Source organism: Musa acuminata, chromosome BXJ3-3, assembly GCF_036884655.1.
Source record: "Musa acuminata AAA Group cultivar baxijiao chromosome BXJ3-3, Cavendish_Baxijiao_AAA, whole genome shotgun sequence".
Lineage (NCBI taxonomy): Eukaryota > Viridiplantae > Streptophyta > Magnoliopsida > Zingiberales > Musaceae > Musa > Musa acuminata.
This window is the reverse complement of record NC_088351.1, coordinates 18,826,666-18,898,754: the sequence shown is the minus strand read 5'-3', so window position 1 is coordinate 18,898,754 and position 72,089 is coordinate 18,826,666. Positions and strand designations below refer to the sequence as shown.

General features: G+C 40.3%; 2 protein-coding genes across 2 annotated transcripts; both read left to right on the top strand.

Moving 5' to 3' along the window:
- The first annotated feature begins 19,642 nt into the window (after positions 1 to 19,642).
- On the top strand, positions 19,643 to 55,999 carry LOC135632499 (cytokinin dehydrogenase 5-like). The gene is made up of 2 exons (XM_065141105.1): positions 19,643 to 19,731; positions 55,210 to 55,999. The coding sequence occupies exons 1-2, from the start codon at positions 19,643 to 19,645 to the stop codon at positions 55,997 to 55,999; spliced, it is 879 nt and encodes a 292-aa protein (XP_064997177.1).
- Positions 56,000 to 58,886: 2,887 nt separating this feature from the next.
- Positions 58,887 to 70,765, top strand: LOC135632498 (cytokinin dehydrogenase 5-like). The gene is made up of 2 exons (XM_065141104.1): positions 58,887 to 59,233; positions 69,976 to 70,765. The coding sequence occupies exons 1-2, from the start codon at positions 58,887 to 58,889 to the stop codon at positions 70,763 to 70,765; spliced, it is 1,137 nt and encodes a 378-aa protein (XP_064997176.1).
- The last annotated feature ends 1,324 nt before the right edge of the window (positions 70,766 to 72,089 follow it).

Sequence of the window (72,089 nt, the reverse complement as noted above, 5' to 3'; positions counted from 1 at the left end):
TCATATTTAGCTCAATTCAAATAAGAAGGTTAGAAGAATTCAATATCCAAATGAATGAAACTAGAATAGGCACACATCGAAAGCAAATGCGGAATCATGGGTTATACATGTGCCTATAGAAGTCAATACGATATAGCTTAAACGTTACACAATAGTTTTCAAGAATGCAAATAACTTTATGGACAAGAGCATATAAGAATTCAGAGCAGTATTATAAAGCTCAATTGAATAAGAAAGCTAAAGGATATCAATTTCCAAAGGAATGAAACCAGAATATTAGAAATCGACCAAAGCTCGATTTCTGGCAGAATACAAGAGGCACATTGAACAAATGATTCAAACTATCAATCGTGCTCCAATTGACTCAGAAATATATCATTGGATTATACTTTCAGATAAGACAGGCTTTATATGAATTGAACTGTCCAATAGAGAGAGTTACAAATAATTTGGTAAACAAGGGTCGTAGAACAAAATCTCTGTTTGGCAGAATTCATAATGTCAGATTCAACAAGTAACTGGGCAGGTGTTTGGATTCCAAATCTTTCAATCCATATATCAAAAGAAAGATCTATGAGTCTGGTTTCCAATGAAATAAGCTTTGAGTAAATCAATGTTTGCAACAGGGACTTATAAGCAGTTCAGTATCAAAAGGTCAGAAATTACGTTCCCTGTTTTGCAGAATCTGTAGGCTCATTTGAAACAGAAGTTTGGGCAGACAAACTTACTCTGAATTCTTAAAATAAGCTATCAAAACAAAGGTTTATGAGTCTATATTCTGATCAAATAAGTTTTGTCCAAATCAGAGGTCAATACATGAAGTTATAGCCATAACAAAGTAGAAGGGTCAGAATATCAGAAGTTGCATAGATTCGAATCGTTACGTCTAAACAGGAGATATATCAAATGAAAGGCTAGAACAATTCAAAGTTCCTCATATTCAAAACAAATGTAACGGTAAAATTGTGGTAAGGAAAGATCAGGTCACTTGCAATAGGAAAGATTAGAAAGCTTGCAATAGGAAAGATCAGAACACTTGTAATAAGAAATATCAGAGCAATTATAGGAGAAACGATCAGGGAACTTGCCTTTCAAAGATTTCGATCCGAAGATCCAAAGAAGGTGCTAGCCCAAATCCTTCTACTTTTCCTCCGTGTCCTCTCTCTATTTCGTTTTGTGCTCCCGTTTTCTTCCTTTCTTCGCAACTAAACCACGTGTCGAACATCGAGGCACAGTCACCTGCTCTCTCTTACTCTCATTCCTTCTTTTTCTTTCCCAAACGCAGCTGCCACAGCCGCCGCCGCTACCGCTGCCACAATCGCAGCCCCTTCCACCGCACTACCTTCCTTCCTCCTCTTCTTTCGTAGACACAGCTGCTGCATACGCAGTCGCTGCCGCTGTGGCCGCAATCCCTTCCGCAGCCCCTTTTTCCCCCTTTCCTTTCTTTTCTTTCCCAGCTGCACTGCCGCAGTCGCAGTCGCAACCATGGCCGCAGCTACCACAGCCGCAGCCTTTTCTTTCTCCCCTGCTCTATTTCCTCTCCTTCTCTTCCAGCTGCAGCTGCCACTGCCACAGCTGCCTCTCCTTCTCCTCTTCCTCTCTTCTTCCCTTTTCCTTTCTCTTCTTCTTTCTTTCCTTCTCTTCTTTCCCAGCTGCACGGTTGCAGTCGCAGCCTCAGCCGCGGCCACAACCTCTTCTTCCTCCCCTGCTCATCTTCCTCTCCTTCTTCTCTTCCAACTGCAGCTGCCATCGCAGCAGCCGCAGCCCCTTCTCTTCCCCTTCTCTTCTTCCTCCCCTTCCCTTCTTCCTTCCTCTTCTTCTTTCCCTGCCACAGCTGCAGCTGCCACAGCCGCAGCTACTTCTTTCCCTTCTCCTCTTCCTCCTCCTTCCTTTCTTCTTCTTTTCTTCTTCTCCTTCCTCCCCTTCTTCTCCCCGACGAACAGCACCTCCTTTCCTCTGTTTCCTCCTGCAGGAAACAGAGGTGCCGCCTCTTCACCCGCTTCTACTTCTTCTCTTCTTCCTCACCATCTCTTCCTCTCCTTCTCTTCTTCTTCTCCTCTTCTACTTCCCTCCTTTGTTTCCTCTGCAAGAAACAGAGGTATCACAACCTCTTCTCCTGCTTCCTCTTCCTCTTTGTTTCCTCTTCTTCTTCTTCTCCTCTTCGAACGCCCCACACCTCTCCTCTTTTCCACCTGTAGGAAACAGAGGTGCTGCAGCCCTAGCTGCTGCCACCTCTCGCTCCTCTCCCTCTTCCCTCTCTTTTCCCTCTTCTTCTCCTTCTCTTCTTCTCCTCTTCCTTTTTTCCTCCCCAACGCCACACACCTCCTCGCTGCAGCCTTGCCGCAGCTATCCTCCTCTCTTCTTCTTCTTCTTCTTCTTCTTCTTCTTCTTCTTCTTCCCTTCTCCTCCCCAACGCCCCACACATCCTCTCCTCTGTTTCCACCTGGGGGAAACAGAGGTGCAGCAGCCCTAGCTGCTGCTGCTGCCTCTCCCTCTCCTCTCCATCTTCCCTCTCTTCTTCTTCTTCTTCTTTTCTTCTCTTCTCCCTCTTCCTCCTCTCTTCTTTTCCCTCTTCTTCTCTTCTCCCTCTACTTCTCTTCTTCTTCTCCCCACGCCCCACCGCTTCTCTCTATTTCTCGAAGAAACAGAGAGAGCGTGGGAGGCAGTGGGATAAAACCGAAATTTTCGGTTTTCTTTATTTTCTTCTTTTTACAACTTAATAGTTTAGTCCTTGAAATTTCCATATTTACATATAGGTCCTCCGATTTATAAATAAATCTTTATTAATAATTTTCAAAAGTGAGGGATATTACAGATTTGGAGTCTTCTACTATGGCATCTGAGGAGGCAATCAATGCTAAATTTGAAGCATTTGAGGCACAAATGGAGGATAAGATTCGGACTCTCCTTATCGAATTCAGTTTGGGCCAACCACCAAGCCCGAAGAAATCACATCAAGGAGAGAGCTCTAACCAATCACATCATGCCCAAAGAGATGACTTCCAAGAGAGGAGAGGCTCTATGACCGACCCCAACTATTCGTGTATGAGAGTGGACTTCCCTAAATGGGAAGAAGGAGACCCAATTGGTTGGATCTCGCGTGCGGAGCAATATTTTTGGTACCATAAAACTACGGATACATTCATGGTGGAAATTGCAGCTATACATCTTGAAGGGGATGCCATAGAGTGGTTTGACTGGTTTGAACACACTTATGGAGTCCTTTCATGGCGACAATTCAAAGAAGGATTGTTGATCCACTTCGGACCAACCGATTACGAGAACATTGACGGACAACTAGCAAAGATCCAACAAACCTCCACCATTAAGGAGTACCAAACCAGGTTTGAAAGATTATCTAATTAAACTCATGATTGGTCTGAAAAATAGCTATTAGGGACCTTCATTGAGGGCTTGAAGCCGGAGATCCGGGGAGAAGTTAAAGCGCGACAACCATACACGCTTATGGCAACCATCTCTTTCGCATGACTTCAAAAGGAGCGATTGAACCATGAAGCCTGGAGGACTAGGATCACTCCTCGACCTACAATACTGAAGCCTTCAGCCCCCTCTACTATCAACCGAGTCCCTACACCAAAAAGGATGACAAGAGAAGAACTTCGGGAGTGATCTGCGAAGGCATTATGTTGGCATTGCGACGAGCCGTGGAGCCGCAAGCATTGCTGTAAAAAAGGTAGACTTCTAATGATTGAACCAGTAGAAGAAGAGGTCATTGAACATCTAGAAGAGAGCCTTGAACATGAAGAAGAAGATATAAAAGAAGAGCCATAGTCAACCGACATTATGGTACATGCACTAGCCAGCTACTCAAACCCGCAAACAATGAAAGTTGGAGGCCTTCTCAAACAATAGCCGATCACTGTTCTCATCGACAAGGGTAGCACTAATAACTTCCTGAATAGTAAGGTTGCTACTCGGATGGCACTGCATATTGAAGGTTGTAGAAAGTTCGATATAAAGGTTGCCGACGGTAGAATCCTAAAGTGCGACCAAAGATGCCCGCAGGTGAAACTATTACTGTAAGACCAAGAAATTATCACCGATTTCTTCCTCCTACCAATCGATGACTATGAGGCCGTGCTTGGCATAGAATGGCTGACTACACTAGGTGATGTCTCTTGGAACTTTTCCAAATTAATTATGAAATTCTACTGTAAGGGCAAACAGATCATCCTACGCGGGAAGCGTGGAAGCAACGTAACCACCGTTTCGACCCAATGAATGGAGAAAGTTTTACACAAGGTAAATGGTGGCTTTTTGATGCATCTCCAGCCACAACCAGAAGAGAAGAAAATAGAAATTGAAGATCAAAATCTTGCCTAATTGCTTACTGAATTTGCCGACATATTTGCTGAACCGCACGGTCTTCCTCCTTCTGGGCAACATGACCATCGAATTCTAATCCTTCCAGGCAAGCCACCAGTGAACACTTGACTATACCGATATCCATACCTCTAGAAAGTTGAAATTGAAAAGATCGTAAAGGAGATGCTTGAAACAGGGGTGATTCGGCCAAGTTGCAGCCCTTATTCCTCACCGGTGCTACTTGTACGCAAGAAGGACGGAACTTGGTGGATGTGTATCGACTACCAAGCTTTAAATGACATCACCGTCAAGGACAAGTACCCAATACCAGTGGTGGATGAACTTCTTGATGAATTGAAAGGAGCTCGAGTCTTCACGAAGTTGGACCTCCGATCCGGTTACCACCAAATTCGGGTATGTGACGATGACATTCCAAAAACTGCATTTCGCACACATGATGACCATTATGAATTCTTTGTAATTCCTTTTTGACTCACTAATGCTCCTTCAACCTTTCAATGTCTCATGAACGATATTTTTCGGAGCTTTCTTCGTAAATTTGTGCTGGTATTTTTCGATGATATTCTCGTTTACAGCCCTTCTCATGAGACTCACTTTCAGCATTTACGGATTGTTTTGACGATCCTTCGGGAGAATACTCTTTTTGTTTAGCAACCAAAGTGTAACTTTTTCCAGCAAAATGTAGAGCACCTTCGGCATATAATATCAGAAGAAGGAGTGGTGGTAGACCCAACAAAAATTGAGGTAATGCAAAGCTGGCTGAAACCTACAAACGTGAAAATACTATGGGGGTTCCTTGGACTAACGGGCTACTACCAAAAATTTGTTAAGGACTATGGGAAGATCAATGCACCACTCACTTCTTTTCTGAAAAAAGATGCTTTCCAATGTCGGACAAAGCCTCTGCTGCCTTCGATAAACTTAAAGCAGCCATGACAACGACGCTGGTGCTTGCGCTACCAGATTTCAATATACCCTTTATCATTGAGGCCGACGCATCTGGAGTCAGAATTGGAGCCGTTCTCATGCAAAATGGTTGACCACTCGCATACACTAGCAAGGCATTATCTCCCTTCCATCAAAACATGTCAGTAAATGATAAGGAGATGCTCACCATTGTACATGTAGTAACAAGGTGGAGACCCTACCTGATCGGCCGACGATTTCAAATTAAAACTGACCATAAAAGCCTCAAGTACTTTTTGGAGCAAAAGATATCATCCCCTGAGCAGCAAAAATGGGTAACCAAACTTCTTGGATTTTGTCACGACCCGGGTCTGATGAGCTAACTGGCTAATAACTCCATTTTGGTCCTCAACGGCGGACCAAAATGCTTAAGCGGGAGGTAACGTAGTACACTCATCAGGCCCTTATAAGCTAATCATACACATTCCCCACTTCCGATGTGGGACTAATGGGATATTACACTATCCCCAACTCAATTAGCTTGACGTCCTCGTCAAGGCCCGACATAGCCCAGATCGAATGCCTCCACGTCGTGATGAGTTCTCGACTCCATCCACGGGTAGCCCTTTCCTACTCGAGCCCTCTCACCCTGCCCAAATGCTAGGTCGGCTCTGATACCAAATGTCACGACCCGGGTCTGATGAGCTAACTAGCCAATAACTCCATTTTGGTCCTCAACGGCAGACCAAAATGCTTAAGCGGGAGGTAACGTAGTACACTCATCAGGCCCTTATAAGCTAATCATACACATTCCCCACTTCCGATGTGGGACTAATGAGATATTACAAATTACTCTATGCTCCATTTGCTATGAACTGATATGTTTTGAAATGTCCTATTTGCCATTGATATGCTCCGGAACATCTCGTACACTATTGATATGCTCCAATTACTCTGTGCTCATTTGCTATGAACTGATATGTTCTGAAATGTCCTATTTGCAATTGATATGCTCCGGAACATCTCGTATGCTATTGATATACTCCAATTACTCTATGCTCCATTTGTTATGAACCAAATAGGTTTTGAATGACATGACACATATGATTTTGTATCTAATGATATGGTATCTTGAAAATTCTTGTATTCTGCCTTGCATTATGATACCTTGTTTGAAATCATTCATTTTGTTCAGAATATGTTTTGTCACTTGTTGAGCTATTTTTAGCTCACTCCATTGTTATATAAAATCTTTCAGGTCAGCTTGCCACTCTTTGAGATGTTTGAATTGGGTTGAGGCAGTGGAGAGCTATTCAGAATTATGGGCAAGTCTTGTTGGTTATTATGTTATTGTTGTATAAGTATATTTTGTATGTAATGAAATGTTGTTGATGAACCAAAATGGATATACCTAGTACAAGTGTTAGATGATCTCTCTTATTTGGAATTTCGGAATGTTAAATCTAGTTTACGATGATTTGAACTTGTGATAAATGGTTGGAGTTATGATTGTATAAATTACTTAGCTTGTGGATTTATAAATATTATTTATATTTGTTAAGTTGGCTTGGGTTGCCATAAATGTGAATTATCGAGTGATGTGATATATGATTATAAACTGCATGGGTTTTATAGATATGAATTTGATAGAATATTTTTCAGTATCCTCAAATGTTAGTTTGGATCCTGGATTAGTTTGTGATAAAAATTTTAATATTATCGATATTTTTTTGAGGGGCATGACGCTTATAAGGGTTACCTCCTAAACCCGTGAAAAGGAGAAGAGGGGTGTAAAAAGTGAATGACCTTCGCCTATTGAAGGAAGGCCTATAGTGGACGCCGGTGATCTCGTTGGAGGAGGAAGTCGAAAGTGGATGTAGGTCATGTTGACCGAACCACTAAAAAAATCTGGTTTGCATTTCTATTATTGCCATTTACATACTGCAAACTACTTAGTCAGTACGCTTCCGTATGCTTTCAAGTTAAGTTTTCGAAATCATTTTTAACATAAATAGATTTTATTGTATGAAATTTTTAAAGACGTGATTTTACCACTGCACTAATTCACCCCCCCCCCCCCCCCTTAGTGCCGACCCCAATCCTGACAATTGGTATCAGAGCCTCATTTTCTAATTTGGTTTAACACCCAAATAGAAATGACTCTTTTTGGCTTTCAAGAGGGTCACTCTCTCATTCATCCTTTCTTTTTCAATGGGATGGACTACACTTATTAGAAAACTCAAATGAGAGTTTTCTTGCTTTCTTTGGATTTGAACTTATGGCACATAGTCAAAAACGGATTTGAAATGTCTTCTCTTCCAATGAACAATTGGAATGATTTAGAGAAGAAGTTTTTTCTAAATGCAAAGGCTATGAATGCCTTATTTTGCGCCTTAGACAAAAATGAATTCAATCGGGTTTCTTTGTGCGAAACAACTTTCGATATATGGCACACTCTCGAAATCAAACACGAAGGCACGAGTAGTGTAAAAGATTCTAATGTCAATCTTTTAATGCACAATTTTGAACATTTTCATATGAAACCAAGCGAAATCGTTGTTGATATGTACACTCATTTTACAGATGTCGTCAATGGTTTAAAAGCTCTTGATAAAACCTTTTCGAACTTTGAACTTGTTAGTAAAGTTTTATGCTTAATTTCTAAGAATTGGGAATCGAAATTAACGACAATACAAGAAACAAAATATTTAAATATTTTTTCAATTGAAGAACTTATCGGTTCATTGATGGCATATGAAATGGTGCACAATGCACATAATAAACATGATGAAAAAAACCACCTTCCAAAGAAAAGGAAGGAATTAGTACTTAGAACAATTGAAGATCACTCGAGCATAAGCTCAAGTGATGGTGAACTTGAACTCACAAAGAAAGTTTTTTTTTTTTTTGATAAGTTCTTACAAAGAAAGTTAAAAAAAGTTAATGAAACAAAAGTTGAAGAACAAAAATAAACATAAAAAGAACGCAACTACTTGCTATGAACGCAAGAAGAAGGAAGCAATCTTAGACGAAACGAGCTCATCTGAAGAAGAAGGACAATCCAACAAAGGCGTGGTGACAAACTACGCCTTAATGATTTTCGACGATGAGCTAATCAAAATACCTTTAATTTATTTCAAAATTACATAATACTTTTCATGAGTTATTTTAATTTAGTTTAGTATTAATTTTCTTGAAAAAATTACATGTTTAATAATGTTATGAAAATGCAAAAAATAATAGGAATTATGTTTATCATGCTAGAAATTTTGAAAATAATCATGAAAATTACATATGATAAAGGAACAAAATGTTAGACTTAAATCATGCTAGATGTTTTAATGATTTAATAAAGTGATAATGTGTATCTTGATAATCTTCATATTTAATTGAAAATACTTTAGGAAATCATGCTTGATGAAATAATGTAATGAGATCATGCTTAATAAATTTATATTACGAAATTGTGCATGATGATTTTTAAAATTTATGGATTATCGACTTTTATGTTAATGAAAGTGACTTTTTCGGTTTTAAATATTGATGCATATTTTATTTGGCATAAATGAAAAGGGAATGTTGTATGAAATAAATCACATGAATTTAAACAACTAAAAAGAGAAAAGCATTGTTCTTGAAAAAAATTTTTCACTATCTTATTGATTTTTATGAATCTCTTGAAAATGATTTTGATTTGACAATTTAAATTTAAGTGAGTTTTATTCAAATCATGATCTTGATCTCTTGAAATTATTTGATATTTTTTTTGAATCAAGATCTCTTCTTTGTACTCCTATGTTCCCTTTTACCATTTACTAAAGAGGAGATCTATAAAACTAACCATGGTCTTGATAATTATGTTTTGAAACTTTATATAAATCAAGATCATTCACCATGACTTCTTGCATTTTATTAAAGAAATTATTTATGAATCATGTCTTTTGTTTTTTTTTTTTTTTGGTAAGTTGTCTTTTGGTATTTAAGTAGTCTTATCTTTCATGATATGATTTCTTTGTATTTATGGCTTGTATACCTTGAAATGATGGAAATATTTTACACCATCATGTTCTTCCCTTTTTCTTTATTGTTTACAATGATAAAATGGGGAGAAGTTTTGATCATGTATGATAGGATGTAATTTGACAAAATTAATACCATCATGATTTGAAATGCTATACTGTGTTACCAAAATGACGTATCACGAATGCTTTAAATGATGAATGTTTGGTATAATGATCAAAATATTGATAAATGCTTAAAAAATTTAATATTTTAGTATCATGTATGATATGCTTATAATGATGATTAATTTATTTTTCGGTATCATGCATGAAAAATAAAATGTATGGTTTTGAAATTGTGCATATTTTAATTTAAATATATAATGATGCATAAATAAGATTGATACTTTACCATTGTTATTATTTGAAAAATTGATGTAAAGGGTCTTCCCGTCTTTTTGCCAATGACAAAGGGGGAGAAATAGTTGCTAATGTGCACATCTCAAAGAGAAAGATGCTAGCTTGCACAATTCTGCTAACTTGTGCATCGCAAAGAAAAGCAATAATTGCTAGTTTGGACATCATAAAGAGAAGCAAAAAGCTTGCTTATCTCAAAAGATGTAAAACTTTGCCAACTTTCATATGTGTAAAATTTGTTAGCTTGCACTTTGCAAAGGAAGTAAAAATGATACTTCTCAAAAGAGAAGAAAGAGCCTGCTATCTTGAAAATCACTAGTTTTCTTATGTTAAAAAGCAAAAATACAAACTTACAAATTTTGCAATCATGCACATCTTTAAAATTAATGATGATTTGATGATTATGCATGTTGTAAAGTGATAGAAAATTGCTAGCTTACACTTTCTAAAATGATGATAAATTTTGCTAGCTTGTATGATGTAGAACATGCTATCTTATTACCTTGCATATCTAAAACTTAATAGCTTGCATGTTCTAATATGATGATAAAAATTTAGCACTTGCTAAATTTTTACTTGCTTGTATGATGATAAAAATAGATATTTTTTTTTTTCATGCAATGATTTGAACTAATACCTCAAACACATAAGAATTGAACTTCTCCTTTTTGTTGATGACAAAAGGGGAGAAGTATGTTGATGTTATGCATTATTTGATCATGATATGTTTGCTTGGATTTTTAAATCCAAAAGTTTCTATCAATATGCCATATTGATAGGGGGAGTTTGTTTAAACTCCGGTAGTTAAAGTTAACTCCGCCATCAATTGGTTGTCATCATAAAAAAGGGAGAGATTGTTGAATCTTGTATTTTGATGATGAAAACTAATTGATAATTGTTAATAATTTAATTCGTGTTTTGAGTGACGTAGGATGCTTCAATCAAGATGAGACAATTAAAGCGGGAAGAATCATGTTGTGTTGGAGGAAAATATATCAGAAGATTGGATGTCGGATCGGTGGATCGGTCGACATATCGACAGAAGGCTTCGGGCCGTGGATTCGGGCATCGGACCAAGAAGAGTGGATATTGGCCAAGGATATCAGAGTTGCGGAGTTAACTAGCCAATTGAGCAATAGGCCCAAGAGAGAACGATGCGGCGAAGAATCAAACGAAGCGTCGAGGGACCAATGACATGCCAGACAACTTGATTAGTGCTTAGTATTAATTCTCTAGATCGAAGTGTGTTTTCATGTGCAGGATTAACTACGATAGCAAGGCAAGTAGTAAAATGAAGTCTCAGAGTCAAGGGCATGATTTCATTGGGATTCGAGAGTTCGTCGGAAGTCCGGACGTCCGTCGGAAGTTCTGGAAGAACCAGCTGAGAAGTCTCGGAGCTTACTAGAGAAGCTCGTCGGTACTCACCAAGAAGATCGTCATGAAGTCTAGGAGCTTGTCGAGAGTCCGCAAAATATTACCGGAAGATCGTCAAATGCTCACCGAAAGAATAGACTTATGGACTTGTTTAGCTCAGATTATGTCTTAGATTTCATAGTTAGCACGTAATTGGGTTTGGATTTGGGCCAACCGAATTAGGGGCCAGCAAGGCCCATGTAAGGACTGTGTTGGGCCCAATAAAAGGCCCAAATAGTGCCCCAAGAAGTCTCACCATCATAGCACAGTCTTCAAGATTGTGTCAGGCGGTGGTACCACCAGTCTGGGCGATTGTACCACCCGTAGCAGGGTGCCAAGCGGTGGTACTGCCAGTTTGGGTGGTGGTACCGCCCAGCATTATCCCCCAGGTAGTGGTATTGTCAGACTTGGGCGGTGGTATCGCCCAACACAGGCGATGGTACCGCCCGTGCCCAGGGAACCCAGGATGGAAAAGTTTTAGCACACAAGCATAGAGAGTTTAAAAAGTGAAGAATTATTGTAGAAATCTCTTGTGAGAATCCTCCTCTAGTCTAAGTGTTAGAATTCTATTTAGAGAGGAGAGTGAGTGCTTTTAAGGGTTATCTCCTAAACAATGAAAATGAGAAGAGGGGTGTAAAAGGTGATTGGCCTTCGCCTGTTGAAGGAAGGCCTCTAGTAGATGCCGGTGACCTCGTCGGAGGAGGAAGCCGAAAGTGGATATAGGTAACGTTGACCGAACCACTCTAAAAATCTGGTTTGCATTTCTATTGTTGCCAATTACATACTACAAACTACTTTACTCAGTCACTATGCTTCCGTACGCTTTCAAGTTAAGTTTCCAAAATTGTTTTTAATGTAAACATATTTTATCGTACGAAAGTTTTTGAAGATGTGATTTTACCACTACAATAATTCACCCCCCCCCCTCTTAGTGCCGACCCCAATCCTAACATAAACAAGTTTGTGTTTCTGGGTAATTGGAGTCTATTTAGCTTATGGAAAGTTAGATCATAAATTAAAAGACTACCCTTTTGAATAAGAAGAAAGAGTCATTGCCTCCTAAATCATCAGCCCATGTTAGAGTGTATGCTTTCACTGAATGATTCTAAAGCTTCTGAATCAATGGTTGAAGGTATTATCTAAGTTTTTGAAAGAATAAAAAAAAAAAATTGTTTGACCATGGTTCCCATCTATGTTTTGTTTCAAAATATTTTGTTTACTATTTGGGCATTCAACCCAGACCACTGGATTATATGTTATATGTAAATATGACTATTGGAGATTCTTTGATGACAAACTTGATCTGGTCATCTTGTTTGATTTCTATTGGAGAACTCAAACTTTTTGTTGATTTGGTTCTCCCAGAGATTTGGAGTTTTGATATTATACTTGGTATGGATTTACTATCTTCCTATCATACCAATATAGATTGTTATATAAAATAATCACTTTTTTTATACTAGATCATCCCATCTTTTATTTTGAGAGTATTGGGTATGATTTACCTCATTGTCTGATATATCCCAGGATGACTTGCACAGTAGATAGAGAGGGTGAATTCGCTTTTGATTTGGTCCTTGGGACAATTTCAATATCTAAACCTCTCTACATAATGACACCATTTGAGTAAGTAGATTTGTAAAAATAACTACAATGACTATTGAATCGGGTGACCATAAAAAACAAGTATCCACAACCGAGAAGTACTAACTTCTTTGATCAATTACACAATGCATAAGTATATTTTCAAGATTTTTTTTTTAGTAAGTAAAAGTAAATTGATTGTTGTAAAGTTTCTATAAATAGCTTTATCTATACAAGTCATAGCTTGGAGAAGTCCAATATGCAGAAGAAATGCATTAGACCAAGTAACTCATTGAGTGCATATGCGGTAGTTATGACTACACATGCTGTAGACTATAACTCCTAACTGTAGCCAATAAGTAAAATGCATGTCCAGATATGTCAAGACTATTTGTGGGTATAGTATTTAACATCATTCCCAAGATCTTTAGTTAATAGCAAAATTAAATTTGATAAAAATATCTTTTTCTCTTCGGGTAATGTGCTCCAATTTGAGATCGTGCTCCATATAGGATATTGAGTCTCTAATAATCTCTGTCAAGAGCTGAGCATTGTTTGTGTGTTGACATTCAAATATTCTACTACATCTCTCCTTCCACGTCCACCAAATAGCGCATCTGAAAGTAACCTTTACCAGTTGTGTGAGATGTAGTTGTGTGAGATGTCCTTTTCTTGAGATACATTGCATGAGGTGGTCAATAGTTTCTTCTTGTTGCATACAAAGGGAGCATCGGTTAACATGGTAGATACCTCTTCTCTTCATATTGTCTATTATAGGTAGTTTATTGAGAAGGGCCTGCCATGTACATAGGTAATGTCTCTGTGATCCCGGTCGATCCCATGTCCAACTACTTGGGATCCACTTTTTATTTCTTTGCCTGATTTGATTCCATACAGATGTGGTACTAAATTTACCATTGTCATGAGGCCAAATAAGTATATCTAAAGAGTTTTTTCTGATTGAAATAGCTGTGATAGTCGGCCAAAGTGATTACATTTCGGGAGAAATAGGATTAGGGAGACACCAGGTACCAGTAGCAATGAACTCATAAACCTTCCAATCTTTGGGAGCCCTAAGGTAGTTTTATATTCTGTCACCATATAATTGAAATATACTCTTCCCATTTACCCAAGGATCATACCACATATTAGTATTAGTTCCAGAAGAGATTGCAAAAGAAATGTGTTTGATTAGCCAATTCCTTGCCTTTAAAATCCCTTTCCAAGATGCAGAGTGATATGTTCTTGTTGATATTTCCTAGATTGATTCCTTTGAAAGGTACCTAGCAGAAACCAAAAGTGACCATAAGGAACATTTGTTTTGCAAAAGGTCCCACAATTACTGTACCATACATGCTTTAATCCAATCTTTAATATTTCTCAAGTTTAGGTCCCCTTCATCTTTCGGTTTGCAGATGCTGTCCCAATTTATCATATGCATTACCTTATCATTTGTACCATTCCAGAAGAAATTCATTAATAATCGTTCAATATCTTAGAGAAGTCCAACATGCAGAAGAAATGCATTTAGACTAATATAAGGTAATGTACTCTTATTCGTTCGGTGTTGTACTCTTATTCCTTATATATTTTCAAGATTGATCGGAGGTCAGGTTATCATCTACTGAAAATCAAGGAGGAGAATATTTCAGTTACTCTTGGATGATTGTGTAATTGTATTATATTGATGAATGTAATCCTCATCTTTTTAATCGATTAAGATATGACCAATTTAGTTGACTAAATTTTATTTTAAGTAGGACCAATTTAGTTGACTAAATTTTCTTTTAAGTAGGGAGAGTGTAATATCCCTAACTTCTGAAAAATTATTTATAAGGACCTATTTCAAACTCGGATGACCTATATGTAAACATAATAAATTCCGTGATCAAAGCGTTAGGCTGCAAAAAAAAAAAAAAAAATCTAAAATTATGGTTTTATCCCACCGCCCCCACGCTCTTTGTTTCCCAGCTTTGGGGCATTGGGGAGAAGAAGAGAAGTAGAGAAGAAGGGAAGAGGAGGACAAGAAGAGAAGAAGAAGAAGAGGAGGAGAAGAAAGGGAAGAAGAAGAAAAGAGGAAGGTGGATGCAGCAAGGGCTACAGCGAGGAGGTGTAGCATGTCGGGGAGGAGAAGGGAAGAAGAGAAGAAGAAGAGAGGGAGAAGAAGAGGGAGAAGAGAAGAAAATAAGAAGAAGAAGGTATTTTATCATGCTTCAACAAACCCTACCAATCAAGACCACATGATTCAAGGTATTTTAAAGTTTAAACATCTGCAAGCTGTAGATGAAGTGGATAAATATAGGAATAAAGTCATAAAAGGTAAGGATATTGTGCGGGAGGAACATACAAAACCAAAGGATAAGAAAAAGGATTGTATAGTCCATCCAAAGTCGTAGGATGAATACCTTACCATCTTTTTCATTTGTTTAATACTGATGAAGATAACATGCTGGAATGTTCGTGGACTTAATAAGACTGAGAAATGTCGGGAGCTCAACAGAATAATCAAGTCTACCGCATGTGATATTGTTATTCTAGTGAAAACGAAAATTAAATAATCCCGCGTTCAAGCTCAAAAGAATTTAATATGGCCGGACGCAGAATTATTTACTAATGACTCAAATGAAACTTTTGGTAGAATATGGATCTTATGGCATCCTAACTCTATTAATGCTTGGTTTATTTCTGCTACTACTCAATTCATCCATCTTAAGGTAGAGGAAAAAAAGAATGGCTGTCAATTCAATTTCACTGTTATATATGTTTCAAACAGTATGCAAGAAAGAAATACACTGTGGACTGATCTAACTAACATTGCAGATGCCTGTCTTAATATACCTTGGATTGCTCTTGGTGACTTTAATACTGTTCGGTACACAAATGAAAAAGTGGGGGGTAGACAGCTTTCAGAAAGTCAACTTCAGAGTTTTAATGATTACATAGATACTGCTGCATTGACTGATATGAAATCTGTGGGTAATTGGCTCTCCTGGAGTACTCAAGGTGCTGTTAATAGAAAAATAATGGTTCCACTCGATAGATATCTGATTAACCAAGAATGGTTAATAGTTTACCCTGATTCACTTCTTGAGTATGATGCTCCATTATTTTCTGATCATTCTTTAATGTACATACACGCCGATAAAGCAACACCAAAAGGCAAGAAACCATTTAGATTCTTCAACATGTGGAGTACTCATCCTTAGTTCCTTGATGTTATCAGATCAGCTTGGAATGTTAATGTGCATGGATCCCCCCCTTACATCTTATGTCAAAAGCTCAAAGCCTGCAAAGCAGCACTTAAGGAGTGGAATGAATACAAATACCTTTGGCAATATTACCACCCGAGTTCAATTTTGCAGAACGGAACTAATAGCAATGCAACATGAGCTGCAACTTCAGCCCCATGATGAGAATCTTATCGAAAAAGAGACAGAAGCTAGAAATAACTTCATGCAAGCCTTAAAGCAGGAGGAAAGTTTTGCAAAACAAAAGTCTCGACAGCATTGGCTTACTTTAGGGGATTCCAATACTAAGTTTTTTTATGCTTCCATTACTACTCGAAGAGCCGTTAACTACATCAGGAAATGCAGAGACAAAGATAATAATCTTATTGAGAATTTAGATGAGATTAAAGCATACACTAAGCAATTTTTTTATTCCTTACTCAACCAAGCGGGGCAACATAATAATATTCATGTGGAGCCAATTAGAAAGCTTGATTCGAGTGCCATTTCTATCCTTAGTGCCCCAATTACAGATGACGAAATAGTAAGAGTTGTCTTTAAGTCACCAAAGTATAAAAGCCCTGGTCTAGACGGATTTCCTATTGAATTTTACCAAATTACATGGTCTATTATTGGTAATGATGTGATTAAAGCTTGCCAACATTTTTTCTCTTCAGGTCATATTCTTAGAGAGATGAATTGCACTTTTATTTCTTTAATTCCCAAGAATGCAGGGGCTGATTCACTAGAGAACTATCGACCCATATCTTTATGCAACTTTATTTACAAGATCATCTACAAACTGTTAGCAGTTAGATTACAAAAGGTAATACACAAGATAATTAGTCCAAATCAGGCTGCTTTCATCAAAGGGTGAAGTATACATCATAATATTCTGCTTGCTAATGACTTGGTCAAGGATCTGCACTCAAAAGCAAAAGGGACAAAAATATGTTTTAAAGCTGATCTACGAAAAGCCTTTGACTCAGTAAATAGGAACTTTATCTATAAGATGCTCCACGGTATGAACTTCCCTTAGCAATGGGTTAATTGGATTCAATGTTGCTTAGAAACTCCAAAGTTTTCAATACTCTTCAACGGCTCACCTATTGGTTTTTTTGGGAGCAAGAATGACATCCAACAAGGCGATCCACTCTCTCCATATCTCTTTACTATTGCAATGGAAGGACTTAGCTATATGTTGGAATATGTGGTCTCTGATGGCAGTATTAAGGCACCCCATGTTGGCCCTCTTCATATATCACATATAATCTTTGCAAATGATCTTCTTATCTTTCTTCGGAATGATTTAACTTCAGTAAGAAACTTGGCTACTATTCTAAATGATTTTGGTATAGTTTCTAGCCTTCAATTAAATCATGCAAAAAGTAAAGTCTACATGAGCCCTTGCATTGAGGACAAAAATGTTATTGCACATACCCTAGGGGTTAGTGAGGGAAATCTGCCAGTTACATATCTTGGTCTCCCACTGATATCCACTAGCATTCATAAAATCCACTGTCAGCCTATCTTGCAAAAAATAAAGAATAGAATTTCCTCCTGGAAAAATAGGCTTCTTTCAAAAGCAGGACGACTTGAACTCATCCGTTCGGTGTTGTACTCTTACTCTATATATTGGTCTAATGCATTTCTTCTACCTATTGGACTTCTTCAAGATATTGAATGGTTATTAATAAACTTCTTCTGGAATGGCACAAATGATAAGACAATGCATATGGTAAATTGGGACAGCATCTGCAAACCGAAAGATGAAGGGGGGCTGAACTTGAGAAATACTAGAGATTGGAATAAAGCATGTTTGGTAAAGCAATTGTGGGACATTTTACAAAACAAATGTTCCTTATGGTCACAATGGGTTTCTGCTAGGTATCTTTCAAAGGAATCGATTTGGAAAATTTCAACAAGAACATACCACTCTACAGCTTGGTAAGGAATTTTAAAGGCAAAGAATTGGCTAATCAAACACATTTCTTATGCAATCTCTACTAGAACTAATACTAATATGTGGTACGATCCTTGGGTGAATGGGAAAAGTATATTTCAATTATATGGTGACAGAATACGAAATGACCTTGGGGCTCCTAAAGATTGGAAGGTTTCCGAGTTCATTGCTAATGGTACCTGGTGTCTCCCTACTCCTATTTCTCCTAAAATGTTATTACTTTAGCCGACTATCACAACTATTCCAATCAGGAACAACCCTTCAGATGTACTTATTTGGCTTCATGACAATGGTAAATTTAGTGCCACATCCGCTTGGAATCAAATTAGGCAAAGAAATAACAAGTGGCTCCTAAGCAATTGGACATGAGATCGACCGGGATCACAGAGGCATTCCTTATGTACATGGCAGGTCCTTCTGAATAAACTACCTACAATAGACAATATGAAAAGAAGAGGTATCCATCATGTTAACTGATGCTCCCTTTGCATGCAACAAGAAGAAACTGTTGACCATCTCTATTTTGTTTGTGACTATACTAAATGGATATGGATGAAGATTCTCCAGCGATTCGAACTCAATAGAATGCCGCAACCAAACTTGCATCAAGAATTAGCTGACCACATGCAATGTTTTTCAAGAAAAGGGCCTCTTACATAATTGACAAAGGTTATATTCAGATGCGCTATTTGGTGGATATGGAAGAAAAGATGTAGCAGAATCTTTGAGTGTCAATACACAAACAATGCTCAGCTCTTGACAGAGATTATTAGAGACTCAAGATCATGTATGGAGAATGATCTCAAAATGGAGCACCTTACACAGAGAGAAAAAGATATTTTTATCAAATTCAATTTTGCTATTAGCTAAAAATATTGGGCATGATGTCAAAAGCTATACCCACAGGAAATCTTGGCATATCTGGACTTTAAATTTTATTTGTTGGCCACAGTTAAGAGTTATAGTCTACAGCATGTGTAGTCATAACTACTGCATGAGTACTCTACGAGTTACCTAGCTTCGTCTATAACTTGTATAGACAAAGCTATTTGTTGAAACTTTACACAAAATCAATTTACTTTTACTTATCAAAAAAAAAGAAGAAGAAGAAGGAGAAGAGAGGGAAGAGGGAGAGGAAAGGGAGGTAGCTGCAGCTAGGGCGGCAGCACCTCTATTTCCTGCATGAGGAAACAGAGGAGGTGTGGGGCATCAGGGAGGAGAAGGGAAGAAGAGGAGAAGAAGAAGAAGAAGAAGAGGAAGAAGAGGAAGAGAAGAAGAAGAAGTGGGAGAAGAGGCTGTGGCACCTTTATTTCCCACAAGAGGAAACTGAGGAGAAGAGAGTTAGTGCATTGGGGAAAAGAAGGGTAGGAAGGAGAAGAAGAAACGAAGAAGAAGGGAAGGAGAGGGAAGAAGAGAAGGGAAAGAAGAAGGGGCTGTGGCTGCGGTGGTGGCAGCTGTAGCTAGAAGAGAGGAAGGAGAGGAAGAAGAGCAGGGGAGGAAGAAGAGGCTGCGGCTATGGTGGCTGCGGCTGCGATTGTGACTGCAGCAGTTGCAGCTGGGAAAGAAGAGAAGAAAGGGAAAGAAGGGGCTATGGCCGTGGTTGCAGCTGCGACGGCTGTGGCTGCAATTGCAGTAGCTGCATCGGCAAAAGAAGAAGAGGAAGGAAGAAGGGAAAGAAAGGAAGGGAAAGAAGAAGCTATGGCAGTTGTGGCTGTTACTGCAGCAGCTGCATCTGTGAAAAAAGTGGAGGAAGGAAGAAAATAAGGGAGAAATGAAGTAGCGCAATGGAAGAGACCGTGGCGGCGGCAATGCTAGTGGCAGCAGCGGTTGGGAAAAAGGAGAAAAGGAAGAAAGAAAGGAGAGGGGAGAGCAGGTGACTGTGCCTCTATGTTCTATATGAGCTATAGTGGTGGAGGAAGAAAGAAATAGGTGCAAAAAATGAAATAGGAAGAGGAGACGGAGAAAAGGTAGAACGATTCGGGCATACACCTTCTTCGAATCTTTGGATCAAAATCTTCGAAAAGCAAGTGTCCTGAACCCACTTTACTATGATTTTATCTCTGCATTCGCTTTGAATATAAGAAACTTTGAATTGTTCTATCCATATATTTAATACACCTCTTATTTAGATGTAACGATTTGAATATTGAAAGCTTCCGAGATTTTGACCCATCGACCTTGTTTTAGCTATAAATCCCTGCACAGATTTTTAATCTTGTTTGATCTAAAAATAAACTCATAGACCTTTCTTCTGATACTTAGTTAGATAAATTTAGAGTCTAATTCTTCATCCAGATTTCTGTTTCATTTAACACTATAGATTTTGTAAAATAAGGATCGTAATTTCTGACCTTTGAATACATAACTACCTATAAGTCCTTGATGGAAACTTCGATTTATTCAAAACTTATTTTATTAGAAACTAGACTCATATATATTTCTTTTGATATTATATCAAAAGATTTGGTGTTCAACTCCTACCCAGTTATCTATTGAATCTGACCCTATAAATTTCACAAAATAGTAATTTTATACTCTGACCTTTAGTTACCAAATTATTTTTAATTTTCTGTTGGAAAGTTCAATTCATATGAAGCTTATTTTGTCTAAAAGTATATTGAAATATCTTTCCAATGTTATATTTTTTTAGTAAATTAGAGTATAATTGATAGTTTAAATCATTTGTTCAATGTGACTCTCAAATTTTACTAAAAATCAAGCTTTGGTCGATTCCGCATGTTCTTATTTCATTCCCATTGGAAATTAATTTCATCTAGCAATCTTTCTTCAATTAAGCTTTATGTTACTGCTTTGAATTCTTGTATGCTATTGTCCTTAAATTATTTGTGCACTTAAAACATATTATGTAAAGTTTATGTTGTGTTGTATTATTTCGTATTGGCACATTTATGTTTCATTGTTCCGCATGTACTTTCGATATATGCCAAAATCCTTATATGCTCTTGCTTTTTTTTTTTTTTAACTTGAATGAATTTATGAAAGATTATGTATGCATTTTATTGACTCCTAAAGGCACATGTATGTTTCGTTATTCTGTATGTGCTTCCGATATGTGCTAATTAATTGTTCGTAATGCCCTTTTGTACTCTGGTGTTTGTGGAAGTAACTAGACCTTTACTAGAGATTGGAATGGGATTATGCTTAAATCTCACGATGCTCTATCGGCCCCCTTTGTCTTCGCCTAGACGTGTGTCACGCACCCCGAATTTATTATAGATCAATAATACATTCCAAGATCCAATCACATATTTGAGGATACTAAGACAATATTCAAGTCATTCACATCCATAATTCCCAATTCATAAAACCTATTTAGTTTAAATTCATATATCACATTTCTCTATGAATCATAAAATCTGAAACCAACTCACCAAGACAATAACAAAACTCATAAATCCACAAGGGTAGGATTCTACATTATCATAAAAACTAATATTTACCACATGTTCATACCAATATACAAATTAACTTAACACTCGAAAATCTAAACATGAGATGTCCATTAAACTTTTACAAAACTCATAAGTTCAGATTTACCATAAACATTCCATTAGACACCAAGTGTACTTATACAACAAAAACATATCATCCACTAAAGGTTTGCACAATGTCTTCTAGCTTTCCATTGTCATAGCTCAATTTAAACATTCTAGCGACCGACAAGCTATCCAGAAAAATATATATAGCAAAGGGGTGAGCATATAGAGCTCAACAAGTGACTAATATATCAATGATGAAAAAGGATAGTTTCAAAGCAAATAAGGTACCGAATATAAGGCAGGGATATAAGAGTTCAAAGATAGTCACTCAACGAATGCAGAATTATAATGTCATTTCATTCGAAGCATGTTTTGTTCATAACAAGGGAGTAAAGACTCATTGGAGCAAATCATTGACGTAATGAAACATTTTAAAACATATCAATGACAGATGAAATACTTCGGAACATATCAATGGCATATGAAGTATTTCAGAGTATATCAATGGTATAAGAAGCATTTCGAAGCTTATCAATGACATATGAAATGTTACGAAGCAAATCAATGGCATATGAAATATTTCAGAGCATATCAAGGATGTATGAAATGTTTTAGAGTATATCAATAAGAAATGAAACATTTCGAAACATATCAATAACGGATGAAATGCTTATGAATATATCGATGGCAAATGAAGCATTTTGGAGCATATCAATGGCAGATGAAACATTTCGGAACATATTAATGCCATAATAAATGTTTCAGAGCATATCAATAACAAATGAAACATTTCGGAGTATATCAATGACATAGGAAGCATTTTCATTCTTATCCAAAACACATATAGTAGTACATAAATAATGCTTTGTATATCATATCAAATAGATAAAAGGTGCAGTGAAATCATAACGTAATATGGTGTATCAATTTCTGAATAACCACCAAACATAATCTAGAGCATCGCGGGCTCTAAGCATATACCCTTTACGATTTCTGGCAAAGGTCCAAATTATCCTTTTATCATTTATGGCAAAGTTTCATATTATCTCACAAACACCAAAGTACTAAGGGGGTATTGTGAATAATAAATTGGGACATATCAGAAATACAGACGAAAAAATGGACTGCATATGCCTATATGAAACATTGCAATACAAACCTGAACTTTACATAATAGATTCAAGTATACAAATGTTTGAAGGACAAGAGTATATAGGAATTCAAAGCAATAATGTAAAGCTCAACTTTAGTAAGGATGTTGGCTGAAATCAATTTCCAAAGAGATGAAACAAGAATAGGCAGAATCGATCAAAGCTCGATTCTGATAGAATTTAAGAGGCACATTGCATGAATTATTTAGATAACTAATTATGCTCCAATTTACCCAAAATAGGTTTCATTCGAAAGATTTATCAATTGTTTAGTAACCAAAGGTCAAAGAACATTATCTTGATTTTACAGAATTCATAGAGTTGATTTGAACAGATGATTCATTAGGCATTTACACTCAAAATCATTCAAATCAAATATACACAGAATGATCTATGAGTCTAATTTTTTATAAATTATATTTTGTATAAATAGAGTTTTTAACAGAGAGTGGGAAAGGTATAAATAGAGTTTTTTAACAGAGAGTACTTATAAAAAAAAAAGAGTTTTTAACAGAGAGTTATAAGCAAAAGAGTACTGAAGGGTCAAAACCAATAGTCTTTGTTTTACAGATTTCATATGGTTAGTTCAACTAATAGTTTGAAAAGGCAAATTAATTCAAAATTTATTAATCTTAATATTAAAAAAAAGATCTACGAGTTTATTTTTTGATAATTTTATTTTGCCTGAATCCAAAATTAGTGGAGGAAGTTATGGCTCGAACAAAATAGAAAGGTCAAATCTTCAAAAAAAATCTAGATTCATAGTTTTGTTCCCAAACGAAAGAAATAACATGTATGAAGGCAAAATCTTCTAAAATTTTTAGGATTAAGGTAAAATAAGATATCAAGAGTTTCCGTAGGAAGGGATAGAATACTTACCTTTAAAAAATTTGAGTCCCAAAGGTATGGAATTGATGTAAAATCTCAAGCCAAAACAACTTTTCAAAAAAAAATCTCAAGCCAAAACAAAGCTTCTTCTCCTTCTTCATCTTCCCTTCTCCTCTCAAACCCACGTTGGCTGCAGCTCTTAAGTTTTCCTCCTTTAATTTTTCCTCTATGGTATTAGATTTAGCTAATATATGGATTACAAGATGGTAAGCATGCATGAAAAAAGCCTATGTGTCATCCTTAGTACAAACATAGGTGGCACCAACCTTAGGTTAGCTAGTGACACATGTCCACCATTTTTTTTTAAACCTAATATGAATCGTTCGAAAATCATATCATATTTCTAATATTTACATTTAGGTCCCTACATTTCAAATAGGCCCTTATAAAATTTTTAAAAATGAGGGATGTTACAACGTGGGTGGATGAAGCTTCCAGACATGGTAGACTTCTATCTGGTGGTCATCCAGAAATTGATGAATCATATTCTGTCAGTGATCCTACTACACCTTCTATGTGTTTGATATGATATCCAAAGCATTGGTTATATGTTTCTATATGTACTTTGAATAAGAATGATATGAATGTAATGTCAAATATGATGTTTGAGATTCTATTTCGTATTTGCTCTTTGATATGCTTTGAATTGTTTCATATGTCGTTGATATGCTCTGAAATATTTCTTATGCTATTGATATATTCCGAAATGCTTTCTTTGCCTCTAAAATATTCATACGCCATTGATATGCTTTGAAATATTTTATATATATCATTAATATGTTCCAAAATATTTCATTCGCCATTGATATGATTTGAAACATTTCATACGCCATTGATAAGCTTCAAAATGTTTCATTCATTATTGATATGCAATAAAATATTTCATATGTCATTGATATGCTCCGAAATATTTCATCTGCCATTGTTATGCTTCGAAATGTTTTGTTAGGAACGAGTTGGCACTAAGAGGGGAGGGTGAATTAGTGCAGCGGTTAAAAGATGTCAATTTCAGAATATATTCATTCGTTGAAAACTGATCGGAAAGATGTTTACTTAAGAACACTTTCGTAAGCGCGTAATGAGAAAGTAGAGTAGTGAGCAAGTAAAATGATTTGTATTAAAGGTAAACAGGAAAGTAAAAGGCAGCAAACCGATTTTATAGTGGTTCAGTCGTTGTGACCTACATCCACTTCCGATTTCTCTTCACTCGAGGCCACCGACTTCCACTATCGGTCTTCCTTCAATTGGCGAAGACCAACTACCCTTTTACACCTCTCTTCTCCATTTCATAGGTTTAGAAAATAACCTTTTACAAGCACTTACTCATCTCTAAACAGAATTCTAAACTTAGAATTAGAGGAGAGGGTCTCTCAAGTGATTACTACAACGTTTTCTCACTTTTAAATTCTTTGTGCTTAAATTCTTTAAATTATATGCCATGACGGTTCCACTTGTTGGGTCATTGTTTGTATTGGAAAATCTTGGGGGCGACATAACATGCACAGCGGAAGAACAGAAAACAAAATCCCCAATTCCCAAAGATATTTTTGTCTTCATATGAAGATTAGTGTGTGACCCGAATCAAGCTTTCTAGTTGGCTCCACATGAATATTATTAGGTTGCCCCGCTTGGTTGAGTAAGGAATAAAAAAATTGCTCAGTGTATGCTTTAACCTCATCTAAATTCTCAATAAGATTATTATCTTTATCTCTGCATTTCCTGATGTGGTTAACGGCTTTTCGAGTAGCAATGGAAGCATAAAAAAACTTAGTATTGGAATTCCCTAAAGTAAGCCAATGCTATCGAGACTTCTATTTTGTAAAACTTTCCTCCTGCTTTAAGGCTTGCATGAAGTTATTTCTAGCTTCTGTCTCTTTGTCGATAAGATTCTCATCATGGGGCTGAAGTTGCAGCTCATGTTGCATTGCCAATAGTTCATTTTTGCAAAATTGAACTCGGGTGGTAATATTGCCAAAGGTATTTGTATTCGACTCCTGATACCGGGGAGGGTAAAAATGCAGAATGGATTTCGAAAGAACACTAATAGAATAGTTGTACAGATAGAAAATATCACAGAAGGCAATGAACGAACTCTTGAAGAAACTTCGGTAAAACGAAAAATAGTTCACCACCAAGTTTAAAATCAAAAGGGATACAGAAAGATCACCACCCTAATGACAATAAACAAGGATACAAAACTGAAAGCAAAAGACTCACCACTCAATGACACATCCAAGAGATACAAAGTTCACAAGAGCACTCCAAGAGAGCTTCTGCCAATATCCTCAGTTTTTCTCCAAAGTCTTTTCTAATCCCTAAACCCCAAAATAAATACTAGTGCATGAAACAACCCTTCATGCATAGGAAATTTCAAAATTAAGTGCTTTACAGCTGCCAACCAACTCCATTAATGTATTCCTTAGCCATGAAGAAAAGCACCATGATACAGCTTTACAGCTGCCAACCAACTCCATTAATGTATTCCTTTGTGCAGGGAATATGCTGATGTTGAAGATTATGTAGCAATATTGTTGGCTGAAAAAAATATCATATTATCAGTATGGTCCATATGAGCAGATTGTAGCAAATTAGACACTCCCGTGTCAACTCCTTAAATGCTGCTTTGCAGGCTTTGAGTTTTTGACATAAGATGTAAGAGGGGGATCCATGCACATTAACATTCCAAGCTGATCTGATAACATCAAGGAACTGAGGATGAGTACTCCACATGTTAAAGAATCTAAACGGTTTCTTGCCTTTTGGTGTTGCTTTATCTACGTGTATATACATTAAAGAATGATCAGAAAACAATGGAGCATCATACTCAAGAAGTGAATCAGGGTAAACTATTAACCATTCTTGATTAATCAGACATCTATCGAGTCAAGCCATTATTTTTCTGTTAGCAGCACCTTGATTACTCTAGGAGAGCCAATTACCCATAGATTTTATATCAGTCAATGCAGTAGTATCTATGTAATCATTAAAACCTTGAAGCTGACTTTCTAAAAGTTGTCTACCCCCCACTTTTTTATTTGTGTCCCGAACAGTATTAAAGTCACAAAGAACAATCCAAAGTATATTAAGACAGCCATCTGCAATGTTAGTTAGATCAGTTCACAGTGTATTTCTTTCTTGCATACTGTTTGGAGCATATATACTTGTGAAATTGAATTGACAGCCATTCTTTTTGTCCTCTACCTGAAGATGGATGAATTGATCAGTAGCAGAAATAAACCAAGCATTAATCAAGTTAGGATGCCATAATACCCATATTCTACCAAAAGTTTCATGAGTCATTGGTAAACAGTTCTGCATCCGACCATATTAGATTATTTTGAGCTTGAACGTGTGATTGCTTAATTTTTGTTTCCACTAGAATAACAATATCACATTCGGCAGACTTAATTATTCTATTGAGCTCCTAACATTTTTTAGGCTTATTAAGTCCACGAACATTCCAACAGGTTATTTTCATCATAAATATAACAAATGGAAAAGGTAGTAGGGTATTCATCCTATGACTTTGGATGGACTGTTCCATCCTTTTTCTTATCCTTCGATTTTGCATTTTCCTCCCGCATAATATATTTACCTTTTAAGACTTTATTTCTATATTTATCCACTTCATCCATAGCTTGCGGATGTTTAAACTTTAAAATAGCTTGAGTCAACTAGTCATGGTTCACAGAGTTTGTTGAAGCATGATAGGATTGTTGAGGCACAATATCCTGGTTAGTACTTGTTGGGGCAGCCTGGCTAGCGAGGTCAATTGGGGCATGAGTTTGTTGAGGCAGAATATCCGTGTTAGCGAGGTTTGTTGTGGCCTGAGTTTGTTGAGTAAGAATATCTTTGCTAGCGAGGATTGTTTGGGCTTGAGTTTGTTGAGACACAAGGTCTTGGTTGGTGCAATGAGTGGATATTGGAGTTCCAATTGTCAACGGATCTGATGATATAGGAAGAGACGAAGTTCCTGACATATGTTTTTCCTATTCATGAGTACCATGGGAAACTTCTATTGTGGAAGGCTTCGACGTAATAGGAAGAGATAAAATTTTGGATTTATCCTTCTGTCCGTATTGCTGTCCCTACATGTCGGAAAGCTCAATAATCTTCGCCACCACCGGTGCTACTGCCATTGGAGGAGACTCGCCTTGTTGCTGACGCGCCTGGCGTGGCCGATAGACCTTTGTGATCGGTTTCAGAGTTTGTTGACAAGTTCTATTTTAATGGCCAAAAGATAAGCAACTCTGACATCGTTGTGGCTTCCAAGAATATGAGACATGTACTTTCCGGGTGTTCCCATCAAGATCGCGATAAAAAACCTCATTAGGAAGATCTTCATTGGAAGAAACCAGTACACATGCTCGTGCAAATGCTAATGTCGTCTGAGTTGCTGTTGCTTTGTCGATGTAGAGTGGTTGTCCTAAAGTACTCCATAACTTTACAATAAATCGTCGACTCCAAAGATGTAGAGGATGACCTTGAAAGGATACCCATAATGGAATAGACTATAGGCTGTCTAACTCTAGACGGACATCAGGATACTAGCGTCGTAGAATCATTGGATGGCCACAAATAGTCCAGAACCCTTCCAGGATCCATTGCAAATCTTCTTCAGAGTATAGTTTGCAAACAAAAAAACCATTCTCTAGCATATGGAGGTCAAATGTCGATATTCCCCATCGAGTTTTGATAAATGAGGATAGTGAAAAATATGATGTTTTGAGACCTACCACATAACCAACAATCGCCATAGACCTTGTCTCAATTAGCTCTGCAGAATCAGCTGTCTCGTATACAGCAATCTTCTTGTCGGCCTGAACTTCTAGAGTAAAGAATTCCAAGCTAAGATCCGGACTTCCAACCGGAGCCTTGAAGAGGCTAGTCCAAGGCCGAGGGTCACTGGAAATGAGGGATGGATGTCGCGATCTAGAGCGCGACCTGCTTCGATGCTGCTTCGTCGAAGGAGCATTTCTCTGGAGATAATATAGCGGAGGAGCAACTACCCTAGGGACCATCGCTGCCATGTCTGATCCCTCCTTTGGTCGTCGCTATAGTATTGTCCCCATAGGGAGATGCCGCCATTGTAGGAGTATGATCACCGCTACAGTACCATCACCCTAGGGAGAATCTACTACTACAGTAGTCTGATTGCCACTACAGTATCGTCGCCCTACGGAGAAGACGCTGCTACCGGAGCCTGATCGCTGCTATAGTGTCGTTGCCCTAGGGAGAAGCCGTCGCTACAGTATTCAGATCATGCTATAGTACCGTCGCCCTAGGGAGAAGATGCCACTACAAGAGCCAGGTCGCCGCTACAGTGCCGTCGCCCTAGGGAGAAGCCGCCGCTATAGTATTCTGATAGCCGCTACAGAACCGTCGCCTTAGGGAGAAGACTTATAACTTTCTGTTGGAAACTCAGATTCATGCAAAGTATGATTTATTGGAAACTAGACTCATAAAGCTTTTATACATATCTGATTTGAATGATTTGAAGCAAAATTACCTATTGAATCATCTGTTCAAATCAACTCTGTGATTTCTATAAAATAGAGATAAAGTTCTTTGACCTTTGGTTACTAAATTATGTATAACTCCTTGTTGAAAATTCAGATTTATACAAAACTTAAGTTATCAAAAACTAGATTAATACATGTTTCGAATGACTCCTATTTTATGCAAATTAGAGCATAATTGATTATCCAAATAATTCATGTAATGTGTCTCTCAAATTTTGTCAAAATTGAGCTTTGATTGATTATGCCTATTCTTGTTTCGTATCTTTGGAAATTGATTTCAACTAAAATCCTTACTTCAGTTAAGCTTTACATTGTTGCTTCAAATTCATGTATACTCTTGTCCTACGAGTATTTTTATACTTTGATCTATTATGTAAACTTCATGTTTGTATCGTAATGTTTCGTATAAGCACATGCATTCCATTATTCCGCATGTGTTTCCGATATGGCCTAATTATTCATAATAGCTTTTGTACTCTGGTGTTTGTGGGATTATTTGGACCTTTGCTAGAAATGGTAAAGGGATTATATGGACCTTTGCCAGAAATGGTAAAGGGTATGTATTCAGAGCCCGTGATGCTCTAAATTATGTTTGGTGGTCATTCCGAAATGGATGGACCATATTATGTTTGGGATCCTACTTTACCTTCTATGTGTTTGACATGATATCCAAAATTTTGGTTGTGTTTTTATACATGCTTTGGATAAGAATGAAATGAATATAACGTCGTGTGTCATTTGAGCTTCTATTCATGTTTTGTTCTTTGATATGTTCCAATTACCTTTTCTTGATTATATGAACAAAATATGCTTCAAACGATACGACATTATAATTCTGCATTTAAACAAAACATGCTTTTGTTTCAGCTTGTATCTCTACTTTGTATTTTGATACCTTATTTGTTTGAAAACTGTCCACTTTGCATCAATTCCACACTTTTGGGACTCAAATTTATTTAAGACAAGCATTCTAACCCCATCCCATAGAAATCATAATCTCTATTTTCATTTTAATTCTATAAAATTAGAAAGATTTCAGGTGAGAACCAAACATTTATTTCGTTTTGATAGAAAGCTATGAATCTATAATTTTTTAATAATCTGACCTCTACGCATTGTTTCGGACCTAACTTTTAGCGCTAAACTCTAATTTAGGTAAAGCCTAATTCATTTGAAAGTAGACTCAAATATCTTTATTTTTATACCAAGATTGAATGATTTGGAGTTTAAATGCCTACTATAAATTCTTTTTTTGGTAAGTAAAAGTAAATTGAATGTTGTAAAGTTTCAACAAATAGCTTTATCTATACAAGTCATAGACAAAGCCAAGTAACTCATTCAGTGCACATGCGGTAGTTAATAGTTGTAGATTATAACTCCTAACTATAGCCAACAAGTAAAGGGCATGTCCAGATATGTCAAGACTATCTGTGGGTATAGTATTTAACATCATTCCCAAGATCTCTAGTTAATAGCAAAATTAAATTTGATAAAAATATCTTTTTCTCTTCGGGTAATGTGCTCCAATTTGAGATCGTGCTCCATACAGGATCTTGAGTCTCTAATAATCTCTATCAAGAGTTGAGCATTGTTTGTGTATTGACATTCAAATATTCTGCTACATCTCTCCTTCCACGTCCACCAAATAACGAATCTGAAAGTAACCTTTGCTAGTTGTGTGAGAGGCCCTTTTCTTGAGAAACAGTTCAAATCGCTAGAGAATCTCCTTCTATATCTATTTAGTATAGTCACAAGCAAAATAGAGGTGGTCAATAGTTTTTTCTTATTGCGTACAAAGGGAGCATCGGTTAACATGGTAGATACCTCTTCTCTTCATATTGTCTATTGTAGGTAGTTTATTGAGAAGGGACTACCATGTACATAGGGAATGTCTCTATGATCCCGGTCGATTCCATGTCCAACTGCTTGAGATCCACATTTTATTTCTTTGCCTGATTTGATTCCATGCGGATGTGGCACTAAATTTACCATTGTCATGAGGCCAAATTAGTATATCTGAAAAGTTTTTCCTTATTGGAATAGCTATGATAGTCGGCCAAAGTGATAACATTTCGGGAGAAATAGGATTAGGGAGACACCAGGTACCATTAGCAATGAACTCGGAAACCTTCCAATCTTTAGGAGTCCCTAGGTCTTTTCGTATTCTATCACCATATAATTGAAATATACTCTTCCCATTTACCCAAGGATCATATCACATATTAGTATTAGTTCAAGAAGAGATTGCATAAGAATGTGTTTGATTTGCCAATTCCTTGCCTTTAAAATCCCTTTCTAAGCTGTAGAGTGGTATGTTCTTATTGATATTTCCCAGATTGATTCCTTTGAAAGATACCTAGCAGAAACCCAAAGTAACCATAAGGAATATTTGTTTTGCAAAAGATCCCACAATTGCTGTACCAGACATGCTTTATTCCAATCTTTAATATTTCTCAGGTTTAGGCCCCCTTCATCTTTCGGTTTACAGATGCTGTCCCAATTTATCATATGCATTACCTTATCATTTGTATCATTCCAGAAGAAATTCATTAATAACCGTTCAATATCTTGGAGAAGTCCAATAGGTAGAAGAAATGCATTAGACTAATATAAGGAATAAGAGTACAACACCGAACGGATGAGTTCAAGTCGTCCGGCTTTTGATAGAAGCCTATTTTTTCAGGAAGAAATTCTACTGCTTATTTTTTGCAGCATAGGCTGATAGTGGATTTTGTGAATGTCAGTCGATATAAGTGGGAGACCTAGATAAGGAACTGGCAGGCTTCCCTCACTAACCCCTAGAGTGTATGCAATAAGGTCTTTTTCCTTAATGCAAGGACCTATATATACTTTACTTTTCTCATGATTTAACCGAAGGCTAGAAACCATACCAAAGTCGTTCAAAATAGATGCTAGGTTCCTTACTGAAGTTGGATCATTTTGGAGAAAGATAAGTAAATCATCTGCAAAAGTTATGTGTGATATATTAATAGAACCAACATAGGGTACCTTAATGCTACCATTCGAGACTGCGTGTTCCAACATACAGCTAAGTCCTTCCATCGCAATAGTAAATAGATACGGAGAGAGTGGATCACCTTGTCAGATGTCATTCATGCTCCCAAAAAAACCAATAGGTGAGCCATTAAAGAGTATCGAAAACTTTAGGGTTTCCAAGCAACTTTGAATCCAATTAACCCATTGCTGTGGGAAGTTCATATCGAGGAGTATCTTATAGATTTTTTTTTTTTGATAAGTAAAAGTAAATTAATTTTGTGTAAAGTTTCTACAAATAGCTTTGTCTATACAAGTTATAGACGAAGCTGGGTAACTCGTAGAGTACTCGTGCGGTAGTTATGACTACACATGTTGTAGACTATAACTCTTAACTGTGGCCAACAAATAAAATGTAAAGTCCAGATATGCCAAGATTTCCTATGGGTACAACTTTTAACATCATGCCCAAGATCTTTAACTAATAGCAAAATTGAATTTGATAAAAATATCTTTTTCTCGTGTAAAGTACTTCATTTTGATATCGTTCTCCCTATATGATCTTGAGTCTCTAATAATCTCTATCAAGAGCTGAGCATTGTTTGTGTGTTGACACTAAAAGATTTTGCTATATCTTTCCTTCCATATCCACCAAATAACGCATCTAAATATAACTTTTGCCAATTGTGTAAGAGGCCCTTTTCTTAAAAAACATTGCATGAGGTCACCTAATTCTTGATGCAAGTTTGGTTTTGACATTCTATTGAGTTCAAATCGTTGGAGAATCTCCTTCCATATCCATTTAGTATAGTCACAAGTAAAGTAAAGATGGTCAACAATTTCTTCTTGTTGCATGCAAAGGGTGTAACATCCCCCATTAAAAAAAATATATATATTAGTAAATGCTTGTTTGTAAATATGATGATTATTTAATAATTTTTTTATTAAATAATATTATATTAAAGTTTATGGCTAAGGACCTAAGAGTAAATATTAAAATTTTGATATGATTTATAGAATATTCAGAAATGAGTAAATAAAAATAAAATAAAATAAAATAGAAGACATGTGTCATTAGAGCCACTTGCATTTATTCTAAAGTTGACACCTAAACCTGCTTGCCACCTCACTATTTTAACATGAGCCAAACCTAAGTAATTTAAGGCACCATTAAAAAGAAACTTTGCGGCCAACGTTAGTTTGAGGAGAAGAAGAAGAAGAAGAAGAAGAGGAGGAGGAAACTATGTTTGAGGTTTTGCATCAACTCCCTATATTTGGGACTCAAACTCATCTAAGGCAAGTGTTCTAACCTCTTCCTACAGAATTCCTAATCTCTGTTTTCCTTTTTATTCTTCATAATTCAAAAGATTTCAGCTTAGTACCAAACCTTTCTTTCCTTTTGATACAAAGCCATGAATCTAAAATTTTTCGGTAATCTGACTTTTATACATTATTTTGGATCTAACTTTTAGCAATAAACTCTGATTTAGTCAAAGTATAACCCAATTGAAAGTAGACTCAAATATCTTTATTTTGACACTAAGATTGAATGATTTGGAGTTTAAATACCTACTAAGACTTCTGTTTCAATTAACCTTACAGATTCTGCAAAATAGGGACTGAAATTTCTGACCTTCTGTTACTAAATTGCTCATAACTCTCTAGAAAAAATTCTGAATTATACAAAGCATGTTTTTTTGCAAACTGGATTTACTTATCTTTCTTTGGACACATAATTTAGAAATTTTGAAATGATCAATTCTGCAAAACAGAGATGATCAATTCTGACCTTCTGTTACTAAATTGCTCATAACGCTCTAGTGAAAATTCTGAATTATACAAAACTTAGTTCTTTGGAAACTAGATTCGCATATATTTCTTTTGACATTTAGTTAGAAATTTTGAAGTATGTTTGTCTTCTGAAATATCTGTTTAAATTGATTCTATCAATTCTACAAAATAGAGATGATCAATTCTGACATTCTGTTACTAAATTGCTCATAACGCTCTAGTGAAAATTTTGAATTACGTAAAACTTAGTTCTTTAGAAGCTAAATTCGCATATCTTTCTTTTGACACCTAGTTGGAAATTTTGATATATGTTTGCCTTCTGAAACATCTGTTTAAATTAAATATATCAAGTCTGCAAAACAGGGATGATCAATTCTGACCTTCCTTTACTCTATTTGTTGTAACTTCCTATTAAGAACTCAAAAAATTATAAATCTGAGTTCATCTGAAAAAAGATTGATACAGCTTTCCAATGATACCTATTTTTAGTGATTTGGAGTATGCTTGGTCACTCAAATAATTTAGAAAATGTACCATTCAAATTCTATCATAATTGAAAACTTTGTTGGGTGTTGTTTATTCAATTTTCATCCTATTGGAAATTTGATTTCTACTAAATTCTTCTTCAATTGAGCTTTATATTATTCCTTTGAAGTTCTTGTATTGTTCATCCTAAAATTTATTGTATATCTGATATTTATTATGTAATACTTTGTTTGCATTTCCTTGTTTGATAAAGGCACATGCATATCTTCGTTGTTCCGCATGTTTTTCTGATATGTTTCAATGTTATTGTTCATACTACCCTTTTGTACTCTAGTGTCTTGTGGGATATTGTGAACCTTTGCTAGAAATGGTAAAGGGAGTTATGCTTAGAGCCCACGATTGCTCTGCCAGCCCCATTGACTTCACTCAAACGTGGGTGGATGGAGCTCCCAGATGTGGGAGACTTATGCTTGGTGGTCATCCAAAAATGGATGAATCACATTATGTATGTGGTCCCACAACGCCCTCTATGTTTATTGATATGATATCCAAAGCTTTGTTTATGAGTTCATATTATGCTTTGGATAAAAATGGAATGCATACTACATCAAAAATGACATACAAGCTTGTGTTTATTATTCGGTTCACTTGTTATACTTTAAAGTGTTTCATTTGTCATTATTATGCCCCCAAACACTCTAACGCCTTTGATATGTGCCTAAATGCTTCATGTGTCATTTGATACATGCCTAAATGCTTCTTTTTCCAATGAAATGCTCTAATTTCCTTTCTCTTATTGTTATGTCTAATGTCTGTTTTTGAATGAGATAAACCTTTGTGATTTTATATCAAATGAGATGATTTTAAATAAACGCTTGTATTTCTGCTTTTGTTATCTTGATACTAAGCTTGCTTAAACTTCTCCTATCGCCATGGATATGTTAGTCGCTTGCTGAGCTCTTTATGCTCGCCCCGTTGCTATATAAATTTTTCAGGGTAGCTTGTCACGTACTAAAAAGCTAGAATTGGGTTGAATAAGTGAAAGGCTAGAATATTTTTGAGCTAATCTTTGTTGGATGATAGGTTTTTTTTGTTGTATAGTATACTTTACTACTGATGTAATGTTAAGGATATGTTGATACTTATATGTTGTAAAAGTTTAAAGGACCGCTCATGTTTATAGAATGATATGTTTAAGTTGTATAAGGATAAGAACTCATGGTAAATAATTATCTTTTTATGATTGTATATATTTCTATAATTATGGATTTGTGTTGTGGTTGATGTTTAGTTGAGTTATCTTTGGATTTTGTGAATCTCTGAGTGAAGTGGATTATGATTTATGTAACGTATATGTTTATGAATTGTGAATGTTGATTTTTGAATGATTCTTAGTATCCTCAAATTGTTAGATTGGATCCTGGATTGAATTGACGATGAATTATAATATTATTGATTTTAGACAGGGTCACACCTCCTGAATGTGATAATTCGGGGGCCATTACAGAGTTGGTATCAGAGCCGTGATTTGAGTATTTCAAATAATTTTAATATGTTGGATGTGTAATAAATTTTGAGTTTTAGTGATTTTAGTAAAGGGAATATCTATTGATCCAAAGAACGTGGAAGTCGTAGTTAATTGGGAAGTGCCAACAAATATAACAGAAGTTAGAAGTTTCTTGGGCATGATAGGTTATTATAGGAGATTTATAGAGGGATTTTCTCAAATTGCTCATCCCCTTACCAAACTAACTCAAAACAATGTGAAATTTGAATGGAGTGGTGATTGTGAGCAAAGTTTCCAAGAATTAAAAAGAAGATTGACTAGTGCCCCTATTCTCACTATTCCAAATGGTAATGAAGGATTTGTAGTTTATAATGATGCTTCAAGAAAGGGCCTTGGATGCGTTTTGATGCAAGAAGGGAAAGTAATTGCTTATGCTTCAAGGCAGCTAAAGATTTATGAATTGAATTATCCGACTCATGATTTAGAATTGGCAGCAATCATCTTTGCTCTAAAGATTTGGAGACATTACTTGTATGGGCGGACATTTGATATCTTTACTGATCACAAGAGCTTAAAGTATATTTTTACATAGAAGGAGTTAAATATGAGGCAGCGAAGATGGATAAAACTTTTAAAGGATTATGATTGTACCATACGTTATCACCTAGGTAAAGCAAATGTTGTAGCCGAAGCAAATTGTAGAAAATCTATAAGTTTTATGGCTAGTTTGGTTGTGAAACAATGGAAGCTATTAGAAATAAATTATGATTCGAATGTAATGAGGAAAGGGCAAGACTCAATAATATTGATGACCTATATCTAGGTGCAAACTAATCTCATTCAACAAATTAAAGAAGGACAACTACGAGATCCACATTTAATATACTTGAGGAATGAAATTGAAGAGGGATTGAAGTTGAATTTTCAAATTTCAGATGATGGCCTATTGAGATTTGTGGATAGAATATGTGTTCCAAATGACCTATATATCAAGAACCAGATCTTGAACGAAGGTCATAATTCAAAGTACACCATACATCCTGATAGCACAAAAATGTATAGAGATCTCCAAATTCATTATTGGTGGAAAGACATGAAGAAGGAGATTGCAATATATGTCTCAAGGTGTTTGACATGTCAACAAATCAAAGTAGAACACCAGAGACCTGGAGGTTTGTTACAGCCCTTAGATATTCCTGAATGGAAATGGGAATGTATTACTATGGACTTTGTTTCAGGACTACCTAGAACCTCTAGAAAGCATGATGTTATTTTGGTCATTGTTGATAGGTTAACCAAGTCTGCACATTTCTTACCGATCAATATGACTTATTCTCTTGAGAGGCTTGCAGATTTGTATGTTGATGAAATAGTAAGACTTCATGGTGTCCCGAAGGAGATCATCTCGGAGAGAGACTCTAAATTTCTTTCTAGATTGTGGAGGAGATTACAAGATTCTATAGGCACCAAAATAAAGTTAAGCACTGCCTATCACCCTCAAACTGATGGTCAATCTGAAAGAACAATTCAAGTACTTGAGGATTTGCTAAGAGCCTATGTTATGGATTGGAGAGGCAAATGGGATAAAGATATTTCTCTTATTGAGTTCACTTACAATAATAGTTACCATTCGAGCATTCAAATGGCTCCTTATGAAGCATTATATGGGCGAAAGTGCAGAACGCCTATATGTTGGAGGAAGTTGGTGATAGAAAGTTGTTAGCACCAGATAAAGTACAAGAGACTACTGAAAAGATTTAGGTTATCATAAAAAGGCTAAAGGCTGCTCAGAGTCAGCAAAAGAGCTATGCTGATAACAGAAGACGAGATATCGAGTTTCAAGTAGGGGATTTTGTATTCCTAAAGGTCTCCCCTTCCAAAGACGTTGCAAGATTTGGAAAGAAAGGAAAGTTAAACCCAAGGTTCGTTGGACCTTTTGAGATCCTTGAAAGAATTGGCTCTGTTGCTTACAAGATTGCCTTACCACCATTGATGTGTCATATTCATGATATATTTCATGTGTCAATGCTTATAAAGTATATACCTGATCCCTCTCATGTCATTGAGGATGAGCCGATTGTGATTGAGAAAGACTTATTTTACAAAGAAGAGCCCAATCGGATTATTGATAAAAAAGAGAAGATCTTAAGAAATAGAATCATTACTCTGGTTAAAGTAATTTGGAAGCATCATTCTACAAATGAAACGACATGGGAGCTAGAGGAAGAAATGAAAAAAGCTTATCCTCATCTTCTCGCTGAAAGAGGTATGACAAATTTAGAGGACTAAATTTTCTTTTAGGAGAGGAGAGTGTAACATCCCCCATTTAAAAACTAAAATATTAGTAAATGCTTGTTTGTAAATATGAGGATTATTTAATATTTTTTTTTATTAAATAATATTATATTAAAGTTTATGGCTAAGGACCTAAGAGTAAATATTAAAATTTTGATATGATTTATAAAATATTCAGAATTGAGTAAATAAAAATAAAATAAAATAAAATGGAGGACATGTGTCATTAACAATGATGAGCCACTTGCCAAACCTAAGTAATTTATGGCACCATTAAAAAGAAACTTTGCAGCCAACGTTAGTTTGAGGAGAAGAAGAAGAGAAGAAGAAGAAGAAGGAGAAGAAGAAGAAGAGGAAACTTTGTTTGAGGTTTTGCATCAACTACCTATATTTAGGAATCAAACTCAACTAAGGCAAGTGTTCTAACCTCTTCCTACAGAATTCCTCATCTCTGTTTTCCTTTTTATTCTTCATAATTCAAAAGATTTCAGCTTAGTACCAAACCTTTCTTTCCTTTTGATACAAAGCCATGAATCTGAAATTTTTCGGTAATCTGACTTCTATATATTGTTTTATGTCTAACTTTTAGCACTAAACTCTGATTTAGTCAGAGTCTAATTCATTTGAAAGTAGACTCAAATATCTTTATTTTACATGAGATTGAATGATTTGGAGTTTAAATGCCTACTAAGACATCTGTTTCAATTAACCCTATAGATTCTGCAAAATAGGGACTAAAATTTCTGACCTTCTGTTACTAAATTGCTCCTCTAGAGAAAATTATGAATTATACAAAGCTTATTTTTTGGAAACTGGATTTACTTATCTTTCATATGCCATATAATTGGAAATTTTGAAATATGTTTGCCTTCTGAAACATCTGTTTAAATTGATTCTATCTATTCTGCAAAACAGAGATGATCAATTCTGACCTTCTGTTACTAAATTGCTCATAACGCTCTAGTGAAAATTCTGAATTATGCAAAACTTAGTTCTTTGGAAAATAGATTCGGATATCTTTCTTTTGACACCTAGTTAGAAATTTTGAAGTATGATTGTCTTCTGAAACATCTATTTAAATTGATTCTATCAATTCTACAAAATAGAGATGATCAATTCTGACATTCTGTTACTAAATTGCTCATAACGCTCTAGTAAAAATTCTGAATTATGCAAATCTTAGTTCTTTAGAAGCTAGATTCGCATATCTTTTTTTTTACACCTAGTTAGAAATTTTGATATATGTTTGCCTTCTGAAACATTTGTTTAAATTGATTCTATCAAGTCTGCAAAATAGGGATGATCAATTTTGACCTTCCTTTACTCTATTTGTTGTAACTTCCTATTAAGAACTCAAAAAATTATAAATCTGAGTTCATTTGAAAATAGATTGATACAGCTTTCCAATGACACCTATTTTTAGTGATTTAGACCATGCTTGGTCACTCAAATAATTTAGAAAATGTCCCATTCAAATTCTGTCATAATTGAAAACTTTGTTGGGTGTTGCCTATTCAATTTTCATCTTATTGGAAATTAGATTTCTGCTAAATTCTTCTTCAATCGAGCTTTACATTAGTCCTTTGAAGTTCTTGTATTGTTCATCATAAAATTTATTGTATATCTGAAATTTATTATGTAATGCTTTGTTTGCATTTCCTTGTTTGATAAAGGCACATGCATATCTTCGTTGTTCCGCAAGTGCTTCTGATATGTGTCAATGTTATTATTCATACTACCCTTTTGTACTCTGGTGTCTTGTGGGATATTGTGAACCTTTGCCAGAAATGGTAAAGGGAGTTATGCTTACAGCTCGCGATTGCTCTACCGGCCCCTTTGACTTCACTTAGACGTGGGTGGATGGAGCTCCCAAACGTGGGAGACTTATGCTTGGTGGTCATCCAGAAATGGATAAATCACATTATGTATATGGTCCCACAGCACCTTCTATGTATATTGATATGATATCCAAAGCTTTGTTTATGAGTTCATATTATGCTTTGGATAAAAATGGAATGCATGCTACATAAAAAATGACATATAAGCTTGTGTTTATTATTCGGTTCACTTGTTATACTTTGAAGTGTTTCGTTTGTCATTATTATACCCCCAAACACTCTTACGCCTTTGATATGCGCCTAAATGCTACATGTGTCATTTGATACATGCCTAAATGCTTCTTTTGCCAATGAAATGCTCCAATTTCCTTTCTCCTATTGTTATATCTAATGCCTGTTTTTGAATGAGGTAAACCTTTGTGATTTTATATCAAATGAGATGATTTCAAAAAAATGCTTGTATTTCTGCTTTTGTTATCTTGATACTATGTGTTAGGACTCTTGCTAGGAGAGTCCTAATTGAGAGGGACATTCTGTTAGGACTCTGTTAGGACTCTAGCTAGGAGAGTCCTAATTGAGAGGGATATTCATACAGGAGGTTTTTTCTTAGAGAAGAATTAGGAGTTGTAAGGGAATAGGAGTCTTGAGTAGGAGTCCTATTAGGAGTTGGTTAGAAGTAAGAGTCTTAAGTAGGAGTCCTATTAGGAGTTAGGGTTTAGAAGCCCTGTAAATAGCCATGTATTCATTCTCTTTTCTTAAGCAATAGATGAATATTTTCTGCAGCCTTTGAGCAGCAACTTGGAGGGAGGAACCTCTATAGAGTTCCAAGGAGGCCGATCCCCTAAAGAGATCAACCCCAAGTTTAGAATCTGCAAGGGTTCTAACACTATGCCTGCTTGAACTTCTCCTATCGCCATGGATACGTTAGTCGCTTGCTGAGCTCTTTATGCTCACCCCGTTGCTATATAAATTTTTTAGGGTAGCTTGTCATGCACTGAAAAGCTAGAATTGGGTTGAAGCAGTGAAAGGCTAGTAGATTTTTGAGCTAATCTTTGTTGGATGATAGAATTTTTTTGTTGTATTGTATACTTTACTGCTGATGTAATGTTAAGGATACGTTGATACTTATGTGTTGTAAAAGTTTAAAGGACCGCTCATGTTTATGGAATGATATGTTTAAGTTGTATAAGGATAAGAACTCATGGTAAATAATTATCTTTTTGTGATTGTATATATTTCTACGATTATGGATTTGGGTTGTGGTTGATGTTTAGTTGAGTTGCCTTTGGATTTTGTGAATCTCTGAGTGAAGTGGATTAAGATTTATGTAACGTACATGTTTATGAATTGTGAATATTGATTTTTGAATGATTCTTAGTATCCTCAAATTGTTAGATTGGATCCTGGTTTGAATTGATAATGAATTGTAATATTATTGATTTTAGACAGGGTCACACCTCCTGAATGTGATAATTCGGGGGGCATGACATAGGGAGCATCAGTTAACATGATGGATACCTCTTCTTTTTATATTATCTATTATAGGTAGTTTATTCAAAAGGGCCTGCCATGTACATAAGGAATGTCTCTGTGATCCCGATCGATCCCTTGTCCAACTGCTTGGGAGCCACTTGTTATTTCTTTGCCTAATTTGATTCCATGCGGATGTGGCACTAAATTTGCCATTGTCATGAAGCCAAATAAGTATATATGAAGAGTTGTTCCTGATTGGAATAGTTGTGGTAGTTGGCCAAAGTGATAACATTTTAGGAGAAATAGGGGTAGGGAGACGCCAGGTACCATTAGCAATGAACTCGGAAACCTTCCAATCTTTAGGAGCCCTAAGGTCTTTTCGTATTCTGTCACCATATAATTGAAATATACTTTTCCCGTTCACCCAAGGATCGTACCACATATTAGTATTATTTCCAGTTGAGATTGCGTAAGAAATGTGTTTGATTAGCCAATTCCTTGCCTTTAAAATTCCTTTCCAAGCTGTAGAGTGGTATGTTCTTATTGAAATTTACCAAATCGATTCTTTTGAAAGATACCTAGTAGAAACCCATTGTGATCATAAGGAACATTTATTTTGTCAAAGGTCCCACAATTGCTTTACCAAACATGCTTTATTCCAATCTCTAGTATTTCTCAAGTTCAACCCCCCTTCATCTTTCGGTTTGCAGATGCTATCACAATTTACCATATGCATTGTCTTATCATTTGTGTTATTCCAAAAGAAGTTAATTAATAACCATTCAATATCTTGGAGAAGTCCAATAGGTAGAAGAAATGCATTAGACCAATATATAGAGTAAGAGTACAACACCGAACGGATGAGTTCAAGTCGTCCTACTTTTGAAAGAAGCCTATTTTTTCAAGAGGAAATTCTGTTCTTTATTTTTTGCAGGATAGGCTGACAGTGGGTTTTGTGAATGCCAATAGATATGAGTGTGAGACCCAGATATGTAACTGGCAGATTTTCCTCACTAACCCCTAGAGTATGTGTAATAACGTCTTTGTCCTCAATGTAAGGGCTCATGTAGACTTTACTTTTCACATGATTTAACTGAAGGCCAGAAGCTATACCAAAATTATTCAGAATAGTAGTCAGGTTTCTTACTGAAGTTGAATCATTCTGAAGAAAGATAAGAAGATCATCTGCAAAGATTATATGTGATATATAAATAGGGCCAGCATGGGATACCTTAATACTGCCTTCAGAGACAGCATATTCCAACATATAGCTAAGTCCTTCCATTGTAATAGTAAAGAGATATGGAGAGAGTGGATCACCTTGTCGGATGCCATTCTTGCTCCCAAAAACACCAATAGGTGAGCCGTTGAAGAGTATTGAAAACTTTGGAGTTTCTAAGCAACATTGAATCCAATTAACCCATTGCTGAGGGAAGTTCATACCGAGAAGCATCTTATAGATAAAGTTTCTATTAACTGAGTCAAAGGCTTTTCGTAGATCAGCTTTTAAACATATTTTTGTCCCTCTTGCTTTTTAGTGCAGATCCTTGACCAAGTCATTAGCAAGCAAAATATTATGATGTATACTTCTGCCTTTGATGAAACCAGCCTGATTTGGAATAATTATCTTGTGTATTACCTTTTGCAATCTATTTGCTAACACTTTGGAGATGATCTTGTAAATAAAGTTACATAAATATATGGGTCGATAGTTCTCTAGTGAATCAGCCCCTGCATTCTTGGGAATTAAAGAAATAAAAGTGTAACTCATCTCTCTAAGAATATAACCTGAAGAGAAAAAGTGTTGGCAAGCTTTAATCACATCATTACCAATAATAGACCATATAATTTGATAAAATTCAGCAGGAAATCCATCTAGACCAGGGCTTTTGTGCTTTGGTGACTTAAAGACAACTCTTACTATTTCGTCATCTGTAATTGGGGCATTGAGGATAGAAATGGCACCCGAATCAAGCTTTCTAGTTGGCTCCACATGAATATTATTAGGTTACCCCGCTTGGTTGAGTAAGTAATAAAAAAATTGCTCAGTGTATGCTTTATCCTCATCTAAATTCTCAATAAGATTGTTATCTTTGTCTTTGCATTTCCTGATGCGGTTAACGACTATTCGAGTAGCAATGGAAGAATAAAAAAACTTAGTATTGGAATTCCCTAAAGTAAGCCAATGATGTCGAGACTTCTATTTTGTAAAACTTTCCTCCTGCTTTAAGGCTTGCATGAAGTTATTTCTAGCTTCTATCTCTTTGCCGATAAGATTCTCATCATGGGGTTGAAGTTGCAGCTCATGTTGCATTGCCAATAGTTCCTTTCTGTAAAATTGAACTCGGGTGGTAATATTGCCAAAGGTATTTGTATTCCACTCCTTAAGTGCTGCTTTGCAGGCTTTGAGTTTTTGAGAAGATGTAAGAGGGGGATCCATGCACATTAACATTCTAAACTGATCTGATAACATCAAGGAACTGAGGATGAGTACTCCACATGTTAAAGAATCTAAACAGTTTCTTGCCTTTTGGTATTGTTTTATTTACGTGTATGTACATTAAAGAATGATCAGAAAACAATGGAGCATCATACTCAAGAAGTAAATCAGGGTAAACTATTAATTATTCTTAATTAATCAGACATCTATTGAGTCGAGCTATTATTTTTCTGTTAACAGCACCGTGATTACTCTAGGAGAGCCAATTACCCACATATTTCATATCAGTCAATGCAGTAGTATCTATATAATCATTAAAACTTTGAAGCTAACTTTCTAAAAGCTGTCTACCCCCCACTTTTTCATTTGTGTACCGAATAGTATTAAAGTCACCAAGAACAATCCAAAGTATATTAAGACAGCCATCTGCAATGTTAGTTAGATCAGTTCACAGTGTATTTCTTTCTTGCATACTGTTTGAAGCAAATATACTTGTGAAATTGAATTGACAGCCATTCTTTTTGTCCTCTACCTTAAGATGGATGAACTGATCAGTAGCAGAAATAAACCAAGCATTAATTGAGTTAGGATGCCATAATACCCATATTCTACCAAAAGTTTCATGAGAGTCATTGGTAAACAGTTTTGCATCCGACGATATTAGATTCTTTTGAGCTTAAACGTGTGATTGTTTAATTTTTGTGTCCACTAGAATAACAATATCACATTCGGCAGACTTGATTATTCTGTTGAGCTCCTAACATTTTTCAAGCTTATTAAGTCCACGAACATTCCAACAGGTTATTTTCATCATAAATATAACAAATGGAAAAGGTAGTATGGTATTCATCCTATGACTTTGGATGGATTGTTCCATCCTTTTTCTTATCCTTCGATTTTGCATTTTTCTCCCGCATAATATATTTACCTTTTAAGACTTTATTTCTATATTTATCCACTTCATCCACAGCTTGCGGATGTTTAAACTTTAAAATAGCTTGAGTCAAGTAGTCATGGTTAGCCGAGTTTGTTGAAGCATGATAGGATTATTGAGGCACAATATCCTGGTTAGTACTTGTTGGGGCAGCCTGGCTAGCGAGGTCAATTGGGGCATGAGTTTGTTGAGGCAGAATATCCGTGTTGGCGAGGTTTGTTGTGCCCTGAGTTTGTTGAGTAAGAATATCTTTGTTGGCGAGGATTGTTTGGGCTTGAGTTTGTTGAGACACAAGGTCTTGGTTGGTGCAATGAGTGGATATTGGAATTTCAATTGTCGACGGATTCAATGATATAGGAAGAGATTAAGTTTCTGACATATGCTTTTCCTATTCACGAGTACCATGGGAAACTTCTGTTGTGGAAGGCTTCGACGTAATAGGAAGAGATAAAATTCTGGATTTGTCCTTCTATCCGTAGTGCTGTCCTTGCGTGTCGGAAAGCTCAATAGTCTTCACCACCACCGGTGCTACTACCACTTGAGGAGACTCGCCTTGTTGCGTAGGCGCCTAGCGTGACCAATAGACCTTTGTGATCGGTTTCGGAGTTTGTTGACAAGCTCCATTTGAATGGTCAAAAGATAAGCAACTCTGACATCGTTGTGGCTTCCAGGAATATGAGACATCTTATAGATAAATTTTCTATTAACTGAATCAAAAGCTTTCCATAAATCAGCTTTAAAACATATTTTCGTCCCTCTTGTTTTTTAGTGCAGATCTTTGACCAATTCATTAGCAAGCATAATGTTATGATGTATACTTCTTCCTTTGATGAAAGCAGCCTAATTTGGACTAATGATCTTTTGTATTACCTTTTGCATTCTATCTGTCAATACTTTGGAGATGATCTTATAAATAAAGTTTTATAATGATATGGGTCGATAGTTCTCCAGTGAATCTGCCCCTGCATTCTTAGGAATTAGAGAGATAAAAGTGTAATTCATCTCTCTAAGAATATGACCTGAAGAGAAAAAATGTTGGCAAGCCTTAATCACATCATTTCCGATAATACACCATGCAGTTTGATAAAATTATGTTGGAAATCCATCTAGACCAAGGCTTTTGTGCTTCGATGACTTAAAGACAACTCTTACAATTTCGTCATCTGTAATTGGGGTATTGAGGATTGAAATGGAATCCGAATCAAGTTTTCTAGTTAGCTCCAAATGAATGTTACTAGGTTGCTCAGCTTGATTAAGGAATAAAAAAATTGCTTAGTGTGTGCTTTAACCTCATCTAAATTCTCAATAAGATTATCATCTTTCTCTCTACATTTCCTGATACGGTTAACGGCCCTTCGAGTAGCAATGGAAGCATAGAAAAATTTAGTATTGGAATCTCCTAGTGTAAGCCAATGCTGTCGAGACTTCTGCTTTGCAAAACTTTCCTCCTGTTTTAAGGCTTGTGTGAAGTTATATCTGGCTTCTGTCTCTTTTCAGATAATATTCTCATTATGGGGCTGAAGTTGCAGCTCATGTTGCAATGACATTAGTTCCTTTCTGCAGAATTGAACTCTGGTGGTAATATTGCCAAAGATATTTGTATTCCACTCCTTAAGTGCTGCTCTACAAGCTTTGAGCTTTTGACATAAGATTGAAGAGGGGGATCCATACACATTAACATTCCAAGCTGATCTGATGACATCAAGGAACTGAGGATGAGTACTCCACATGTTAAAGAATCTAAACGGTTTCTTACCTCTTTGTGTCGCTTTATCTGCGTGTATGTACATTAAAGAATGATCAGAAAATAATGGAGCATTATACTCAAGAAGTGAATCTGGGTAAACTATTAACCATTCCTGATTAATCAAAAACCTATCAAGTCGAGCCATTATTTTTCTGTTAGCAACACCTTGATTACTCCAAGAGAGCCAATTACCCACAGATTTCATATCAATCAATGCAGCCGTATCTATGTAATCATTAAAACTTTGAAGCTGACTTTCTGAAAGTTGTCTATCCCCCACTTTTTCATTTGGGTACCGAACAGTATTAAAATCTCCCAGAACAATCCAAGGTATATTGATACAGCCATTTGCAATATTAGTCAGGTCAGACTAAAGATTATTTCTTTCTTGCATACTGTTTGAAGCATATATACCAGTGAAATTGAATTGAGAGCTATTCTTTTTGTCTTCCACCTTAAGATGGATGAATTGGTCAGTAGCAGAAATAAACCAGGCATTAGTAGAGTTAGGATGCCATAAGACCCATATTCTACCAAAAGTTTCATTAGAGTCATTGGTAAACAGTTCTGCGTCCGGCCATATTAAATTCTTTTGAGCTTGGACTCGCGATTGTTTAATTTTCGTTTCCACTAGAATAACAATATCACATGCGGCAGACTTGATTATTCTGTTGAGCTCCCGGCATTTCTCAGGCTACTATGAATTCTGTTTCAGTTAACCCTACAAATTCTGCAAAATAGGGACTATAAATTTTTGACCTCTTGTTGCTTAACTACTTATAACTTTCTGCTGGGAACACAAATTCATTCAAAGTATAATTTATTAGAAACTAGACTCATAAATCTTTTTGAGAATATCTTATTTTAATGATTAGGAGCAGAAATTCCCATTGAATCATATGTTCAAATTAACTCTATGAATTCTACAAAATAGAGATAATGTTCTCTGATGGTTACTAAATTATTTATAACTCCTTACTAGGAACTTTGATTCATACAAAACTTGAGTTATCAATAACTACTAACTTAATATATCTTTCGAATGACCTCATTTTGTGCAAATTGGAGCATAATTAGTTATCCAAATAATTCATGCAATGTGCCTCTCAAATTTTGTCAAAATCGAGCTTTGATCGATTTTGCCTATTCTTGTTTCGTATGTTTCGAAATTGATTTCAGCTAAAATCCTTACTTCAATTTAGCTTTACTTTGTTGCTTCAAAATTTCTGTATACTCTTGTCCTACATATATTTGAATACCAAAATCTGTTATGTAAACTTCATGTTTGTATCGCAACGTTTCGTGTAGGCACATGCATTCCGTTATTCCGCATGTGTTTCTGATATGTCTCAATTTATTTTTCATAATACCCATTTATACTCTGATGTTTGTGGGATTATTTAGACCTTTGTTAAAAATAGTAAAGGGATTATCTGGACCTTTGCTAGAAATGGTAAAGGGTATGTGCTTAGAGCCCGTGATGCTTTAGATTATGTTTAGTGGTCATTCAGAAATGGATGGAATATATTATATTTAGGATCCCACACTACCTTCTATCTGCTTGATATGATATCCAGAGCTTTGATTATATGCTTCAATCTGTGCTTTGGATAAGAATGAAATGTATGCAACATCATATGCGATATTTGAGCTTCTATTTCGTATTTGTTCCTTGATATGTTTTGAAATGTTTCATCCGCCATTGATATGCTCTGAAATGCTTGATATGCTATTGATATGCTTCGTAATATTTCATATGCCATTGATACCTGAAATGCTCCTCACATCAATGATATTGATGGAAATCTTCAACTTAGCAACCATATACCCCGATAGCTAAAGAGCTATGACACATATGGAATACAAATTGACCCCCTCCAACGATTTGAAACAAGATAGATCGTTCAAGATTGAAGTTAGGAAAACTATTCTAATCACATAATCAATGAAAATTTGATGAAGTAATTAGAAAAGTACTTTGATTCCCTTAAAACGCCACAAACTAAGAAGCTTGATAAGTTGAAAGGAAAAACAAAGATTTTTCTTGGGTTTTGAACGCCACAAACAAAAATGCTTGATAAGTCCAAAGTTCATGCAAGAACTTAAAAAAAAAACACTCACCGGTGTTGTAAGTTGAATATACTTCTCAATGTCCCCTTACAAAGAGAGTCAGCCTTGTTTATATAGTACAAAGGGAATGAATATATTGAATGACATTCATATTCCTGATGCATGAATCTAGATTACTCATGAATCTACATTGAATTGTTTTGAATAATTATTCATGAATAAGCCCACAATTCCTAATATGGTCCAATATGGCTGAATGACCTTTATTCTTCAAAGATGGCTAAAAATTTATCCTTCTCTCAAGGTTGGACTTTCTCTTCATGATATTGACTTATTTGAATCAGGTTGATTATTTTAGGCTCTTCTTGTATCCATAGAACCTTGACCAAGTTTTGACTAGCTTGCTCCTTCCAAATGCCTTCTAATAAACAAGTTAAGGCTTCTTTCATCCTTTTAGTTTTCACTCTTGTCATTGGTCCTCGATGAATAGTTAAAGGGTCTTTGGTAGAATTATAATCAACTTGCTCATTCATATCATTCCCCCTTTCCTTGAAAAGATTCGTCCTCGAATCAGTGTCTTCATCACCTGCATCAAACAAAGATAAATCAAAAACATTAAAGGTTGCACTAACATTACCATACTCACCCGGTAGTTCTAACTTATATGCATCGTCATTGATTTTTTTAGAGACTCGAAATGGACCATCTCCTCTTGGGATTAGTTTATACTTCCTTTGGTTAGGAAATATTTCCTTTCTCAAGTGTACCCAAACCCAATCACCAGGTTCAAATACTACTTGCTTTCGGCCTTTGTTGTGTTGTTTCTCATATTATAGAGTTTTCTTTTCAATTTGTGTCTGGACCCTTTCATGCAATGCTTTGACAAAATCAGCTTTTTGCATACCATCCAAATTGGCCTTTTCCAAAGGTAAAGGTAGCAAATCTATAGGAGTTAATGGATTGAACCCGTACACAACTTCAAATGGGGAATGGTTTGTTGTAGCATGCACACTTCTGTTATAAGCAAACTCCACATGTGGTAAACATTCCTCCCAAAATTTTAAATTCTTTTGAATTATGGCCCTCAAAAGTGTTGATAAAGTTCGATTTACCACCTCCATTTGTCCATCTGTTTGTGGGTGACAAGTGGTTGAATACAATAACCTTGTACCCAACTTGCTCCAAAGTATTTTCCAAAAGTGGCTAAGGAACTTCACATCTCTATCACTCACAATTGTCTTTGGAATGCCATGTAATCTTATAATTTCTTTGAAGAACAACCTTTGTGACGAAAAGTTTATGCAGCAATATAGGAACAATTTTTTTTTTTGATTTCGAATAAGGATAACTAAATTGCAGCAGTAGTAAGGTAGGAAACCAGAACCTATTGCAATTCACGGGGAGATCAAAGGATGATCCGCGGTGGTAGAGATGATGGCGGAATTCGGCGATAATCTTTTAAGCAATTGTGGGAATTACTTTGGATGGTTGTGGAGGGTTGATAGATGGCTGTGGAAGGGCAGCGAGACGCCAAGAACGCTGCTCTAATATCAGGTATTAGAACCCTTGTAGATTCTAAACTTGGGATTGATCTCTTTAGGGGATCGACCTCCTTGGAACTCTATAGGGGTTCCTCCCTCCAAGATGCTGCTCAAAGGCTGCAGAAAAGATTCATCTATTGCTTATGAAAAGAGGAGGAATACATGACTATTTATAGGGCTTCTAAACCCTAACTTCTAATAGGACTCCTACTCAAGACTCCTACTTCTAACCAACTCCTAATAGGACTCATACTCAAGACTCCTATTTTTTTACAACTCCTTATTCTTCTCTAAGAAACAATCTCCTAACCCTAGCCGACCTCTTCACCTCTTTAATAGGGGTCGGCTTAGGTAGATTTTACATGAATGTCCCTTTCAATTAGGACTCTCCAAGCTAGTGTCCTAACAGGTATGTACAATAACATTTTTGTCCTCAATGCAAGGGCTCATGTAGGCTTTACTTTTTGCATGATTTAACTGAAGGCTAGAAACTATACCAAAATCATTCAGAATAGTAGCCAGGTTTCTTACTAAAGTTAAATCATTCCGAAGAAAGATAAGAAGATCATCTGCAAAGATTATATGTGATATATGAAGAGGGCCAGCATGGGGTACCTTAATACTGCCATCAGAGATCGCATATTCCAATATATAGCTAAGTCCTTCCATTGCAATAGTAAAGATATATTGAGAGTGTGGATCGCCTTGTCGGATGCCATTCTTGCTCCCAAAAAAACCAATAGGTGAGCCGTTGAAGAGTATTGAAAACTTTAGAGTTTTTAAGCAACATTAAATCCAATTAACCCATTGCAGAGGGAAGTTCATACCGTGGAGCATCTTATAGATAAAGTTCCTATTAACTGAGTCAAAGTCTTTTCGTAGATCAGCTTTAAAACATATTTTTGTCCCTTTTGCTTTTGAGTGCAGATTCTTGACCAAGTCATTAGCAAGCAAAATATTATGATGTATACTTCTCCGTTTGATGAAAGCAGCCTGATTTGGACTAATTATCTTGTGTATTACCTTTTGTAATCTATCTGCTAACATTTTGGAGATGATCTTGTAAATAAAGTTGCATAAAGATATGGGTAGATAGTACTCTAATGAATCAGCCCTTGCATTCTTGGGAATTAAAGAAATAAAAGTGCAATTCATCTCTCTAAGAATATGACCTGAAGAGAAAAAATGTTGGCAAGCTTTAATCACATCATTACCAATAATAGACCATGTAGTTTGGTAAAATTCAGCAGGAAATTCGTCTGGACCAGGGCTTTTGTGCTTTGGTGACTTAAAGACAACTCTTATTATTTCGTCATCAGTAATTGGGGCATTGAGGATAGAAATGACACTCGAATCAAGTTTTATAGTTGGCTCCACGTGAATATTATTTGGTTGCCCCGCTTGGTTGAGTAAGGAATAAAAAAATTGCTAAGTGTATGCTTTAACCTCATCTAAATTCTCAATAAGATTGTTATCTTTGTCTCTGCATTTCCTGATGCGGTTAACGGCTCTTCGAGTAGCAATGAAAGCATAAAAAAACTTTAAGGCTTGGAATCCCCTAAAGTAAGCCAATGCTGTCGAGACTTTTGTTTTGCAAAACTTTCTTATTGCTTTAAGGCTTGCATAAAGTTATTTCTAGCTTCTGTCTCTTTTTCGATAAGATTCTCATCATGGAGCTGAAGTTGCAGCTCATGTTACATTGCTATTAGTTCCTTTTTACAAAATTGAACTCGGATAGTAATATTGCTAATGGTATTTGTATTCCACTCCTTACGTGCTGCTTTGTAGGCTTTGAGTTTTTGACATAAGATGTAAGGGGGGGATCCATGCACATTAACATTCCAAGCTGATCTGATAACATCAAGGAACTGAGGATGAGTACTCCACATGTTGAAGAATCTAAACAGTTTCTTGCCTTTTGGTATTGCTTTATCTACGTATATGTACATTAAAGAATGATCAGAAAACAATGGAGCATCATACTCAAGAAGTGAATCAGGATAAACTATTAACCATTCTTGATTAATCAGACATCTATCGAGTCGAGCCATTATTTTTCTGTTAGCAGCACCTTGATTACTCCAGGAGAGCCAATTACCCACAGATTTCATATCAGTCAATGCAATAGTATCTATGTAATCATTAAAACTCTGAAGCTGACTTTCTAAAAGCTGTCTACCCCCCACTTTTTCATTTGGGTACCGAACAGTATTAAAGTCACCAAGAACAATCCAAGGTACATTAAGACAGCCATCTGCAATGTTAGTTAGATCAGACCACAGTGTATTTCTTTCTTGCATACTATTTGAAGCATATATACCAGTGAAATTGAATTGACAGCCATTCTTTTTGTCCTTTACCTTAAGATGGATGAATTGATCAGTAGCAAAGATAAATCAAGCATTAATAGAGTTAGGATGCCATAATACCCATATTCTAACAAAAGTTTCATTTGAGTCATTGGTAAACAGTTCTGCGTCCGACCATATTAAATTCTTTTGAGCTTGAACGCGCGATTGTTTAATTTTCGTTTCCACTAGAATAACAATATCACATGCGGCAGACTTGATTATTCTGTTGAGCTCCCGACATTTCTCAATCTTATTAAGTGCACGAACATTCTAGCTTGTTATCTTCATCAGTAATAAACAAATGAAAATGATGATAATGTATTCATCCTACGACTTTGGATGGACTGTACCATCCTTTTTCTTATCCTTTGGTTTTGTATTTTCCTCCCGCACGATATCCTTACCTTTTATGGCTTTATTCCTATATTTATCCACTTCATCTACAGCTTGCAGATGTTTAAACTTTAAAATACCTTGAATCATGTGATCTTGATTGGCAAGGTATGTTGAAGCATGATAAGATTGTTGCGGCATAATATCCTAGTTAGTACTTGTTGGAGCAGCCTAGCTAGAGAGGTTCGTTGGGGCATGAGTTTGTTGAGACAGAATATCCTTGTTGGCGATGTTTGTTGCGGCCTGAGTTTGTTGAGAAAGAATATCCTTGCTAGCGAGATTTGTTTGGGCCTGAGTTCGTTGAGCTATTGTGGACGGATCCGAAAATATTGGAAGAGATGAATTTCCTAACTTATGCTTCTCCTGTCCACTAAAACCATGGGAAACTTATGTTATGGAAGGCTCAGACATTATAAGAAGAGGTAAAGTTTTGGATTTGTCCTTCTGTCCGTGGTATTGTCCTTACGAGTCGGAATGCTCAATAGTCTTCGCCACCATCGGTGCTACTACCATTAGAGAAGACTCGCTTTGTTGCTGAGGCGCTTGATGTGGTCGATAGATCTTTGTGGTCGGTTTTGGAGTTTGCTGACAAGCTCCATTTGCATGACCAAAAGATAAGCAATGTTGACATCGTTGTGGCTTCCAGGAATATGAGACATGTACTTCCCGAGTGTTCCCGTTAAGATCACGATAGAAAACCTCATTAGGAAGATCTTCGTCAAAAGAAACCAGTACACATGCTCGTGCAAATGCTAATCTCGTATGAGCTACTGTTGCTTTGTCGATGTAGAGTGGCTGTCCCAAAGTGCTGTGTAACTTGGCAATAAAATGTCGACTCCAAAGATGTAGAGGAAGACCTTGAAAGGATACCCATAATGGAATACACTATAGGCTATCTAACTCCAAACGGACATCAAGAGACCAGCATCGTAGAATCATTGGATGGCCGTGAATAGTCCAAAATCCTTCGAGGACCCGTTGCAAATCTTCTTTAGAGTATAGCTTGCAAACAAAGAATTCGTTCTCCAGCATATGAAGATCAAATGACGATATTCCCCATCGAGTTTTGATAAATGAGGATAGTGAGAAATAAGATGTTTTGAGACATACCACCTAGCCAACAATCGCCATAGACCATGTCTCAATAAGCTCTGCTAAATCAGTAGTCTTGTATACAGCAATCTTCTTATCAGCCTGAACTTCTAGAGTAAAGAATTCCAAGCTTAGATCCGGACTTCCAACCGGAGCCTTGAAGAGGCTAGTCTAAGGCCGAGGGTCACTGGAAATGGGAGTAGGCTGCCACGATCTAGAGCGTGACCTACTTCGATGCTGCTTCGTCGAAGGAGTTTCTCTCTAGAGAGGATATGGCAGAGGAGCAAATTGAGGGGTAATGGTAGGGAGTCTTGCCATCGTATCAACCCTCCCGCCACTGTCGCTAGTGACACGCCCCTCAAAAAATATCGATGATTTTAAAATTTTTCATCACAAATCAATCCAGGATCCAAACACACATTTGAGGACACTGAAAAACATTCTATCAAATTCACATCTATAAAACCTATGCAGTTTATAATCATATATCACGTCACCCGATAATTCACATTTATGGCAACCCAAGCCAACTTAACAAACATGAACAACATTTATAAATCCACAAGCTAAGTAATTTATACAATCAAAACTTCAACCATTTACAACAAGTTCATATCATCGTAAACTAGACTTAACATTCCGAAATTCCAAATAAGAGAGATCTTCTAACACTTTTACATAGTATATCCATTTCGATTCATCGACAACATTTCATTACATACAAAATATGCTTATACAACTGATATGGGAAAAAATGGCGATGTGACATGCCATGACAGCATCCCCCTGAGCGACACACTGCCCGAGGCGCGCCATACCCTGCAGCAGCTCGGCCTCCCACGCAGCCCCAGTGGCAATGTCAGACGCCAACATCAAACCTCCTCTATAAATACCCCTGAGTCCTAAGCAAAGGGGGGGACTAACTCAGACACAAAACACTCAGAGGCTCTTCTTCTGCCTCACCCACAATCCCCTCCACATCTTTCTCTAATTTGATCGTCGGAGGGGTCGGGCCGAGCTCCCGGCCCGACCTGTGTGCAGGTGCGAGACGGTGTTGCCTCTTCCTGAAGCTACGATGGAACTGTCTCCCGACCCGAACCGCCGACCCGAATCGCCGACCCGACCTCCCGACCTGAGCCATCGACCCGAACCACGGTGCTAGGCCGCCGGGAGACCCCGAGGAGCTGCGCCCGAGATCCCCGACATCCGGACCCTAGAACCAAGCCGCGTCGGCCCCGAGGCCACGGCTAAAAAAGTTACTTTCCGTAACAGATTGGCGCTAGAAGGAGGGCCCGGAATGACGGTACGTTAGTCTTCTCCTTGGTTGCTCCACTGCAGCCGACCTGCACCAGCAGCAGCGACTTCTGGGGCTGTTCTCGGCTCCTCGGCCCCGAGCGCCTCAGCCCCACGCGCGCGGCTCGACCTCGCGCGCCTCCGCCCGCGTCGGACCCTCGGTCCCACGCGCGCGGCCCGCTGGTTGCCGGTCTCCGCCAGGGGATACAGCCACTCGATCAAGGGCCAGACGCTCTCGCCGGACGGCGTCGTGGTCCAGATGAGTCGCGGCCGGATCGCACCCCGCCTGGAGCCGACGTGCTCGCCGTCCACGGGCGAGTACTATGTCGACGCCTCGGGGGGTGATCTCCAGGTCGATGTGTTGAACTGGACGCTAGCCAACGGCAGCCTCGCGCCCAAGTCGTGGACCGACTACCTCTACTTGTCGGTCGGCAGCACTCTCTCCAACGCCGGCGTAAGCGGGCCAGCCTTTCACCACGGACCTCAGATCAGCAATGTCCACGAGCTCGATATGGTCACAGGCAAGGGCGAGCTGATAACATGCTCAGAAGAGCAGAACTCAGAGCTGTTCCATGGAGTTCTCGGTGGTCCGGGACAGTTTGGGATCATCATCAGAGCCCGGATTGCACTGGAGACAGCTCCTCACGGGGTGAGATGGATCCGAGTACTGTACTCCGACTTCGCGGCCTTCACCAGAGACCAGGAGCTCCTCGTCTCGCTCCACAGCGCCCACCGGAGCGAAAGGTTCGACTACATCGAAGGCTTCGTCATCATTGATGAAGGCCTCATCAACAAACTGGAGGTCGTCCTTCTTCTTCCCCAAGAACCCTGTTAAGGTAAGCTCTGTTCACTCCAACACGCTGCTGCCTCGCTGCCTCGGCTCCTCGGCCTCGTGCGCAGCCAGCAAGCAGCCTCGCTGCCTTGGCCACTCGGCCTCATGCACAGCCAGCACGCTGCCTTGCTGCCTCGCTGCCTCGGCCACTCGGCCTCATGCGCAGCCAGCACGCTGCCTTGCTGCCTCGCTGCCTCGGCCACTCGGCCTCATGCGCAGCCAACACGCTGCTACCTCAGCCTCATGCACAGCAAGCACTACGCTGCCTCGGCTCCTCAGCCCCATGCGCAGCAAGTAGCACGCTGCCTTGCTGCCTCGCTGCCTCGGCTCCTCGGCCTCACGCGCAGCCAGCAAGCAGCCTCGCTGCCTCGGCCACTCGGCCTCACGCGCAACTAGCACGCTGCCTTACTGCCTTGCTGCCTCGCTGCCTCGGCTCCGCGGCGTCGTCCGCAGCCAGCAAGCAGCCTCGCTGCCTCGGCCTCATGCGCAGCCAGCACGCTGCCTTGCTGCCTCGCTGCCTCGGCTCCTCGGCCTCACGCGCAGCCAGCAAGCAGCCTCGCTGCCTCGGCCACTCAGCCTCGTGCGCAGCCAGCATGCTGCCTTGCTGCCTCGCTGCCTCGGCTCCTCGGCCTCGTGCGCAGCCAGCAAGCAGCCTCGCTGCCTTGGCCACTCGGCCTCATGCGCAGCCAGCACGCTGCCTTGCTGCCTCGCTGCCTCGGCTCCTCGGCCTCACGCGCGGCCAGCAAGCAGCCTCGCTGCCTCGGCCACTCGGCCTCACGCGCAGCTAGCACGCTGCCTTACTGCCTTGCTGCCTCGCTGCCTCGGCTCCGCGGCGTCGTCCGCAGCCAGCAAGCAGCCTCGCTGCCTCGGCCTCATGCGCAGCCAGCACGCTGCCTTGCTGCCTCGCTGCCTCGGCTCCTCGGCCTCACGCACAGCCAGCAAGCAGCCTCGCTGCCTCGGCCACTCGGCCTCGTGCGCAGCCAGCATGCTGCCTTGCTGCCTCGCTGCCTCGGCTCCTCGGCCTCGTGCGCAGCCAGCAAGCAGCCTCGCTGCCTTGGCCACTCGGCCTCATGCGCAGCCAGCACGCTGCCTTGCTGCCTCGCTGCCTCGGCTCCTCGGCCTCACGCGCAGCCAGCAAGCAGCCTCGCTGCCTCGGCCACTCGGCCTCACGCGCAGCTAGCACGCTGCCTTACTGCCTTGCTGCCTCGCTGCCTCGGCTCCGCGGCGTCGTCCGCAGCCAGCAAGCAGCCTCGCTGCCTCGGCCTCATGCGCAGCCAGCACGCTGCCTTGCTGCCTCGCTGCCTCGGCTCCTCGGCCTCACGCGCAGCCAGCAAGCAGCCTCGCTGCCTCGGCCACTCGGCCTCGTGCGCAGCCAGCATGCTGCCTTGCTGCCTCGCTGCCTCGGCTCCTCGGCCTCGTGCGCAGCCAGCAAGCTGCCTCGCTGCCTTGGCCACTCGGCCTCATGCGCAGCCAGCACGCTGCCTTGCTGCCTCGCTGCCTCGGCTCCTCGGCCTCACGCGCAGCCAGCAAGCAGCCTCGCTGCCTCGGCCACTCAGCCTCGTGCACAGCCAGCATGCTGCCTTGCTGCCTCGCTGCCTCGGCTCCTCGGCCTCACGCGCAGCCAGCAAGCAGCCTCGCTGCCTCGGCCACTCGGCCTCATGCGCAGCAAGTAGCACGCTGCCTTGCTGCCTCGCTGCCTCGGCTCCTCGGCCTCACGCGCAGCCAGCAAGCAGCCTCGCTGCCTCGGCCACTCGGCCTCACGCGCAGCTAGCACGCTGCCCTACTGCCTTGCTGCCACGCTGCCTTACTGCCTTGCTGCCTCGCTGCCTCGGCACCGCGGCCTCGTCCGCAGCCAGCAAGCAGCCTCGCTGCCTCGGCCTCATGCGCAGCCAGCACGCTGCCTTGCTGCCTCGCTGCCTCGGCTCCTCGGCCTCACGCGCAGCCAGCAAGCAGCCTCGCTGCCTCGGCCACTCGGCCTCGTGCGCAGCCAGCAAGCAGCCTCGCTGCCTTGGCCACTCGGCCTCAGGCGCAGCCAACACGCTGCTACCTCAGCCTCATGCACAGCAAGCACTACGCTGCCTCGGCCACTCGGCCTCATGCGCAGCTAACACGCTGCTACCTCAGCCTCATGCACAGCCAACACGTTGCCTCGGCCACTCGGCCTCGTGCGCAGCCAGCAAGCAGCCTCGCTGCCTTGGCCACTCGGCCTAAGGCGCAGCCAACACGCTGCTACCTCAGCCTCATGCACAGCAAGCACTACGCTGCCTCGGCCACTCGGCCTCATGCGCAGCTAACACGCTGCTACCTCAGCCTCATGCACAGCCAACACGCTGCCTCGGCCACTCGGCCTCATGCGCAGCCAGTACGCTGCCTTGCTTCCTCGCTGCCTCGGCCACTCGGCCTCATGCGCAGCCAACACGCTGCTACCTCAGCCTCATACGCAGCAAGCAGCCTGATGCCTCGGCTGCTCCTCGGCCCCATGCGCAGCAACGCGCTGCAGCCGACACGCTGCAGCCATCACGCTGCCCCGGCCCCATACGCAGCAACGCGCTGCAGCCAACACGCTGCCTCGGCTCCTCGGCCTCATGCGCCGCCAAGAGGCTGCAGCCAGCATGCTGCCTTGACCCTTCGGCCCCGTGGGCGGCAGCCCGCCTCAGCTGCTCGGCTGACGGCGCTGCCTGCTGCCTCGGCCCCATGAGCGGCCAGCCCGCCTCAGTTGCTCGGCTGACCGCGCAGCTCGCGGTCTATCCGCCTACACCGAGCACCTCGGCCAATCACTGTCGAGATCTACCTCGGCGCGGCCTGTCCGCCCCTGTCGTGTACCTCGGCCGCATGGTGCCCGAGTTCACGTCATCGCGTCCTGCCCGCCTGCGTTGTGCTACTCGGTCGCATGGCCCTCGCAACCACGCCTGCGCGGTCACCCCGCCTGCGTCGTGCTCCTTGGCCCCATGTTCCCGATATAGACCAGCGCCGCCAGTACACCTGCGTCATGCCCCTCGGCTCCATACCCCCCGAGACACGCTTGCGCGGCCAGCCTGCCTGCGCCGAGCTACTTGGCCATGATCACTGCCGAGTCTATCTCAAGGCGGCTTACCCACTAGGGTCTCGCCCCTCGGTCGTAGCCTGCCTGCGCCGAGCCCACATCAACGCGGCCTGCCCGCCTGAGCAGCGCCCGCTCGGTCGCAGCCTGCCTGCGCCGAGCTCCTCGGCCATATTCATTGCCGAGTCTATCTCAGGGTGGCTTACCCACTAGGGTCTCACCCCTCAGTCGCGGCCTGCCTGCACTGAGCACCTCGGCCAACCTCTGTCGAGATCCACCTCGGCGAGGCCCGACTGCCTGTCGTGTACCTCGGCCGCATGGTGCCCGAGTCCACGTCCTCGCGTCCTGCCTGCCTGCGTCGTGCTACTCGGTCGCATGGCCCTCGCGACCACGCCTGCGCGGTCACCCCGCCTGCGTCGTGCTCCGTGGCTCCATGTTCCCGAGACAGACCAACGTCGCAAGCTCGCCTGCGTCGTGTCCCTCGGCTCCATACCCCCCGAGAAACGCCTGCGCGGCCAGCCTACCTGCGCCGAGCTACTCGGCCATATTCATTGCCGAGTCTATCTCAGGGCAGCTTGCCTACGCCGAGCACCTCGGTCACTCATTGCCGAGATCTACCTTAGCGCGGCCTGCCCGCCTGAGCATCGTGCGCTCGATCGCAGACTGCCTGCATCGAGCACCTCGGCCAACGCGCTTACGAGATCTGTCACAGGGCGGCCCACCCACCTGGGTCTCGCCCCTCGGTCGCAGCCTGCCTGCACCGATCACCTCTACCGTCCGTTGCCAAGATCCACCTCGGCGCGCCCCAACCGCCTGTCGTGCTCCTCGGCCGCGTAGTGCCTGAGGCCGCGTCCTCGCGTCCTGCCTGCCTGATCGTGCTACTCGGTCGCATGGCCCTCGCGACCACGCCTGCGCGGTCACCCCGCCTGCGTCGTGCTCCTTGGCCCCATGTTCCCGAGACAAACCAGTGCTGCCAGTACGTCTGTCGTGCCCCTCGACTCCATAAACCTCGAGACACGCCTGCGCGGTCAATGCAGTGCGTCGAACCCCTCGTCCCTATCCACCTGGGTTACCACCCTCGGCCGCAGCCTGCCTGCGCCAAATGCCTCGACTCCATTCTTGTCGAGCCCACAACCTCGGTCGCATAATGCCCGAGGCCCCCTCGGCCACTTAATGCACAAAGACACCCACTTTACTCCATCATCTCCCGAGACACACCTGCGCGGTCACCCCGCCTACGTTGTGCTCCTCAGCCCTCGGCTTTTCGCCTCCCGAGACACGCCAGCGCGGCCTGCCCGCCTGCGTCGTGCTCCTCGGCACTCGGCTTTACGCTGCCCGAGACCACGCCTGCGCGGCCTGCCCGCTCGCATCGTGCTCCTCGGCCTTCGGCTTTACGCCATCCCGGACACACCTGCGCGGTCACCCCGCCTGCGTTGTGCTCCTTGGCCTTCGGCTTTACGCCATCCCGAGACCACACCTGCGCGGTCACCCCGCCTGCGTCGTGCTCCTCGGCCCTCGGCTCTGCGCCATCCCGAGACCACACCTGCGCGGTCACCCCGCCTGCGTCGTGCTCCTCGGTCCTCGGCTTTGCGCCATCCCGAGACCACACCTGCGCGGTCACCCCGCCTGCGTTGTGCTCCTCGGCCCTCGGGTCTACGACTCCCGAAATCGCACCTGCACGGTCACCCCGCCTGCACTGTGCTCCTCGGCCCACATCGGCTCCATTGCCCCCGATTCCAACTCTGCTCGGCTTCCTGACTAAGTTGCGCACCTCGGCCTCGTGCTGCTCGAGACGCGTTCGCGTGACCAGCTCGTCTGCATCATGCCCCTCGGATCCGCATGAACGGCCTACCTGAAGTAAGAAGCCATGCATCGGACTCCCTGCATGCAAAAACCGACGCATAGCTCCTTTCGGGGGGGGCATATGATATGGGAAAAAATGGCGATGTGACATGCCATGACAGCATCCCCCTGAGCGACACACTGCCCGAGGCGCGCCATACCCTGCAGCAGCTCGGCCTCCCACGCAGCCCCAGTGGCAATGTCAGACGCCAACATCAAACCTCCTCTATAAATACCCCTGAGTCCTAAGCAAAGGGGGGGACTAACTCAGACACAAAACACTCAGAGGCTCTTCTTCTGCCTCACCCACAATCCCCTCCACATCTTTCTCTAATTTGATCGTCGGAGGGGTCGGGCCGAGCTCCCGGCCCGACCTGTGTGCAGGTGCGAGACTGTGTTGCCTCTTCCTGAAGCTACGGCGGAACTGTCTCCCGACCCGAACCACCGACCCAAACCGCCGACCCGACCTCCCAACCCGAGCCATCGACCCGAACTACGGTGCTAGGCCGCCGGGAGACCCTGAGGAGCTGCGCCCGAGATCCCCGACATCCGGACCCCAGAACCAAACCGCGTCGGCCCCGAGGCCACGGCTAAAAAAGTTACTTTCCGTAACAACAACAATAATATAATAACCAACAAGACTTGCCCATAATTCAGAATAGCTCTCCATTGCCTCAGCCCAAATCCAACATCTCAAAGAGTGACAAGCTGACCTGAAAGATTTATATAAAAATGGAGTGAGCTAAAAACATCTCAGCAAGTAACAAAGCATATATAGCACGAGAAGGGATAGTTTCAAACAAACAAGATATCACAATGCAAGATATCATAAGACCCATATTCTACCAAAAGTTTCATTAGAGTCATTGGTAAACAGTTCTGCGTCCGGCCATATTAAATTCTTTTGAGCTTGGACTCGCGATTGTTTAATTTTCGTTTCCACTAGAATAACAATATCACATGCGGTAGACTTGATTATTCTGTTGAGCTCCCGGCATTTCTCAGGCTACTATGAATTCTGTTTCAGTTAACCCTACAAATTCTGCAAAATAGGGACTATAAATTTTTGACCTCTTGTTGCTTAACTACTTATAACTTTCTGCTGGGAACACAAATTCATTCAAAGTATAATTTATTAGAAACTAGACTCATAAATCTTTTTGAGAATATCTTATTTTAATGATTAGGAGCAGAAATTCCCATTGAATCATATGTTCAAATTAACTCTATGAATTCTACAAAATAGAGATAATGTTCTCTGATGGTTACTAAATTATTTATAACTCCTTACTAGGAACTTTGATTCATACAAAACTTGAGTTATCAATAACTACTAACTTAATATATCTTTCGAATGACCTCATTTTGTGCAAATTGGAGCATAATTAGTTATCCAAATAATTCATGCAATGTGCCTCTCAAATTTTGTCAAAATCGAGCTTTGATCGATTTTGCCTATTCTTGTTTCGTATGTTTCGAAATTGATTTCAGCTAAAATCCTTACTTCAATTTAGCTTTACTTTGTTGCTTCAAAATTTCTGTATACTCTTGTCCTACATATATTTGAATACCAAAATCTGTTATGTAAACTTCATGTTTGTATCGCAACGTTTCGTGTAGGCACATGCATTCCGTTATTCCGCATGTGTTTCTGATATGTCTCAATTTATTTTTCATAATACCCATTTATACTCTGATGTTTGTGGGATTATTTAGACCTTTGTTAAAAATAGTAAAGGGATTATCTGGACCTTTGCTAGAAATGGTAAAGGGTATGTGCTTAGAGCCCGTGATGCTTTAGATTATGTTTAGTGGTCATTCAGAAATGGATGGAATATATTATATTTAGGATCCCACACTACCTTCTATCTGCTTGATATGATATCCAGAGCTTTGATTATATGCTTCAATCTGTGCTTTGGATAAGAATGAAATGTATGCAACATCATATGCGATATTTGAGCTTCTATTTCGTATTTGTTCCTTGATATGTTTTGAAATGTTTCATCCGCCATTGATATGCTCTGAAATGCTTGATATGCTATTGATATGCTTCGTAATATTTCATATGCCATTGATACCTGAAATGCTCCTCACATCAATGATATTGATGGAAATCTTCAACTTAGCAACCATATACCCCGATAGCTAAAGAGCTATGACACATATGGAATACAAATTGACCCCCTCCAACGATTTGAAACAAGATAGATCGTTCAAGATTGAAGTTAGGAAAACTATTCTAATCACATAATCAATGAAAATTTGATGAAGTAATTAGAAAAGTACTTTGATTCCCTTAAAACGCCACAAACTAAGAAGCTTGATAAGTTGAAAGGAAAAACAAAGATTTTTCTTGGGTTTTGAACGCCACAAACAAAAATGCTTGATAAGTCCAAAGTTCATGCAAGAACTTAAAAAAAAAACACTCACCGGTGTTGTAAGTTGAATATACTTCTCAATGTCCCCTTACAAAGAGAGTCAGCCTTGTTTATATAGTACAAAGGGAATGAATATATTGAATGACATTCATATTCCTGATGCATGAATCTAGATTACTCATGAATCTACATTGAATTGTTTTGAATAATTATTCATGAATAAGCCCACAATTCCTAATATGGTCCAATATGGCTGAATGACCTTTATTCTTCAAAGATGGCTAAAAATTTATCCTTCTCTCAAGGTTGGACTTTCTCTTCATGATATTGACTTATTTGAATCAGGTTGATTATTTTAGGCTCTTCTTGTATCCATAGAACCTTGACCAAGTTTTGACTAGCTTGCTCCTTCCAAATGCCTTCTAATAAACAAGTTAAGGCTTCTTTCATCCTTTTAGTTTTCACTCTTGTCATTGGTCCTCGATGAATAGTTAAAGGGTCTTTGGTAGAATTATAATCAACTTGCTCATTCATATCATTCCCCCTTTCCTTGAAAAGATTCGTCCTCGAATCAGTGTCTTCATCACCTGCATCAAACAAAGATAAATCAAAAACATTAAAGGTTGCACTAACATTACCATACTCACCCGGTAGTTCTAACTTATATGCATCGTCATTGATTTTTTTAGAGACTCGAAATGGACCATCTCCTCTTGGGATTAGTTTATACTTCCTTTGGTTAGGAAATATTTCCTTTCTCAAGTGTACCCAAACCCAATCACCAGGTTCAAATACTACTTGCTTTCGGCCTTTGTTGTGTTGTTTCTCATATTATAGAGTTTTCTTTTCAATTTGTGTCTGGACCCTTTCATGCAATGCTTTGACAAAATCAGCTTTTTGCATACCATCCAAATTGGCCTTTTCCAAAGGTAAAGGTAGCAAATCTATAGGAGTTAATGGATTGAACCCGTACACAACTTCAAATGGGGAATGGTTTGTTGTAGCATGCACACTTCTGTTATAAGCAAACTCCACATGTGGTAAACATTCCTCCCAAAATTTTAAATTCTTTTGAATTATGGCCCTCAAAAGTGTTGATAAAGTTCGATTTACCACCTCCATTTGTCCATCTGTTTGTGGGTGACAAGTGGTTGAATACAATAACCTTGTACCCAACTTGCTCCAAAGTATTTTCCAAAAGTGGCTAAGGAACTTCACATCTCTATCACTCACAATTGTCTTTGGAATGCCATGTAATCTTATAATTTCTTTGAAGAACAACCTTTGTGACGAAAAGTTTATGCAGCAATATAGGAACAATTTTTTTTTTTGATTTCGAATAAGGATAACTAAATTGCAGCAGTAGTAAGGTAGGAAACCAGAACCTATTGCAATTCACGGGGAGATCAAAGGATGATCCGCGGTGGTAGAGATGATGGCGGAATTCGGCGATAATCTTTTAAGCAATTGTGGGAATTACTTTGGATGGTTGTGGAGGGTTGATAGATGGCTGTGGAAGGGCAGCGAGACGCCAAGAACGCTGCTCTAATATCAGGTATTAGAACCCTTGCAGATTCTAAACTTGGGATTGATCTCTTTAGGGGATCGACCTCCTTGGAACTCTATAGGGGTTCCTCCCTCCAAGATGCTGCTCAAAGGCTGCAGAAAAGATTCATCTATTGCTTATGAAAAGAGGAGGAATACATGACTATTTATAGGGCTTCTAAACCCTAACTTCTAATAGGACTCCTACTCAAGACTCCTACTTCTAACCAACTCCTAATAGGACTCATACTCAAGACTCCTATTTTTTTACAACTCCTTATTCTTCTCTAAGAAACAATCTCCTAACCCTAGCCGACCTCTTCACCTCTTTAATAGGGGTCGGCTTAGGTAGATTTTACATGAATGTCCCTTTCAATTAGGACTCTCCAAGCTAGTGTCCTAACAGGTATGTACAATAACATTTTTGTCCTCAATGCAAGGGCTCATGTAGGCTTTACTTTTTGCATGATTTAACTGAAGGCTAGAAACTATACCAAAATCATTCAGAATAGTAGCCAGGTTTCTTACTAAAGTTAAATCATTCCGAAGAAAGATAAGAAGATCATCTGCAAAGATTATATGTGATATATGAAGAGGGCCAGCATGGGGTACCTTAATACTGCCATCAGAGATCGCATATTCCAATATATAGCTAAGTCCTTCCATTGCAATAGTAAAGATATATTGAGAGTGTGGATCGCCTTGTCGGATGCCATTCTTGCTCCCAAAAAAACCAATAGGTGAGCCGTTGAAGAGTATTGAAAACTTTAGAGTTTTTAAGCAACATTAAATCCAATTAACCCATTGCAGAGGGAAGTTCATACCGTGGAGCATCTTATAGATAAAGTTCCTATTAACTGAGTCAAAGTCTTTTCGTAGATCAGCTTTAAAACATATTTTTGTCCCTTTTGCTTTTGAGTGCAGATCCTTGACCAAGTCATTAGCAAGCAAAATATTATGATGTATACTTCTCCGTTTGATGAAAGCAGCCTGATTTGGACTAATTATCTTGTGTATTACCTTTTGTAATCTATCTGCTAACATTTTGGAGATGATCTTGTAAATAAAGTTGCATAAAGATATGGGTAGATAGTACTCTAATGAATCAGCCCTTGCATTCTTGGGAATTAAAGAAATAAAAGTGCAATTCATCTCTCTAAGAATATGACCTGAAGAGAAAAAATGTTGGCAAGCTTTAATCACATCATTACCAATAATAGACCATGTAGTTTGGTAAAATTCAGCAGGAAATTCGTCTGGACCAGGGCTTTTGTGCTTTGGTGACTTAAAGACAACTCTTATTATTTCGTCATCAGTAATTGGGGCATTGAGGATAGAAATGACACTCGAATCAAGTTTTATAGTTGGCTCCACGTGAATATTATTTGGTTGCCCCGCTTGGTTGAGTAAGGAATAAAAAAATTGCTAAGTGTATGCTTTAACCTCATCTAAATTCTCAATAAGATTGTTATCTTTGTCTCTGCATTTCCTGATGCGGTTAACGGCTCTTCGAGTAGCAATGAAAGCATAAAAAAACTTTAAGGCTTGGAATCCCCTAAAGTAAGCCAATGCTGTCGAGACTTTTGTTTTGCAAAACTTTCTTATTGCTTTAAGGCTTGCATAAAGTTATTTCTAGCTTCTGTCTCTTTTTCGATAAGATTCTCATCATGGGGCTGAAGTTGCAGCTCATGTTACATTGCTATTAGTTCCTTTTTACAAAATTGAACTCGGATAGTAATATTGCTAATGGTATTTGTATTCCACTCCTTACGTGCTGCTTTGTAGGCTTTGAGTTTTTGACATAAGATGTAAGGGGGGGATCCATGCACATTAACATTCCAAGCTGATCTGATAACATCAAGGAACTGAGGATGAGTACTCCACATGTTGAAGAATCTAAACAGTTTCTTGCCTTTTGGTATTGCTTTATCTACGTATATGTACATTAAAGAATGATCAGAAAACAATGGAGCATCATACTCAAGAAGTGAATCAGGATAAACTATTAACCATTCTTGATTAATCAGACATCTATCGAGTCGAGCCATTATTTTTCTGTTAGCAGCACCTTGATTACTCCAGGAGAGCCAATTACCCACAGATTTCATATCAGTCAATGCAATAGTATCTATGTAATCATTAAAACTCTGAAGCTGACTTTCTGAAAGCTGTCTACCCCCCACTTTTTCATTTGGGTACCGAACAGTATTAAAGTCACCAAGAACAATCCAAGGTACATTAAGACAGCCATCTGCAATGTTAGTTAGATCAGACCACAGTGTATTTCTTTCTTGCATACTATTTGAAGCATATATACCAGTGAAATTGAATTGACAGCCATTCTTTTTGTCCTTTACCTTAAGATGGATGAATTGATCAGTAGCAAAGATAAATCAAGCATTAATAGAGTTAGGATGCCATAATACCCATATTCTAACAAAAGTTTCATTTGAGTCATTGGTAAACAGTTCTGCGTCCGACCATATTAAATTCTTTTGAGCTTGAACGCGCGATTGTTTAATTTTCGTTTCCACTAGAATAACAATATCACATGCGGCAGACTTGATTATTCTGTTGAGCTCCCGACATTTCTCAATCTTATTAAGTGCACGAACATTCTAGCTTGTTATCTTCATCAGTAATAAACAAATGAAAATGATGATAATGTATTCATCCTACGACTTTGGATGGACTGTACCATCCTTTTTCTTATCCTTTGGTTTTGTATTTTCCTCCCGCACGATATCCTTACCTTTTATGGCTTTATTCCTATATTTATCCACTTCATCTACAGCTTGCAGATGTTTAAACTTTAAAATACCTTGAATCATGTGATCTTGATTGGCAAGGTATGTTGAAGCATGATAAGATTGTTGCGGCATAATATCCTAGTTAGTACTTGTTGGAGCAGCCTAGCTAGAGAGGTTCGTTGGGGCATGAGTTTGTTGAGACAGAATATCCTTGTTGGCGATGTTTGTTGCGGCCTGAGTTTGTTGAGAAAGAATATCCTTGCTAGCGAGATTTGTTTGGGCCTGAGTTCGTTGAGCTATTGTGGACGGATCCGAAAATATTGGAAGAGATGAATTTCCTAACTTATGCTTCTCCTGTCCACTAGAACCATGGGAAACTTATGTTATGGAAGGCTCAGACATTATAGGAAGAGGTAAAGTTTTGGATTTGTCCTTCTGTCCGTGGTATTGTCCTTCCGAGTCGGAATGCTCAATAGTCTTCGCCACCATCGGTGCTACTACCATTAGAGAAGACTCGCTTTGTTGCTGAGGCGCTTGATGTGGTCGATAGATCTTTGTGGTCGGTTTTGGAGTTTGCTGACAAGCTCCATTTGCATGACCAAAAGATAAGCAATGTTGACATCGTTGTGGCTTCCAGGAATATGAGACATGTACTTCCCGAGTGTTCCCGTTAAGATCACGATAGAAAACCTCATTAGGAAGATCTTCGTCAAAAGAAACCAGTACACATGCTCGTGCAAATGCTAATCTCGTATGAGCTACTGTTGCTTTGTCGATGTAGAGTGGCTGTCCCAAAGTGCTGTATAACTTGGCAATAAAATGTCGACTCCAAAGATGTAGAGGAAGACCTTGAAAGGATACCCATAATGGAATACACTATAGGCTATCTAACTCCAAACGGACATCAAGAGACCAGCATCGTAGAATCATTGGATGGCCGTGAATAGTCCAAAATCCTTCGAGGACCCGTTGCAAATCTTCTTTAGAGTATAGCTTGCAAACAAAGAATTCGTTCTCCAGCATATGAAGATCAAATGACGATATTCCCCATCGAGTTTTGATAAATGAGGATAGTGAGAAATAAGATGTTTTGAGACATACCACCTAGCCAACAATCGCCATAGACCATGTCTCAATAAGCTCTGCTAAATCAGTAGTCTTGTATACAGCAATCTTCTTATCAGCCTGAACTTCTAGAGTAAAGAATTCCAAGCTTAGATCCGGACTTCCAACCGGAGCCTTGAAGAGGCTAGTCTAAGGCCGAGGGTCACTGGAAATGGGAGTAGGCTGCCACGATCTAGAGCGCGACCTACTTCGATGCTGCTTCGTCGAAGGAGTTTCTCTCTAGAGAGGATATGGCAGAGGAGCAAATTGAGGGGTAATGGTAGGGAGTCTTGCCATCGTATCAACCCTCCCGCCACTGTCGCTAGTGACACGCCCCTCAAAAAATATCGATGATTTTAAAATTTTTCATCACAAATCAATCCAGGATCCAAACACACATTTGAGGATACTGAAAAACATTCTATCAAATTCACATCTATAAAACCTATGCAGTTTATAATCATATATCACGTCACCCGATAATTCACATTTATGGCAACCCAAGCCAACTTAACAAACATGAACAACATTTATAAATCCACAAGCTAAGTAATTTATACAATCAAAACTTCAACCATTTACAACAAGTTCATATCATCGTAAACTAGACTTAACATTCCGAAATTCCAAATAAGAGAGATCTTCTAACACTTTTACATAGTATATCCATTTCGATTCATCGACAACATTTCATTACATACAAAATATGCTTATACAACTGATATGGGAAAAAATGGCGATGTGACATGCCATGACAGCATCCCCCTGAGCGACACACTGCCCGAGGCGCGCCATACCCTGCAGCAGCTCGGCCTCCCACGCAGCCCCAGTGGCAATGTCAGACGCCAACATCAAACCTCCTCTATAAATACCCCTGAGTCCTAAGCAAAGGGGGGGACTAACTCAGACACAAAACACTCAGAGGCTCTTCTTCTGCCTCACCCACAATCCCCTCCACATCTTTCTCTAATTTGATCGTCGGAGGGGTCGGGCCGAGCTCCCGGCCCGACCTGTGTGCAGGTGCGAGACGGTGTTGCCTCTTCCTGAAGCTACGATGGAACTGTCTCCCGACCCGAACCGCCGACCCGAATCGCCGACCCGACCTCTCGACCTGAGCCATCGACCCGAACCACGGTGCTAGGCCGCCGGGAGACCCCGAGGAGCTGCGCCCGAGATCCCCGACATCCGGACCCCAGAACCAAGCCGCGTCGGCCCCGAGGCCACGGCTAAAAAAGTTACTTTCCGTAACAGATTGGCGCTAGAAGGAGGGCCCGAAATGACGGTACGTTAGTCTTCTCCTTGGTTGCTCCACTGCAGCCGACCTGCACCAGCAGCAGCGACTTCTGGGGCTGTTCTCGGCTCCTCGGCCCCGAGCGCCTCAGCCCCACGCGCGCGGCTCGACCTCGCGCGCCTCTGCCCGCGTCGGACCCTCGGTCCCACGCGCGCGGCCCGCTGGTTGCCGGTCTCCGCCAGGGGATACAGCCACTCGATCAAGGGCCAGACGCTCTCGCCGGACGGCGTCGTGGTCCAGATGAGTCGCGGCCGGATCGCACCCCGCCTGGAGCCGACGTGCTCGCCGTCCACGGGCGAGTACTATGTCGACGCCTCGGGGGGTGATCTCCAGGTCGATGTGTTGAACTGGACGCTAGCCAACGGCAGCCTCGCGCCCAAGTCGTGGACTGACTACCTCTACTTGTCGGTCGGCAGCACTCTCTCCAACGCCGGCGTAAGCGGGCCAGCCTTTCACCACGGACCTCAGATCAGCAATGTCCACGAGCTCGATATGGTCACAGGCAAGGGCGAGCTGATAACATGCTCAGAAGAGCAGAACTCAGAGCTGTTCCATGGAGTTCTCGGTGGTCCGGGACAGTTTGGGATCATCATCAGAGCCCGGATTGCACTGGAGACAGCTCCTCACGGGGTGAGATGGATCCGAGTACTGTACTCCGACTTCGCGGCCTTCACCAGAGACCAGGAGCTCCTCGTCTCGCTCCACAGCGCCCACCGGAGCGAAAGGTTCGACTACATCGAAGGCTTCGTCATCATTGATGAAGGCCTCATCAACAAACTGGAGGTCGTCCTTCTTCTTCCCCAAGAACCCTGTTAAGGTAAGCTCTGTTCACTCCAACACGCTGCTGCCTCGCTGCCTCGGCTCCTCGGCCTCGTGCGCAGCCAGCAAGCAGCCTCGCTGCCTTGGCCACTCGGCCTCATGCGCAGCCAGCACGCTGCCTTGCTGCCTCGCTGCCTCGGCCACTCGGCCTCATGCGCAGCCAGCACGCTGCCTTGCTGCCTCGCTGCCTCGGCCACTCGGCCTCATGCGCAGCCAACACGCTGCTACCTCAGCCTCATGCACAGCAAGCACTACGCTGCCTCGGCTCCTCAGCCCCATGCGCAGCAAGTAGCACGCTGCCTTGCTGCCTCGCTGCCTCGGCTCCTCGGCCTCACGCGCAGCCAGCAAGCAGCCTCGCTGCCTCGGCCACTCGGCCTCACGCGCAACTAGCACGCTGCCTTACTGCCTTGCTGCCTCGCTGCCTCGGCTCCGCGGCGTCGTCCGCAGCCAGCAAGCAGCCTCGCTGCCTCGGCCTCATGCGCAGCCAGCACGCTGCCTTGCTGCCTCGCTGCCTCGGCTCCTCGGCCTCACGCGCAGCCAGCAAGCAGCCTCGCTGCCTCGGCCACTCAGCCTCGTGCGCAGCCAGCATGCTGCCTTGCTGCCTCGCTGCCTCGGCTCCTCGGCCTCGTGCGCAGCCAGCAAGCAGCCTCGCTGCCTTGGCCACTCGGCCTCATGCGCAGCCAGCACGCTGCCTTGCTGCCTCGCTGCCTCGGCTCCTCGGCCTCACGCGCGGCCAGCAAGCAGCCTCGCTGCCTCGGCCACTCGGCCTCACGCGCAGCTAGCACGCTGCCTTACTGCCTTGCTGCCTCGCTGCCTCGGCTCCGCGGCGTCGTCCGCAGCCAGCAAGCAGCCTCGCTGCCTCGGCCTCATGCGCAGCCAGCACGCTGCCTTGCTGCCTCGCTGCCTCGGCTCCTCGGCCTCACGCACAGCCAGCAAGCAGCCTCGCTGCCTCGGCCACTCGGCCTCGTGCGCAGCCAGCATGCTGCCTTGCTGCCTCGCTGCCTCGGCTCCTCGGCCTCGTGCGCAGCCAGCAAGCAGCCTCGCTGCCTTGGCCACTCGGCCTCATGCGCAGCCAGCACGCTGCCTTGCTGCCTCGCTGCCTCGGCTCCTCGGCCTCACGCGCAGCCAGCAAGCAGCCTCGCTGCCTCGGCCACTCGGCCTCACGCGCAGCTAGCACGCTGCCTTACTGCCTTGCTGCCTCGCTGCCTCGGCTCCGCGGCGTCGTCCGCAGCCAGCAAGCAGCCTCGCTGCCTCGGCCTCATGCGCAGCCAGCACGCTGCCTTGCTGCCTCGCTGCCTCGGCTCCTCGGCCTCACGCGCAG

What these genes read in the sequence shown, in the direction of transcription:
- LOC135632498 (XM_065141104.1), top strand. Translation starts at nt 58,887, where the DNA reads ATGGCCCTCGCAACCACGCCTGCGCGGTCACCCCGCCTGCGTCGTGCT. An exon ending in ATTGCCGAGTCTATCTCAGG is followed by an intron (nt 59,234 to 69,975) that starts GTGGCTTACCCA and finishes GCTCCACTGCAG; the next exon opens with CCGACCTGCACCAGCAGCAG.
- LOC135632499 (XM_065141105.1), top strand. Translation starts at nt 19,643, where the DNA reads ATGGAAGAGACCGTGGCGGCGGCAATGCTAGTGGCAGCAGCGGTTGGG. An exon ending in GAAAGGAGAGGGGAGAGCAG is followed by an intron (nt 19,732 to 55,209) that starts GTGACTGTGCCT and finishes GCTCCACTGCAG; the next exon opens with CCGACCTGCACCAGCAGCAG.